The sequence below is a fragment of the Choloepus didactylus genome, chromosome 9 (genome assembly GCF_015220235.1).
Source record: "Choloepus didactylus isolate mChoDid1 chromosome 9, mChoDid1.pri, whole genome shotgun sequence".
NCBI classification, from domain to species: Eukaryota; Metazoa; Chordata; class Mammalia; order Pilosa; family Megalonychidae; genus Choloepus; species Choloepus didactylus.
The window spans coordinates 64,803,028-64,875,116 of record NC_051315.1 but is presented as its reverse complement, the minus strand read 5'-3'; the positions used below and the strand labels follow the sequence as shown (position 1 = coordinate 64,875,116).

Below are 72,089 nucleotides of genomic sequence, written 5' to 3'. Positions count from 1 at the left end.
CATTGCATTTTGGAGTTTGTTATGGAAATTAGCTTACACTAAATACTAATAACAATCAATAAATGCTAGTTTCCTTTCCACCCCTATTTCTGGACTCTCCCCTTTAGAACCAGTCTTTCAAGTTTTCCAGCAATTTTATCAGAGCTTCTTTAAAAGCAGTACAAATCAACAGCTATTGTAGATATGCAGGGGTAGCCACTTTTCTACTAGAAAAGTAATCAGTCTTCTTCCTTCTACCAAACTTCTTTCCAGGCATCTGGGGTAAACTTAGAGCTACCGAAAAGAAATAACCTGGAAAAAAAAAAATGAGTATTTTTTATTTGGTAGAGAGCCAATATCAGTGAACAGAGAGAGAGAAAATATTCCTCTTCTACTACATAAACCCATAGACCACATCTCTCCTTTTATTTTACTTCTCCACTAGAGAAGTATATCAGACTGTCCATTTTATTAGTTGAAAAGCTGAGGCAGAGTTTGAATTCCTGGTCCATAAGTAATGAGTTTGGGAACTCTAATTTAACTTGTCTTCAGTGATTTTGGCCGTGTCCTCCATTAGCTGCATACTTTCCATGGTAAATGACCCAGAATAAGTGAACCCAGTTACAGCATCTAATACCTCCTAGCAGCTTAAATTCTAAGTGACACCATGCACATTAATAGCTTGAAACCTGGAATGCAGTGGATCCCAGGACTGATTTCAAAATCCTCTTTAACCTGTAATGCAATGGTTCTCCAAACGTGGTCCCTGAATCAGAAGCATCAGCATCACCTGAGACTTGTTAGAAATGCAAATTCTCAGGCCTAAGCAGACTTACTGAACTGGGAACTCTGGAGCAGGTCCTAAGCAGCCATGCTAGTGGATGCTAAAGTTTGAGAACCATAATGCACCAAGATACCAGACCTTTGTAGTCAAAGGTAAGATTACAACCCCATTAGCAACAACTCACCTAGTGTCCAAATCTTGGTTCCTTATACCATTCTACAGTAAAAGGAACCAAGGCTCCTTGGAGAAATGGCTAATCTTAGGACTTGTATTGCCAGAAAGTAAGTACTCAGAAAAAAAGGAAAAAGCCCACAATGTTTGGGGTGTGTCAAAGGGACACAGGAGCCAACAGAAAGAGCTCCCAATGGCTAAAGGGAACAATTTGAGCAACAAAATAAATAAAGAAGTACTGGATTATAGCCTGAAGTATAAAATTAACATCCATGAGTTCATGCTCATATAAACAAATGATTAAATAAATGGATGGAAAATGAAAATAAATAAATGGAATAAATAAATGAAAGTGAAAATACAGCTTACCAAAATTTGTGGCATATAGCAAAAACTGTGTTTAGAGGGAAATTTATAGCATTGAATGAATATATTAGAAGAGAAGAAAGATCTAAAATCAATAATCTAAGCTTCCAACTTAGGAAAATTGAAAAAGAAGAGCAAATTAAAGTAAGCAGAAAAGAAAAAGAAATAATAAAAATTAGAGCAGAAATCAATGGAAATTAATTTTAAAAATCAACAAAACCAAAAACTGGTTCTTTGACAAGATCAATAAGTAAATAAGAGAAAACAGATCTACTGTCCAGGAGAATTTCAAATAATTTGTGTAAATACTTCATCTTCAAGGAGGTAGAAACTAACTCCCCAAATCCTTAATTGTGGGCTGCAAATAGTAACTTTCTGAAAAGAGTACAGTATGGAAAGAGGAAAAAGAGTAACTTTACAGTGGAGAAATCTGACAAACACTACCACCACCAGGTGATCAAGGTCAACACCAACAGTGGTAAGTAATGTTGCTAGTACCTACCCTTGATTTGAAATGAGGAGAATGGCATTTTACCTATCTCTCCCTCACTCCCCATACCCCATAACCCCAGTCTTAACTCCAGTCTAATCTTGAGGAAAGCATCAGACAAGTCTCAGTTGAGGGACTCTGAAAAATACCTGATCAGAATTCCTCAAAACTGTCAAGGTCATCAAAATAAGAAAAGTCTGAGAAACTGTCATAGCCAAAATGTGCCTAAGGAGATGTAATGACTAAATATAATGTGGCACCCTGGATGAAACCATGAAATAGAAAAAGAACATTAGGTAGAAACAAAGGAAATCTGTGTAACATATATTGATGGTTAAGTTCATGTGTCAGCTTGGCCAGTGATGGTGTCCAGGTTTCAGGTCAAGCAAGCACTGTCCTAACTGTTGCTGCAAGGACATTGTGGCTGGTTAATAAACCAGAAGGCTGGTTTATTAAATCACCAGTCAACTGGCTACATTGTGGCTGATTACATCAACAAAGGGCGTGTCTCCCGCAATGAGAGGATTCAGTCAGCTGATTTAATCAGTTGAAGACTTTTAAGGAAGAGAGAGGGAAGACTTTTACTTCTTCAGCTAGCCAGTGAGGCATTTTTCCTGAGGAGTTCACTGAACACCTTCATCTGAGTTGCCAGTTCGCTGCCTGCCCTACGGAATTTGGGCTCGTGCATCCCCCCAGTTGCATGAGCCACTTTCATAAATTCTTATATTTACAGATATCTCTTGTTGATTCTGTTTCCCTAGAGAAGCCTAACTAATGCACAAATAGTCTTTAGTTTATAATAATGTACCAATAGTGGTAAATTAATTATCAAAAATATTATCAGACTAATGAAGATGTTTTAACAAAAAGGAAAACCAGGTGTGGGTATACAGGAACTTTCAGCACTATCTTTGTAAATTTTCTGTAAAACTGTTCTAAAAAGTAAAGTTCATTTTAAAAATTTTGCAAAGTATATTACAATATCTTTGATGTTAGTATTTGAAGACAAGCATGCATCTGTTTAGGGAAAGAAATCTGGAGATCAACAAAGATATGTGAAATTCTGAAATTTCAAAGCATTTCTTGGGGTTTGGAAATTGGTTTCTCTGAACATTAGCTGAAGTATAGGCTCCACTGTTATAATATAAATCCACAATTATAGTGCCTTGAACAAGAGACATTAATTTCTCTCTCTGTAGCAGTTCAGGGTTAGCTGCCCTGACCTCAGATGGCATCTCCAGGAAGGCTCCTTCTCCATTGCTGCTCTGCCTTCTCTAGGTTTGCCCACACCCACATGGTCCAAGATAGGCCATCACTATTGTTGCTGGATCCCAGCCAGTGGGAAGGGAAGAAAGGGGTCAGGAAGGACATATTTCTCCCCTCAGAGTAGGAACTAGAAGTTTCACACATCACTTTTGCTCACATCCATTTACCAGAACTTAGTCATACAGCCGCACTTGGCTGCAAAGGAGGCTAGAAGTCTGTTTTCTGGAAAATCATGTACTCAGCTAAAAATCAGAGCTTCTATTTCTATAGAAGGACTAATGGATGTTGAGAATCAATTACCAGTGTTTGCCACACACTGATTCCTTAATACATTAAATTTTACCTCAACTCCTGTGACTCTCTAACATAAAAGAATCACTGATCTAGCATGATTGGGTCATTTTGGGAGGGGATCACAAAGGCTCACATTTGCACCAATAAGATAAAACATTTCCTCAACTCTGAATTCAAAATGTGTCCTCATTTTATCTTCGACTCTTATTTCCAGCAGTACCATGGTCTTTCCAGAACTTCTATTACTTCTTTTATCCTCTTGTTGTCATAGTTTCTGTATATCTTTGGTTACAGTTCATCTAAGTGATTGAGTTACCATATGGACACTCAGGGTCCAGCTTCACACTGATATCTCTGCTCCCTGAAGAAACCCAAGTGACAGACTCAAATCCCAGGGTTGGGATTCCCTAATTAAAATCCCCTCTGCTGGACTAAAAATCTTCAGCCCAGGAATCTGGCTCAAGATTATATAGTACTCTATCTGGCCATCTTTGATCCTATCCATGTGAAGGGGTCAAGAATGATTTTGACCCAAGGCCAGAGTCCAGCTCCCCCTTCCCCTCAGTTCTACTCCTGGAATCCAAGGTGGAATATGGGGAGTCAAGACTAGAAAGTTGCTGACCCCAGAGTGGGGAGTCACTATGGATGGAAGAGAGGGGTTACTTGCATATTCCCATGTCCTGATTTTTCCAAAGGCCAACAAAGAGGCGGACTGGCTAAGAACCATAAATATAGAGGTGAGGGATGGACCCCATGGCTAACCAGTCAGCCATCCCATCTGCTAGCCCAACAGGTGACAGCATAAATGACTAGGAAGGAAAAGGAAGTCACTGGGAACAAAATCAAAGAAGATATCTATTATCTGGAGAGACCATTTATATATAGGGGCTTTGTATAAATAAGGGCTGCAAAATACAAATAGCACACTCCAAAGATAAATTAGAGCATTAACCAGTCATCTCATAAAATGACCAACCATTTAATTTCCCTAAGTAAAAATGTCACCCAGTGTTTGAATTTTCCAAAGACTGCTTGCACACAACTTTTCAGAAGAACATCAACTTCACAAAGCGAGGTACTCCCAACAACTCAAGAGTAGATCATGTGAAACCACCGAGCTGGAAATGCTGTCGATAAAGTTAAGGACTGCAGCTATCAAGATATTACTATTATCATTTCTATGATAATAAAGGACATGCTTTTTGGAAAGGAAAACAAATGCCGGCTAATGTATTTCAGATCAGGACAAGAAGCAACTTTCAGATTCCGGTCTTTGCAAAGAGACTTCATAGTTTAAAATTCAGGCTGAAAACATTGTCAAATGAAAGATCAAAGTTTCTCATTATTAGTCCCTGTTACTTATGGGGATGACACTGTGTCTCCCTGCCTAGAGGTTGGAAATTCCAGGATATGTTAGACATATTTGGTTGGCAAATGTTTTTTCCTAGATCTCATTTTATCATCCTACTTCTTTGTCCTTTTTCTTCTTCAAACACTACATCTTTCCTCAATCAAAATTTCAGTGATAATGTCACTAATTCACTTTTAACTTTGCTAAATAATCTTTGACACATGACATATCAATCAGCATAGATGAAAGGAAATGTCTTTATATATATTTCAAGGCCTAACTTTGGTACCTGGCTACAAGAAGTGAACACTGATGGGGGAGATGACATGCCTCCAAATAACCATCCTGCATGTAGAAAGTGAATGTTCTGGGGAAAAAGGATTCCAAAGGAAAAACAACCATCACAGCATTCTTTAGAAGAATATGGACCTGGTGTGTTGGTATAAAATTCCAATAAGGGAATCTGACAGTTTATACTTCTTAGAATGGAACAAATGCTAAATATTCGGTTTTGGACATTGGAGAAAGAACAGGGAGGTTGCATCAGGACATTGCAGATCCAGAGATTTGGGTGTTTTTGATGATAAGGGCCAAAAAAGTTTGCCTTTCCCTAGTAGGATATAGGAAAACACCCATTTTAATTGAGATCTTACTGAGCCTAGTGAGAGCACTAATAGCTCATATTCAGTGAGGGGCAATATTTGCCCCAACTGCTACATGTGGGCCATGGACAGATACTCACTTGTGATTACACTGCCACTGCTTCAAGGCAAAATTAGGGAAAAGACAAGAACAATGTAATGAATTTTCCCTAAAGTTACATGTATTCAGTTTAAAGAATTGTTCTTTATTCTGAGATTATATCCTTCCAACATGTTTGGTATTTAAATGCCTTTTTTAAATGAAATAGTGGTTTTGAACTAGATGGCACCTTTTTTTTAACAAATGTACTTACTTGGCAAATCAAAAGGAAGGTAGAGTAGAGAAATTGAGAGAAACTAAAATCTTGCTGACATCAGTGACTCACTGTCAAGATCATCCCTTGTCTGAACACCACCCTATAACTCAATAAATTCCTTGTTGTTTAAAACAATTTGATTTGGATTGTTGTTATAACCCAAAACAACCTAACTGGTACCAGGCACAGAGAAGGAACTCAAATAGTTGTTAAATTGATGAAGGATCTCAGCCAAGCCCTCCATATGCACTTTGAACACTGAAGCACAGTCCTCTTGCTTCTTTGGTTGGCAAAGCCCTGAGTTAGCCATTCCCTGCTTCTTTTTCTATGCCATCTTGTGCCACTGAGGTTCTGGTGGAATTTCCTTGAGATGTAGCAGACATCCTATCTCATATCACTGAATTAGCTTGGCCTTCATTTAAACTTAAAGCACTGGTGCACCTCATCCAGGATCTTTCTGTTTTACCTCACCTGCCATCAACAAATTCTCCTCAAACCACAGCCTTTGGGGTCGCTGTCACATGATGTAGCGGGGACTGGCTGAAACCTAGCTGTTTACCACATTTCATGGTCCTCCTTTTTCCTCTGCTCACAGCTGGACTGCACATCCTGGTTCCCCTTCAGTAAAGAGTAGGCCTGCAGTTCAGATCTCCTAGGCAACGGCTAGAAGGCTAAGGCCTTTAAGAAGTGGGTGTGCCCCCTTCATGCTCTTGATCTCTTTCCACTGGCTGGATGCAGAAGACAGCAGGGCCCCAGGGGACGGCTGAGCCACAAGATGGAAGGAGTTTGAGCCCTGAGTCACCTCATGGAGGAGAACCACCCTCCAATCTGAAACATCTGTCTTGGTTTGTTGCTGAGTGAGCAATAAACTTCTGTTATGTTTCCGCCATTATATATCTTTTGGTTCTACTTTTTACAGCAGCTAGCAATACACTAACTAATAAATGTGACTTTCTCATTTTCTGTGTTTCCACCTATGGGCTAAGTTTAAGCTGTTCTTTCTGCTACATATTTCCGTGGAGAGGCAGACTCTATCACCTAAGCTTCCAGTCTTTCTCTTCTCAACTTTGGGTTAACACTGTCTCCTCCTAGCCACCTGTGCTAATCTGAACTTGTCCAGAGAAACTCCCAACCAGTCCCTCCTCTTCCTCTCCCACGTGGCACAGCTGAACCATTGAGTTCAGCCAGCACACTTCATAGGGCTGCCTCTTGACTTATGGGTGTTCTTCCTCAAAAGCAAATGAAGAACATGCTTGGCGAGAGATGGGAAAACTATTTCTGTGCCGGCCGGCTACAGCCCCCATCCTGACCCTACCGCAGCCCACCTCTGGGCTCAGGGCTCAGCATGCCTGCGCGAGGGGATGTCTTGGTGCTGGAAGAGCTGGACCACCAGGACACAGATTCAGACGCGTGGGTGCAGCAGGACAGCAAGTGCAAGGTCACATGCACCCATGAGGAGGTTGAGCAGCTGAGGGCCCTGGTCAGGCAGTATGGACAGCAAGACCTGAAGTTCCTAACCGCACAGAGCAACATTGCTAGTGACTGAGGTTATTGAATCCAGACCTTGTCATGGGGCCATGGACCAAAGAAGATGGCCAAAAGGTCATTGAGTTAGTCGAGACATATAGCCCGAAATGGTGCACCCTGATCGCCAAGCACTGGGGAAGCAGTGCTGTGAGTGCTGGCACAACCACCTCAACCCTGAGGTGAAGAGGTCCTGCTGGATTCAGGAGGAGGACCACACCATCAGTGAAGCCTCAAGTTGCTGGGCAACTGCAGGGCCGAGATCACCAAGATGCTGCTGGGGAGGACAGACAATGTTATGAAGAATCCCTGGAACTCCACCATCAAAAAGAAGGTGGGCACGAGAGGTTTCCTGAGTGAGTCCAGAGACCACAAAGCCTCCCATGTACTTGCTGCTGGAGCTCAAGGACAAGGATGGCGGCCAGAGTTTCCACCCTGAGGAAGGCCAGGGATGTCTTGTGGTCACCTGGTCCCCAGCACCCCTGGCCATGAAGGAAAAGGACAGCAGGGAGGAGGAGGCCACAGCAGCCACCACATCTAAGGAGCAGTGATCTATTCCTGCAGAGGTGGATAGAGTGCAGACACCAGAGCCCACCGAGGAGTTTCCCAAGCAGGAAGAGGAGTGCTTTCCCCTGGAAATGAGCCTGCCCTACAAATGGGTGGTGGAGGCCACCAACCTCCTCAGCCCTGCTGTGGGGTCCAGCCTCTCCAAAGCCCTGGACTTGATGGAGTCGGACCCTGATGCCTGGTGTGACCTGAGTAAATCTGACTTCCCCGAGGAGCCCTCTGTAGATGGTAGTGTCAATGGTAGCCCAGTGCAGCCACAAGTACCACATCAGCAGCAGGCACTGGTGCCCTGCCAGCCCGCCATCCTGGTGCCCTGTGTGACCGAGCACCGCCTGGACGGCCACCCCATCTCGGGCCTGAGCCAGAACAGCCAGGGTGAGCTGGTCCCCATTTCCCTGATGTGGGGGACTCGAGCACTGGCTCGCCACCCTTGGTGCTCAAGCAGCAGAAGAGGCGTGTCACTCTGTCCCCCATCACGGGGAACAGCACCAGCCTGTCCTTCCTGGACCCCTGCAACAACCTCACCAAGAGATGCCCATCAAGACCCCACCCTTCTTGCCCTCCCAGTTTCTGAACTTCTGGAACAAACGGGACACACTGGAGCTGGAGAGCCCCTCACTGACATCCACCCCAGTGTGCGGCCAGAAGGTGGTAACCACACCCCTGCAGGGGATAAGACGCCACTGCACCAGAAACACTCCACACCAGAAGCACTCCAAGGACAGCACTCCCCACACGCTGACCCCATTTCAGAACACCCTGGAGAAGTACGGATCACTAAATCCCCTGCCCCAGACCCTGCACCTGGAGGAGGATTTGAAGGAGGTGCTGCGCTCGGAGGCCAGCATCGAGCTTGGAATCAAGCTTGTCATCAAGGACAATGTGAGATCCGAGAAGCAGAAGCAGGAGCCAGGGCTGCAGCAGAGCCCCATGAAGAAAGTCCAGAAATCTCTGGCTCTTTATGTCACGGATGAGGACATGAAGTTGATGGCGTCCACACTGCCCAATGCTATGTCCTTGCCAACAAGTGGCCCACCAAGCTCTTCCAGCCTCACCCAGTCTGGTATTAAAGAAGACAACAGCCTACTCAACCAGGGCCAACCCGGAGAAGGTCGCAGGAACCCAGAAGCCCTGGAGCCACTTTCTGACCTTTTCCCCTATGACCTGTGCCCAGAAGACAGTGGGCTGTGGGGACGCCAGGGACCAGCTCTTCCTGCAGGAGACAGCTGGGCAGCCCCTAAGCCACCTGAAGCCCAGCCACACATCGAGGACGCTCATCTTGTCCTGAGGAGCTGGCACCGGTCCGGTGTTTACAGCAGGGAGGGGCAGTGCACTCCTGTGACGTGGGTGGCGTCACCTTGTGGGCCTGCTGGGGGCCTCCTGCCGCCTGCCCCTCCCCAGGCGGCTCAGGTGGAGGCCCAGCAGTGCCATGTGGTGGTCCTGTCTCCAAGTCTGGCTGCAGGGGCTCCCCATGCTAACAGAACATAGCCCCCTCCTGGGCATGCCTGGTGCGTTCCCCAGTGCCACAGGGAGCCCCGTTAGCTTCTCCCAGGCCCTGGCCAGGCCCAGCCTCATCTCAGCCTCCTGCTTAGGACAGGCCAACTGCCAGGGCTGCTCCTGCCCTCAGCACCTGCCTGATGATATTTTTCTGAAAGAATAAAACTGTCTTTTTCTTGAGAGAGAGAGACAGGGGGAGGGAGGGAGGGAGGGAGGGAGGGAGCAAACGTAGTTACAGATGAGACAGTGCTAGAGAAATAAAAGCACTATATTTCTGAGGTGGTGACTAAGAATCTGTATTTTGTAAGTACCTTTGGTGATCCTGATGCATAACCCCTGTGCAAGGCAATGGCTTGTCATGGTCAGCATGAGTGCTAGCAAATAGTAATGACAAAGCCTTCCATGATGTGAAGCATAGCATAGTTGGTAAGTGCTTGGGATCTGATGTCAGACTTGACTTTGAATCCAGGCTCCATCGCTAACAAGCTGTGTCACTTTGGTAAACTTACTTAATGTGTCTGAACCTCAGTTTCCTCCACTGTTAAATGGATTTAATAACATAACAGTAATAAAACTTAAATGAAATAATGGCTGCAAAGTTCCTGGCACAGGGTGAAGAGTTAAGTATATAAAAGTACATAGATATGGGTGCGTGTGTGTCAGAGAGAGATACAAGTCTACTATCCACATATAGACAGATGGCAGATGTGATGACTTCCATACCCAGGAAGCAGGGCATCTAGAAGACACTGCATGCTTAGGGTCGCTCTCTGTGGATCTCATCAAAAACTTCCTGGGGCGGGTTTTGCTGCTGCTGCTACTAGAAACAGCCACCAGAGGGAGAAGTTTTGCCCCATCCAATATTTTGAATCCAAACATAATTTGGGTTTTCCCCTTCCTCCTTCCTTAAGGAAAAAGCAAATGCAGCTAGGCCCAGTGCTCTGATCCTCGTAATCTCCCTGGGTCTGTAGGGCAGTCTCAGCACACAACACACATGAGTGCAAAACAGACCCCGTTAAGGGGCCTCTGCCCAGGCTTCCCAGCTTCTGGAGAGAGTGTCTGGAGGACCTCAGGCACTTCTCCTCCTTCTGGTCTCAGCCACTCCAGGTCTTGGACCCCCAGGCCCTTTGAGATTTGGTGTAAGAGCAATCTTTGAGCCCTCTCTTTGCCACTTCCCCACTGTGCAATCCTTGGCATGTCACTTAACCTCCTAGAGCCTCCGTCTCCTAGTCTGTAAAGTCATCAGTTTCACAGGGTTATTGTGAGCATTAAAATGAGATTCCGTATATGAAAGTTTTTGTAATTGGAAAGCACCATGTGGATCCATGAGGAAGATGAAGGGTTCTTCTGCCTTGGCTTAATTCCCTTCCCCAAATTAGAATAAAGGACATTCACAAATAAACCCAAAGCCCTGTTTCATCACTTGTGTCCCAGCAGTCTGGGTGATTCTTTGCAAATTCACAGTGAATGAGGGAAGCTGGATTTTGCTTAGAGAAACGGAATCCTTAAATTAGGATGGAGATCCTAGATGACTCTACTAGGAGTTTCCCAGAGCACTTTGAGTTTAAAGGAAAAATATAAGTTTGGTTCTGGGCCATTGGAAGGAGAACCTGAACCAAGAGTTGGGAGCTTTTATTTCTAGAGCTGCCACAAGTTTGGGGGAGAAAAAGAAAATCAGACTTCACTGTGACTCAGTTTCTTTACTTGGAAAATGAAGATAATAACAAACTGCTTTCCTTACTCCATAAGTTTGTTAGGAAGTGGATATAAAATAATTACAATAATAACAGATATTTAGCACTTACTTTGTACCAGATAACATTTTGTTTTGCATTGAATCCTCAGAACAACCCCCATTTAATAGATGATAGAACTGAGCAAAAGGGAACAATAAATTTTTAAAATGTTTATTGATTATTATCATGATTGAATTTAAATGTCCAAGCATTTATACTGCCAACCTATGGCTGTACCTTATGGAGATGGAACTTATACTAATTAGACAATAGTGATTATCAAGTGAGATGAGGTTTCCTGGGTTCTCCTTAGAATGAGGCCCTTCATGGTAGCACTTCTCAGTGACACAGGGGACACAGATTCTATGTGGTTCAAATGAATCATTTCAAGAAGACACTTAGTATTTGCACATCCATAATATCTTTCAAGGTACTAATTCCCTTCCTTTCCTTAATCATTCCAATCCTTTTCCTGAATTTTCTTCCAGTTCTTCTTCAACCCATTCCCAACTTCAGACCCCAAAGCTGGTGGCTCTGTGATTCCATGTCATTCACCTCCATTTGTGCAACAGTTGCAAGAAGTCTTCCAAAGACTGCTGCAGCCCTGGCAAGTTCCATCAAACCTACTGCCCCCAAGGGCAGCCTAGCAAGTGACTGATTTCTTAACTGACAGGCTACATCTGACACATTACTTTTTTTCCAGCAGTCCAGCCCCTTCCAAACTTCTTGGAATATGATAACATTTATATATATCTACATACATATTATATATATATGTAGATACTACTACATACTCCACCATCAGACTCTTGTATGCAACAGAAAATGCAACGCAAAATGGCTTAAGCTCAGACACGAAAACTTACTTAGTACCTGCACCTGAAAAGTACAATGGTAGCGTTAGCTTCAGGAACCACTAGATCTAGAGGCAAAAACATGTTTCTAGGAAGATATCTCTCTCCATCTCTGGGCTCTGCTCTCCTCAAGGTTGGCTCCACTCCCTGGTAGATTCCCCCCTTGTCTGCTGGCAACCCTGGGCATAGAACCTGTCTCTCAGTAAGCCCAGAGGTTAGGAAAAAAGAGAAAGAAAAAGACTAACCACCTACTAGCCTGAAATTCATAGAAGTGTATCTTCTGACTTGGGTGCCCATCTCTAAATCAATCACTGTAACACCAAGAATAGTGGAAGAATGAATGAATGAATTCATCACACAATCATTTAAGGCTCAACTGAGTTTCTATCTCCTTCATGGGAATCTTCAATGATCGTGGATTATACTGATCTTTCCTTTCTAACAATTCTTACTGTACTTTGTGTTGTAGCATTGTGGTTAAAAGCATAAGAATCTAGAGCAGGGGTCAACAAAGTACAGCCCATTTGCCAGCCACGTGTTTTTTGTTGTTGTTGTTGTTGTTTTTATAATTGTACATGTTTTATTTCTTGACCTGGGCAATACACATTTGAACAGACTTTGTAACAATTCATCCAGCTGTGCACTTATGTCTATGCATGTTGTACTTTAAAAATTAAAGGTAAGTACACATGGCAATGGATTAAAAGAAAATAATCTCTTATCATTTTGTAATGTACAGCACTTGTAATTCAGAATGTACTAATTTTTGTGTTCCCCAAAGCCATAGCCCCAAAACAATGGGCTACTGTACTTCAGGCAACCATAACGTAATGGCTGCAATGAAACAACTATAGTGTAATGAAAACACAACTAAAATGTTTTGAACCAAAGATCTTCAAATGCTAGTAAACTTTATAAAAATAAAACAATTTTAGTTATTTAAGCAAATTGATTTTGGGTGGATTGCCCTAGGCTCCTCAGAGTACATTTTTTAAATTCAATTTTATTGAGATATATTCACATACCATACAATCATCCAAAGTAGTACAATCGTTTACAGTACCATCACATAGTTGTGCATTCATCACCCCAATCTATTTTTTTAACATTTTCCTTATACCAGAAAAAGTAAAAATAAGAATAAAAAATAAAAGTAAAAAAGAACACCCAAATCATCCCCCCCACACCTTATTTTTCATTTAGTTTTTGTCCCCATTTTTCTACTCATCCATCCATACACTGGATAAAGCGAGTGCAAGCCACAAGGTTTTCACAATCACACTGTCACCCCTTGTAAGCTACATTGCTATACAATTGTCTTCAAGAGTCAAGGCTACTGGGTTGCAGTTTGATAGTTTCAAGTATTTACTTCCAGCTATTCCAGTACATTAAAACCTGAAAAGGGCTATCTATATAGTGCATAAGAATGCCCACCAGAGTGACCTCTTGACTCCACTTGGAATCTCTCAGCCACTGAAACTTTATTTCATTTCATTTCGCATCCCCCTTTGGCCAAGAAGATGCTCTCAATCCCACGATGTCAGGTCCAGATTCACCCCTGGGGAGTCATATCCTGCATTGCCAGGGAGATTTACACCCCTGGGAGTCAGATTCCACATAGAGGGTAGGGCAGTAAGTCCACCCACTGAGTTGGCCAGTCACTTGTTTTTATAAATAAAGTTTTATTGAAACACAGCCATGCTCATTCATTTAAGTTTTGCTTATGGCTGCTTTTGCACTACAAGGGCAGAGTTGAGTTTTTGCAACAGAGACCATATGGTCTGCAAGCCTAAAATATTTGCTATCAGGTCCTTTAAGAAAAAGTTTGTTGACCTTTGCTTTAGAGTCAAACTGTCTATATTCAGATTTGAGCTCCACCTCTTACTGGCTGAGTGACATGGGGCAAGTAATTTCACTTCTATGGGTTTCTGCTTTCTCCTCTGTAAATTAGAGATAATACTAGAATTTACATCACAAGATTATTGTGAGGACTAAGTTAATGCAGCAGAAGCATCACAGGGAAATTTGTTAGAAATGCAAATTCTCAGGCTCACACCAGACCTTCCCAGACCTTCTGAATCAGAAACTCTGGAGGTGCAGCTCAGCAATCTGTGTTTTAACAAGTCCCATAGTGATACTGATACAGGCTAAAGTCAGAGAACCACTACTACATTTAACGTGGTTGAACATGAGCTTGCCCTTGTAAGTGCCAGATAGAGGTTGGCTATTATTATTACTTAGAATTGGTCTTTAATCAACCTCTGTGTGTTTTGTGGGTTTGTCTTAAATCAGCCACAAGTTCATAAACTCCTCAGAGAAAGAATGACATTTTACTTTTCTTTTGATCCACCTAGTACCAAGCACATGTTAGGTGTTTATTCAACACTATTTGATTGAACGATTTCTAAAAACGGGGTTATTTCCTGGGATCTATGAAGCAGGGGTGGCTTGAAGTACTTGAGTGGCCTCACAGAATCCTTGAACACCCTGAAACTAAGTGCAAATTTTTATGCATGCAGTTGGACATTTTTCTCCATAGATGTCCCGCCTCAAAGATTCCCCACCATTTTAAGCACCCCTGTTCCAGAACACAGACATCTGTAGGGTAAGGTGGAGTAGCACACTGCAGCGGAGCAGGATGGATGGATCCAGGAACAAAGTAGGAACCGGAACCAAAAGATGGCTGCTGTGGCCTTCTCTTTATTTCCCCTTCTCTGCCTCTGCTCTGGCCATCTCTGCCCTCCTCCTCCCTGATTCTTTCTCCCAGGATTACTGTTTCTCTTCTTGCAGCTGCTAAAGAAGGTGGGCTGGGTAACTCTGCATCACATCAAGGCGATGGCTGTTTAATTTGAGATGAGTGTTACATTACTCACTGCTCTGGGCCCCCTTTGATCCACCAACATTTGCTTCTTTTATCCCCACGTAGCGCATACATTAGTGCCCCCAGTGCTTCCTAGGCTTGTCCTTTAGATGCTGTCCAAGATTATTTACTTGGGAAAGCAGATGGATATCTTATTTAATGTCAAAATAATTGCTATTTGGTTGGCCTGATAGTTTATTTATTCTTTCAATGTTTTTATGTTTACCTCAGAAGAGCATTGATAAATTATATTTTGTCTGTTAAAGTAAACAGGATATGACAGCCTTTTTTTTTTTTAACCTAATTTTTCTGTTTGATCAGTTGGTTTATTAAAATAGTTATAAGATAAGGGAACCAAATAGGAATGGTCCCTTGAGTTGAAATATACAGCCGCATGCTTTTCATTTGTATCAGAGCTGGAAAGAGATAGTAAACAATGCTTTAAACATGGGGTAGTATAACGCAGTGGTTAAGAACAGACTTTGATTCCAGTTTCAAATCCCGGCTCTGCTGCTTACTAGCTATATGAACCTGAGTCAGTTTGTTCAAATTCTCAGTCCTCAATTTCCCATGAACATGATGGACATAGTGATTTTCATATACATAAAGTTCCTGGCATATGTGACATGCTGTTTAGATATTATCAGTTATTTAAATACAAAAGTTTTAAAGTAATTATATCAGTTCAAAATGAGGAGAGGAAGCTCTGTAATTTTATTAGGGATTTAAAGACTTAAAATGAGTCTCCATGAGCCACCGCCTTCCAAACTTCTAAACTCTCTGACCCAGTGGTCACTTTGTCTCTATATTGTGAAGCAGGATGCTTTCTAAATTCCAGAGTCCTCTCCTAAACCTGAACAAACATTCCTAGTTCTCAGCTAAGCTTATCTGGAAAGGTGTTAAAAGTTAAGGTACAAACTACAAAACATTGCTAAAAGGCATCAAAGAAGACCTGAATAAATGAAAAGACATAATAACAAATGTTGTTAAGACAGCAATTCTACCCAAATTGATCTACAGATTCAATGCAATACCAATCAGAATTCCAACTACTTTGCAGAAATAGAAAAGCTAATTATCAATTTTATTTGGAAGGGTAAGGGGACTCAAATAGCCAACAACATCTTATAAAAGAAAAATGAAGTGGGAGTTATCACACTTCCTGACTTTGAAGCATATTATAAAGCCACAGTGATCAAAACAGCATGGTACTGGCATAAAGATAGACATATTGTTCAACGGACTCGAATTGAAAGTTCAAAAATAGACTCTCACATCTACGGTCAATTGATTTTTGATAAGGTTCCCAAGTCCACTCAACTGGGACAGAACAGTCTCTTCAATAAATGGTATTGGGAGAACTGGATATCCACAACCAAAGAATGAAAAGGACCCCTGTCTCACACCCTATTCAAAAATTAACTCAAATGGGTCAAAGACCTAAATAAAAGAAACAGAACCATTAAATTCCTAGAAGAAAATGTAGAGAAACATCTTCAAGATCTAGTAATAGGCAGTAGTTTCTTAGACTTTACACCCAAAGCACAAGCAATGAAAGAAAAAAATAGATAAATGGGAGCTCCTCAAAAATGAATACTTCAGTGCTTCAAGGGACTGTGTCAAAAGGGTGAAAAGGCAACTGACTCAACAGGAGAAAATATTTGGAAACAACATAGCTGATAAGGGTTTGATATCCAGAATACATAAAGAAATCCTACAATTCAACAATAAAAAGACAAACAGCCCAATTAAAAATGGGCTAAAGACCTGAGTAGACATTTTTCCAAAAAGGAAATACAGATGGCTAAAAAGCACATGAAAGGAGGCTCAGCTTCACTAGCTGTTTGGGCAAAGCAAATCAAAACCACAATGAGCTATCATCTCACACCTGTTAGAATGGCTACTATTAAACAAACAGGAAACTACAAGTGTGGAAGAGGATGTGGAGAAATTGGAACACTTATTCACTGCCAGTGGGAATGTAAAATGGTACAGCCACTGTGGAGGATGATTTGGTGATTCCTCAGGAAGCTAAGTAGAGTTGCTTTATGACCTGGCAATCCTGCTACTCAGGATATACCCAGAAGACCTGAAAGCAGGGACACAAACAGACATTTGCACACTAATGTTCATAGTGTCATTATTCACAATTGCCAAAAGATGGAAACAACCAAAATGTCCATCAACAGATGAATGGATAAACAAAATGTGGTATATACATACGGTGGAATATTCAGTAGTAAGTAGGAATGAAGTCCTGAAGCATATGACAACATGGATGAACCTTGAGGACAGTAAGTTAAGTGAAATAAGTCAGGCACAAAAGGACAGATACTGTATAATCTCACTGATATGAACTAATTATAATATTTAAACTCATAGACCTAAAATACTGAATACAGGTTACCAGGATATGGAATAAGGCTAACAAATGGGGAACATCTGCAAAATGTTTAACTTGGTTGAATTTAAACATTTGGAAATGGACTAGAGGTGATGGTAGCATATTATTGTGAGACAAATTAACAGTACTGAATGAGTGTGTAAATGTGGTAGAAGGGGGAAGCTTAGTGTGATTGTTAGCTTCATGTGTCTACTTGGCCAGGTGATGGTGCCCAGGTGTCCAGTCAAGCAAGCAGTGGCCTGTTACTGCAAGGACATTTGTGGTTGGTTAATAAACCGGAAGGCTGGTTTATTAAATCATCTGTCAATTGACTGCATCTGTGGCTGATTGCATCAAAGAAGGGTGTGTCTTTTGCAAAGAAAGAATTCAATCAGCTGGATTTAATCCAATCAGTTGAAGACTTTTAAGGGAGAAGAGAGAAAACCTTCACTTCTTCTTCGGCTAGCCATCATCTCCTGAGGAGTTCATCGAATGCCTTCATCAGAGTTGCCAGTTCGCTGCCTGCCCTACAGAATTTGGACTCATGCATCCCCACAGTTGCGTGAGACACTTTTATAAAATCTTGTATTTACTGATATCTCCTGTTGGTTCTGTTTCCCTATAGAACCCTAACTAATACACTTAGAGTCAGAAGGAAAGTTTGAGGTTAGAACATGGGAATATATAACCGTGAATCTTGTGGTGGAAAATGTCCATGATTAAGTGTACAAATATAAAAAATTCATACATGAACTAGAGCAAATGTATGAAATTATTATCAGGAGTTAATAATAGGAGGGTATATGGGAAAAAATGTACCTATTGCAAACTATGGACTATAGTTAACAGTAATATTTTAATACTCTTTCATCAATAGTAACAAATGTACCACACCAATATTATGGGTCAATAATAAGGGGGATACAGGGTATGGGAGGATTTGGGTTTTACTTTTTATTTTTATTTCTTTTCTGAAGTAATGAAAATGTTCTAAAATTGATCAAGGAGATGTATGCATAACTATGTGATGATACTGTGAGCCAGTGATTGTATACTTCAGATGGTTTGTATATGTATCTCAATAAAACTGCATTAAACAATTAAGGTGCTACTTGGAGATAATGTGTCTACTCTTTACGTTTTTTAGGGAGCTACCTTAAGATAGCTCACCTACCTGGAAGAGTTTCTCCAAACATGAACCTTCATTCATTTTGACTTAGTAGTTTTTATTTCCACTCTCTAGTTTACCAAAGAAGCCAAGGGAGAAAATACTCACCTGGCAGTTTGCTCCCACTAAATCCCTTGGAAAGACTGAAAGGAGATGGGGATTCTACACTTCAACTTCCAGTGGGAGATCTGGTTATTTCAGCCTTACTCTTGTATATTAGAGGTTGATTCATTAATTTGGTCAAACCAGACTGTTTCTAGTTGCTTTTCAGCAATTTTGCTAGTTGTTGGATAAAATATACATGTTGTTTTAGCCTCAGGTCTGCTTTTCCAAGTTCAAGTTCTTTTCTCAAGTGGCTCATGGAGACACATCTTTCTTCTAAGATGTTCTAAGATGCGATTTCTACAGCACCTCGCTCCACCCTGAGACATAAGAGTCCAGAAATTGTTGCATTTATGTAGGTTTGTTCCAAGTCTGCAGGCCTTTGAATTTCCCTCCTTGCCAGGGAAGGATTGGTAAGGTGATGAGAAGCAGGGCTGGCAGAGAAGGCTGCCAGATCCCATTTCATCCCTGGAAAGTAAGCCACAGTGGGGCTGGACCCTCAACTTCCCTAGTCCCCTAGCAGGAGTCCAGAAGCCACAGAGAAAGACATGTTCTGTCTTGTACAAATTAGATGCTATACATTATTTCTTGCCCATCTGGAAAGGATTACAGATTCCTGCCATGGTATAAATTCCTTGCACATATCTGATATTAAAGATGCATTCTACTCTTATTGTATCAGCAGAAATGTCAGGAATATCACATTTAGAAGACTGTGATGGGCAGAATATCAGACTACAAGTCAAGTATTAATGAAACATCAGTTTCATTAGGGTGGAATAGAAGTGACATAATCGAGGATAATTCTGTGCTGAGCATAGATTCTTAGACCTAAAATGGCCATCCAGGCTATTCTTTGGTGACCTCAGGCAGATGTTCTGATATTAAAAACCTTAAGGATCAACTTCAATTGACAAAAAAAAATTTTAAGTGTAGAATGTGGGGAAATGGATATACACTGTTAGTAGGAGTATAAATTAGTCCAGACACTTTGGAGTGCAATTTGGTGAAATCAAGAAAACTTGACGATGTGTCTGCCTTACGATCTATATATTCTACTTCTAACAGATACACATTAGGAAAAATAACTAAAAAAAAAATAACATGAAGAAAAGTGTTCACTGCAGTCAAATTTTGGAACCAACCTAAATGTTCATCAGTAGGGACATGGACAAATAAATTATCATGTATTTGTATAATACAATACTGTACAGCAGTTGAATAAACCAGAGTCGCCAGTATCAACATGGCTAAATAATGCTGAAAATAATGTTGAGTGAAAAAAACAAGTTGTTGAAGGATATATGGACAGTACAATGTCATTTATGTAGAAGTTAAGACTATATACAGATATGTATATATACAGTAAAAGGATAAAAATACAGAAGGGAAGGATATAGACCAAATTTCACAAGAGTGGTGTCTCTGAAGAGGGTAAACCAAATCAGGGAGGAGTAAAATGACATTCTAAATGCATCCATAAAAACTTAGGACTTAAAAAATAGACCTGAAGCAAATGTGGCAAACATTACCATGGTAGGCATACGGATTTGTTCCTTTCTTAATTCTCTGAACTTTCTGTACGTTTGAAATGTTTTTTTTTAATTCTCTGAACTGTTTGTTCACATGTCCTCTTTTGTATGTAGCCAGCAGGTCAGCTGGTCTTTTCCTCACACTATGTTTCCATACAGACTCCTTTATGACCATTAACATCTTAAATTCTCCAATGCTGCAGCAGCTTGGATTTCAGAGAAGGCATTTTTTCCTAATACAGTCTTTCCAAGGACTGAAAGCCATTTCCAAGTTAAATTAACTCAACAAAATCCAGGCAGAATCCCTCCTCTGCCAATAGATCTCATTCCTCTTCGGTATTTCCTCTGTCTCCATGGTGTCCGGGACACCTCTCCATCTAATTTATAGCTAACTTATGAATGTGCTGTTGGTCCCTTCGTCAAAGTCATCATCAGTGTTGTCATCTGTTTCCATATGATTCTTCTGATTCCTAAACTTAAGGAAAGAACCGTCTCTCAGCAGAGACACTAAAGTTGCCAAAATAGTTTTGTGGGATTGTCCACCCTCCCACCCTCCTGTGTGCTTTCTCAAGGTTAGAGTAAGAGCCTGCAGAATATGCTGCATAATGAAAACTCAATTTATTGCCCTGGCTTACCCCAACTAGGCAATTACATTTACACTACAGTCAGCCCAAACTCCAAGAAATTCACCTCTAATTCAAAACATCAGATCAAGGTTAGCTAGGTAGAAAAATCAGCATGCAAATTTTCTTTAAAAAACCTTCCAGGACACTAAATGGGAAATAAAAGAAATAGATAAATTGCTACAGGGTTGCTAAGTAGATAGAAATGAGAAATTTAGTACTTGAGATGTTTACAAGCCTCTGTCCTCTTCCATTTTCTGATGCCTTCAAGAATTAATGGGAATGTTGAAAAAAAGTAGGAAGAAGAAATCTAGGGTATAATGAATAACCTTAAAGTAAAAGCATAGGATCAGAACAAAGAGGGTAAGGTCAAAACTTTCGAATTAGGGGAAAAAAACCAATTTCTGTTATATGGCTCCATAATTTTATGAGCATGCTCATTCATGATAAATTATTACTGTTGTGGAGCAGATGGATGAATCTCAATCATTATATTATAATGGAAGATTAAACATTTTCTTAACTTCTATTCATCAAATTAAGTCTTTATACTCATAACAAGGGCAATACATCAATGTTATCATTAGGGCTTTTTTTAAAAATATAACTTTAGCATGAAACAAAAGGCAAGATTAATCCACTGACAGAAGTAAATACTAAAGAACATACATTAGTGCAAATTAGAATCGCCTTTTTAGTTCTCTTATTTTGTGGGTTCTCAGTCCTCCATGAATTTCATCAGAGAGAAAGAACCATTGAAATCATTTGATGTTTTTTGCTAGATCTTCCTTTTTCAGCAACATCCTGATGTGCACAATGTTACCTGCCCATTTTCATTTCCTGGTTCCCAAAGCAAATACCATGCCATGTATTGGATTAAACAATGGCAATGTATTGGCTTACAGTTTTGAGGTTAGGTGAAGTCCAAGATCAAGACATTATCAAGGTGATACTTCCTCCAGAAAACTGTGGCATTCTGGGGTTTGCTGCCAGGTATCACAAGACAATGCACATGACGGCCTCTTCCGGCTTCTCTTTTCTCTCCTGGGTTCTGATGACTTCTAGTTTCTGGCTGCTCCCTGTGGCTTTTTCTCTCTCTGTGATCTACCTATAAGGCCTTCAGGAAAGAATTAAGACCCATCCTAATTCAAATGGGCCACACTTAACCAAAGCAACCTCATCAAAACTCCTATTTACAAGGGTTCATCCCACAGGAATAGATTAAGTTTAAGAACATGCTTTTCTGGAGTACATAGCTATATGCCACCACAACACCCTAAAGTTGTGGGGTTTTTTTCTGAGGAGGAAAGGGGAGATAATATCTGACCAACCCCAGTTGAGGAGAAAGTTTTCTCATTTGGTTGAGTTTTGTGACACATTTAAGACATCGTAAGACTGAAAGGGAAGAGAGGAATCTCTTGATCCACAGCCCCTTTTGTCCTATTTATCCCACCCCAAAAGGCAAGGCTGCCCCTAACTACTCCAGGTCCAAAACCTGCATCTGGTGTTTACAACATGGGACAAGGAAATTTCACAATCTCCTTCGAGAATGTACAGTGGTACCTTGGTACTCTTCATAAATTGGTTCCAGGAGGTGCAATGAGTACCAAAAATGATGAGTACCAAACAAATTTTTCCCATAAGGAATAATGTCAATAAATTTAATATGTTCCCAAACCAAAGGCAATGACATTTTAAAGGAAATGTGTAAAAAGATATGGTCATATATCATTACTCTACATGAGAAATAAACCTAAAAATTAACAAATACTTAGATTAAATAAAATAAAAACTCCACTTTACCTGTGCAGAGAAGAGCCCATGGTCTAATGGGATGGTAGGAGGAGAAGGTACATGGAGAGTTGCTTGGAAGGAGAGTCCCCCTCCAATAGAACATCGGGCACTTGCACTTCAGGTGTTCTTCCTCTTTTCTGCCTTTTCTCAACTTGCTCCACAGGCTCTGACACACTCTTTGTCACCTTCACTTAAAACTCATCCAATGAGGACTGCTTCTGTCTTCTTTTCAGAATTCCTCGAAAATGTGAAATTGTTTGGTAATTCAATGAATTCGCATTTCTGCTTGTCAGACCTTTGTCCAGATGGTACTTCTCTGCAAAGTTTTGAACTTCTGCCCATTTTGAACACATTTCTTTTGTCAAGGAACTGGGGACATCTTCCCTTATCTCCTCCTTACCTGAAGAAATGTCTTCAGCCACCTCCTGTTGCTGCTCCTTCTACAGTTTCTGCAGTTCCTCAGTGCTGAGCTCTTCACAATATTCCTCCACTAACTCCTCAGCATCAGCCTTTTTTATCACTTCTTTATTCTTAATGATGGTGGAGACCATTGTTCTAGGCATACCGTATTCCCCAGCAACATCAGTAATGTGAATACCACTCTCATATTTGCCTATTTTTTCTTTTTTTGCTCAATGATGGTGCAAAGCAATTTTCTTTTCTGCTCAGCACTATCACTGCTCATTTTCTTAGGACTCATGATGAGAAAAAAAGAGAGCAATTTTTAAGACCACAAGGGGATGTGCACAGGGCAAGAGCTACTGCGTGACTAATGCGTGACCCTTTGTTTCTGCTGGAAAGGGTAGTGAGTCCAGAGGCAACTGATGCTTACGCACCAAGTACCAAACAAATGAGTACCGGGACAGCATGTCGATGAGTTTCAAAGCAGTCGAGTACCGAGGTACCAAAAAAACTACATAGTGAGAGCAAAGTGCACTGACTGACCCTGGAATCACAGCATCCAGCTTCAAGCCCCTGATCTTCTGCATCAAAGGTCCTTGTATATGCTCTGTAGTCTTTTTAAAAAAGTTTTTGACATTTATTGCCTACTCTGACTAGATGTATATTAGACATTTTGCATATCATCTCAGTTTATTCTTTAGGAAACCCCTCATTACATAGGTTTTATTATCCCTTCCTTATACCTGTTGCTATTATCCTTGCTAATTTATAAAGAATTGAAACACAATAAAATATAAAGCCTTCAAGAAAAAGTTGCAAAAGTAATTAGCCAGTCTTGTGCACAGATTAATAAAATATCAATGGCTAAATATTTGAAAACATCATAAAGAGCATCAGCTACCAATTGCTCTACATTGGCACACTGTTGATTAGGCATGGTGATCCTCAGTTGGGATATGTGTTATGGTTTTTAACATGAAAACAAATTTCCATAAGAAATTTACCCATCAACCCAAAGAAATTTCAGAGGTAACTTTTTTTCAATCAATAAAACCTAAAAAAAGAAGGTGCTAAGTTTGAGGAAGGCAAACAATGTTCCAAAGATGCTAAGTGAAGTAGAATACCAGCAAGACAAAGCAATGACTCAATGTTTACTTTACCTTGCAAAAAGAGAAGCTTGTCCCACACAAGAAACATCTCTGTCTTTCAGGAAGTGATGTAAGAAAATAGTGAGATGTTGTCCTTTAAATACCTGCAATAATGTAATAATTCCTCCTAAATCTAACCCTAAAATACCCTGATATACATGAATCTTTGTTTTGCAACGGTTCAGAAGTCATGTCAGAACTTGGAAGGCCCTGAGTCATAATCTTCCACATTACTTATCACTGAACAGAACTGTAACTTTAGGTAGGATAAGCAGAGAGGCTGAATCCTGGTATCAGACAATTTATTTGTCATTTATCTCTTTCTCCTTAATCTACAGTGAAGACATACCCATGCGTATATACACAATTTGGATTCCAGATAAGAAATGTATGATATCTAATCTAAATCTAATTCATTGTTCAAATACCTTGACTTTTATTTTTATACTTAGAAAAGGTGAAAAATCTTGCTTATAGGATGCTACGTAAAAATAACATGCCCAGATTCTAACATTAGGAGAAGAAAGCTTGGAGGCAGAGCCAGACAGGAGTGGGTCGTTGCACACACATAGTTTGATGGGGGAGACAGCGAGCAAAACCACTGTGAAGGAAACACTATGATTGTTTGTTGAAAGAAGCAGATTACAAAACAGTATGTAGAGTATGATCTCAGTCCATAAAAATTCGTACGTACATATTGACATGAAAGTTTATGGTCTAAGGCATAAATGGGTAATCTTTGCAGGGTAGGAACATGATGTTTTCATTTTCTTGTTTTGTTAATCTGTATTTTCTAATTTTCTTCAATGTACAAACATTGACTTTTTTTAGCAATAAAAATCATTAAAATAATTATTTCAAATAGGTTATTTCTCTACATATCTCTGTCTTGCTTCACTGTTCCATCTTCTATCTTTTGAAGAATATGTTGGGGGGGGCGTGTAATTGCTCTGTCTCTTCCCTTCCTGCCAAATACACACACACACACACACACACACACATATGCACACATGCACACACATACACACACAAGCAGCCACAGCTATGCTTCTAACAGGCATGTAATTGATTTTAAGTTTCACTATTTGTTAGCTCTATGGCCAAGACAAATGAATTAACTTCTCTCTACCTCTGATTCCTCAACTGTTAAACGTGGATGATAATAATATCTTGAAGTGTGTTGGGTGAATTAAATGAGAAGATACATTTAAAACCACGGTAAGCACCTACAAATGGTAGACCCCTGTGATGGCTGGAAGCTGTATGCACCCCAGAAAAACATGTCCTTAAATTATCCCATTCCTGTGGGTGTGAACCCATCGTAAGCAGGACCTTTTGATGAAGCTACTTCAGTTCAGGTGTAGCCCACCACAGTCATAATGGGTCTTAATCCTATTACTGGAGTCCTTTACAAGCAGAATGAAATTCAGACAGGGAGAGAGAGAAAGCCACAGGAAGCAAGAAGCTGTACATCAACGGAACCCAGAAGAGAACGGAGAGACCAGAAGACGCTGCCATGTCCCATGCCATGACAAATAGAGGACCAAGGGTTGCTGGCAGCTAGCCACAGAACACCACAGTCTTCAGGAAGAAAGCATCACCTTGATGATACCTTGATTTGGACTTTTTCCCAGCCTCAAACTGTAAGCAAATAAATTCCCATTGTTTAATTTGACCCATTGCATGGTATTTTCTGGAGCAGCCTAGGAAACTAAAACAACCCCCACCTCCCGCCACCCAGTACTATAATGTTTATGTAATTACATTTTTAGCAGACTTTTCTGCTATATTATTTAAGCATTTATGCAGCAAGGATGTGGGGAAATTATTGTGAATGGCTGCTGACAGCTTGAACCCTGAGTCTCCAGGAGCACTGGAGCTGAAACCTAAATATGATTTCTCACCTACGAAACCACTGAAGCAGTTAAAGAAAAGGCAACTACAGTTATCCACTTTCTTATTGTCAGGAAACAAGAAATTGTTTCCTGATAATCTGACAAGAATGGAGGTAGGAAAGAAGATGAGAATAAAATGCACAACTGGAGAGAAAAACACACAAAGGTCTTGGTTTTACCCTATGAATACCAGACAGCATTAAAGATATTAGAGGGGGAGTGTATGTTTGGTGGATATGGAATGTGCATAAATAAAATTTAAAAATAAAAAGACATTAGAGGAGATGATTAGAGAGCCCTTGTAATCTGATGTCAGGAACCTACTGCTATCATAAACCGCCACAACCCGCCTCTGTCCAGCTCCCAAAGTATTCACCAGTATTTATGATAGCCTTGCCAAGAATATGGCTTGCATAGAGTAAGGGGGAAGCTGATTTTATGGCCAGTGGCCAAATGAAAGACTTGAGAAATGAGATAAGCCTAAGGGAATTGTTTTAATGAATTACGGTTGCATGTGCAATGTAAATCACTTCTTCACTATTTCCTATGAAACCTTCAGTGAAATGTGCATTTTTGTGCATATCAGTAGACCTCACCTTGCTGTGTCTTGGCTTGGTGAGGGGGACAGCATATGCGAGAGGAGACGTGGAATGACCACTAGATGCAGCCAGCAGAATAGGTGGTTTGGCTGAACTGTGTCACTCCCAGTTTTCCCCAAGGATCAAAATGGGTTTGGACTTTGGGACTTTCCTGCATCTATTTCAGGTTTGGGATGTCTTCAGCAGTTAGGGCCAGGTGCCTTCAGTGGCCTTGGGTCACACAGGGTTTGTTGACCGAAATTAAGTCAAGTCATTGCTAACCTGCACCATTCACTTGAGTTTGTCTGTTCTTGCTCTTCTGTTTCTTATTACCAGAATGGCTTCAGTTCTGTGCAGGCCACACAGTTAGAGACCATGCAATCTGCTGAAGGTGCTGCGGGCTCTGCAGTGAAATCTGATTCATCTTCCACTTCTAGCATCCCCACCCCGAGTGAAACAGTATCTGCAGCTTCCTTACTGACAACAACCAATCAGCACTCATTCTCCTTGGGTGGTTTGAGCCATAGTGAGGAGATTCCGAATAATACCACCACACCACACAGCAGCACGTTATCTACTCAGCAGAATATCCTTTCATCATCATCATCTTCTGGGCGCACTTCAACATCCACTCTTTTGCACCCAAGCACTTTCTCCACCTCATCTAGCACATTCTCTGCATCTCCCCCAGTGGTCAGTGTCTCCTCCAGTCTCAACAGTGGCACTAGCCTGGGATCAGCCTTGGCAGCAGCTCCACCATCACAGCCTCGACTCTAATCTCAGTTGCTACAACTTCTGGAAAAGCTCCTCCCAACCTCCCTCCTGAGGTCCCGCTGTTCTTGCCTAATCCATATATTACGGCTCCAGGGCTGTTACATGCTTACCCACCACAAATATATGGTTATGATGACTCGCAGATGCTCTGACAAGGTTTCCTTTGGATTACTACAGCATCCCATTCCCCACACCTACCACTCCACTGACTGGGAGGGATGGTAACCTGGCCGGCAACCCTTATTCTGGTGACCTCACAAAATTCGGCCGTGAGGATGCCTCCCCACCCAGCCCCGGCCACAACCTTGGCCCAACCCCAACAGAACCAGATGCAGACTCACCACACCACGCAGCAGACACTCCTGAGCCCAGCGCTGCCTCCTGGCTACAGTTACACCAGCCTGCCTTACCACGGGGGGTCCCAGGCCTCCCTAGTACCTTCCTAGTATGGGCCTGCTGTGTTCCCTGTGGCTCCGACCTCTTCCAAGCAGCATGGTGTGAACGTCAGAGTGAACGTATCAGCCACCCCTTTCCAACACCCGAGTGGATATGAGTCTCATAGATACAACACTGGAAGAAAATATCCACCCCCTTACAAGCATTTCTGGATGACTGAGAGCTCATTTGGCCCATGGCTGGGGCTATGTTTGTGTGTGTGTGTGTGTGTGTGTGCGTGTGTGTGAATTTGCACTGAAGTCTTGTTTCGGAAGCCAGACCACTGAAGAGAGACTGCTGAGCTGAGGCCATGGCCTGCGTGGCTTGGGGAAATGAGTTGGAGGATACCTTCTGGGCTTTTGAACTTGCCCCTTCCCCATTTCCCTCTCCCCCATGTGTCTGACCCTGTCTTACCCATTTCCAATTCAAGCCCTGCAGCACCTCCAAAGCATCAGTGCACACACCTGCTGCTGCTTTTGATTTCTGGAAGGCATGTAGTTTCAACTTGCAACAAAAATATTTGTAGTTGTCAATAAACTGTGGTATTTCTTTCACAAAAAAAAAAAAAGTCTGCATTGTTCACTAAAATTTTAGTGTAAACAGATCCTCTATGATAAATTTGAGGAAATGCTGAGTCTGGCTTCAAGTCCTCATGAGGTAAGAGAGGAAGTTGCCCTTGGGGCCAGCCAAGCATATGGATCACTTTTCTCTGGGTGAATTTAAGGTCCTGTTTACTGTCTCAACCAAGTTGGGGTCTGGGTGCCTCAACAAACTTTGTTCTTTCCCTTATACTGCCTCCATTTCTGTACACATTACTTTCATTAAGGCCTCTTGAACCATCTGAGTTCTATTTCCCACTGGGACCCTCCAGCTCCCCTTTAAGATTCTCCTCTCTTCTCAGATGCATCTCACCACATCCCCAAACTTGGCATCCCTCAAAGCCCCTCAATCCCCTGCTCTTAACTTTTTCCTCCCCTGCCTATACCCATTCTGCCTCTCCTGTGTGCCTTCACCGCAGAATCCTGCATTTTGCAAAATAATTTATACATAAGTTGTTTACAAAAAAATTTGTTCAATATAAGTTTCCTCAATTTTAAGGATATGCTGCAATAAAGCAGAGATGTCAACATGATGATGAGCGTTTCGGGCAGAAGAAGGGAGCATGTCTGGGGGAGGAAGGCCTAGAAAGCCTAAATTCTGTAAAGAGGAATGTCTATGTGTCTCAGGCCTGGCCCTGAATGAGTAATGACATTAGATTCAATGTTGGAAAAACCGAGAGTAAGCTCCTCAAAGACAGAGATTTTGTCTTGTTCTCAGTCAGTCCCTAGTACCTGTGTGGCACCTGCCACAGAGTAGGCATTCTACAAATCTTTGTTAAGAAAAGGGATGAATGAGTCAAGACGGCAGGTGCCTGCCTGGTCCTTCATCTCTCAGCCTTCTCGTTATAGCCACACTTGTGATTTTGTGGGTCATAATGTTTGAGTCAGTCAACACCAAACCCACACTCGGCCCTTAGAAGTCTCACTGTGGCCACGGGCAAGTCTCTTTTCCCTCTGGGTCTTGGTGTCCTCACGGTTGGCAGAGAGACCTGGGTCAGAGACTAATAGCACTTCCAGCTCCACCATTTATGACCTACTAAAGCAATATTAAAAATGCTCTCACCACATTTTTTTATTTGGTGGGTGGTCTTGCTCCATCTGGTTTTATTTGGTTGATCACTGTGCTTTTGTTTTTGGCATGAATGTGGCACTTTGAGATAGCATATGTTCCTAAGATATTTCTCATTCGTGTTGACATTCAGCATTTTATAGGAACTGCCTGAGGCACCCTGTCCATGAACAAGTTTATCTTCTAAAAAGTTTACAAGAAATGTGCATAGCAGTAGACTAGGGGAAGGACAGCCTAAATTAAAAGCAAATTTTAAAAAAAAAGTGGGGGGAGGGATGAAAAGCCTCATTGACAAAATATTCTAACTGGCATCACAGACTAGAAATAGCAATTATGGAAAAATGAGAGGCAAAGTACATTCCATAGCCATAAACATACTGCTGATAGAGAGAAGAAAAAAAAAAGTCTAAAACCTGAGCTTTTTAGAGTGAATTACAGTCTCTGGAAGACAGAGACCAAATTTAGGAAACTATTAAAACCTAAATTAGAATATCTCTCTTCTATCATCAACTTTGTCAGAAGTAATAAAAATCCTTAAGCATCTTTTAACTAGATGTAAATAATTCATTCATGGATAGTGGAAATATTGACATGCAAAACAATGCTATCTTAGATTGAGCTAAGAAAGTCCTAGCCCCAAAGATACAGGCATAGTGAAACTAAAAGAATGAAGACCTTGTCTCTATAATTACTTTCTTTCTGAACTAGAAAAATTTGTGACTACAGCCTGGTCTAATGTATTGCCTTTGGATAGTGTAGCTTCGTGTTAACTCTACAAATGGTGCACCTTACGATGGACGACAAACATAAATATAACCTCAGCCCAGCAGAGTTCTTAACTTCTTAACTGAAGGATTTATCTTAGAAAGGATTGCTGAATGGTGACAACATTAAGTTGAGAATAAGAATGTAAGTCAAAGGAGAAAATACTCTTTTAATAGCAAGTATGAGAATTTCTTTTGGGGAGAGAGCTCTATTGGAAAAATTCTTACTTCAGGTAGAGCCAGAAACAGTAATGCTCACCACATATCCTAGTTTCCCTGTATTTCCAAGCCCCTGTGGAGCCTCTTTTAACCCACGGTCTGTGAGAAGGGACATGGTGTACCACTTTGAGATAGGTGCATATAGGAGTGCTTGTTGTGTTGAGACGGTGGAGCACCATCAGCCCGAGTCCCTGAGTGGCTCTGTGGAGCAGAACCTTTTGATCACCCGTATTGAATATACACCAATAGAGAAGAAAATAAAGTTTTCTTATGTTAGCCTCTAAGGTTTTAAAGTTAATTTGTTATGGCAGCTCTATCTTGCCTATCCTGACTAGTACAGGTTAGAAGACCAGATTCTTAAAAGACCAGGTGTACAGAGTTGATCTGTATGAAGAATTTGTTCCTTGTTCAAGCAAAGAGAAAGGACAATAAGAGAGTAACATCACCAGGACATGAAGGGAAGCTCTGAGATAGATGATGGAACATTCATCCTGTAACTTACAGAGCGTAAGTAAATGCCACAAAACTCACAAAATGCTTGTTGTGAGTAGCTCATCAGTGAAGCAGCTAATCTTTGTATGAGGGTGACTCAGGAACGGAACAGAGACAGTGCACTTCCTCTCAGAAGCAGCATCTCAAGACAATTGGGAATTAGGGGGAGTCTTAGGCAGGTTTGTGAGCTCTTCAACCCATGAAACGGGGTTTGAGGCCTTCCAATGTTGAATTCAAGAATCAGGAAAGCCTAAGTTTTCTTCTTTTATTTGGGATATCAGGTCACTTCTTTTAGCCATAAGAACAGGTTTTTACTTAAAAAAAAATTAAATTGCTTGATGCATAGACAGTCTAATTACATGATCATGGAATCTCAGAATCTCAGGGGTAGAAACAACATTAAAGCTCACCTACTCTAATCCTCTTACTCTACCTTTCTAGGATAATCCAACAAGGTGGCTTCTGATTGCTGCTTGGACATGTCCTATGGCAGAGAAGTCATTCTCTCTCAAAACAACCCATTTCATCTCTGCATGGCTTTGACAGGCTCTAAGTTCTTCTTTACATCAAACTGAAATCTTTCACTCTGTAACTTTTTTTTTAATTCAGTTTTATTGAGAAATATTCACATACCATACAATCATCCATGGTGTACCATCAACCGTTCACAGTACCATCTTATAGTTGGCCATTCATCACCCCAATTTATTTTTGAACATTTTCCTTACACCAGAAAAATCAGAATCAGAATAAAAAATAAAAATAAAAAAGAATACCCAGATCACCCCACCCCCATCCCAACCCATTTTTCATTTAGGCTTTGTCCCCATTTTTCTACTCATCTATCCATACACTGGATAAAAGGAGTGTGATCCACAGGGTTTTCACAATCACACTGTCACCCTTGTAAGCTACATTGTTATACAATTGTCTTTAAGGGTCTAGGCTACTGGGTTGGAGTTTGGTAGTTTCAAGTATTTACTTCTATTAATATAATATATTAAAACCTAAAAAGTGTTATCTATATAGTGCACAAGAATGTCCACCAGAGTGACCTTTCGACTCCATTTGAAATCTCTTAGCCACTGAAGCTTTATTTTGCATCATTTCACATCCCCCTTTTGGTCGAGAAGATATTCTCAATCCCACTTTGCCGGGTCCAGATTCATCCCCGGGAGTCATATCCTGCATTGCCAGGGAGATTTCCACCCCTTCTCCCTGTAACTTTTATTCAGTGGCCCAAGTTTACCTCTTGAGGCATACAAAGCAAATCTAATCTTCCACAAAATAGGTCTTCAAATACTTGAAGGCAGCAACAATCACCTCTTCCTCTCTCCAGAAGTTATTTTGGAAAAAGCATTGCCCATGCTCCCTCCACCAAGCCTGGATGAAGTCTGTCCCTTTTTCTCCTACTAATTACTCTGCCCTTCAGAAATTGGCTAGATGGCAGGGAGGGGGAATAAGAGGGAATACAGATCATGTTAATATCATGTTAATATAAACCGAAGACCTAATTAAGCAAGATTTCTTGTCTGCTCATTACCTCCTCATGAATCTCACCTCAGGGGACCCATTAAATGGGTGAGAACCAGAGTTGACTTTTGAGTAGATGCCCTCATGGTATAATTTGAGACTCTGTCAGAACCTCTGCCTTAAAATTCCAAGCCCATCACAAAACATTTGGCCATTATCTCTTCCTAGAATAGCTACGGTTTCTCCACTGCACCCTCTCAATAACCCAAAACAGCATTTCTCTGGCTGCAGTCCATGCAGCAAGATGAGACTACCCATTCTCATTCGCTGATGCTACACCAGAGTCCAAGTCAAAACTGATATGGCTGGCACCATACACCTGGAAGTTGATGAAATGAGGAAACATGACCCCTCCATACCTTTTTTACTTTGTTTGTAACACAAGCCCCCAATATCTTGTGCTCCCCATGTCTTGCTGAGTGTTCAAACAATTCTTTCAGATTTTATTTTCAGCCTCCACTTTCTACCACTGAGACTGGGCTAGAAGAAATCTAAGAAACAAACTTTCTTGCTGCCCCTTCCCCTGTAACCTCTAGGCACATCTTTGGACCAAATTTGGGCTTCTCCTCTACCCTCATGCAAATGGACCCTTGAAGATTAGCCCAGCAAGATCTCTAGAGATATCTACCCAAATCTGAATCCTAGGGTAAATGTGGCTTAGGTTTAAGTTAAGAAAGACTGTGTATTGCTGGTTCTTCAAGGTTTTATCTGAAAAAGATAAAATACATCATTCTAGGGCAGAAGGAGTTTGCAATAGGTGTGTTTTGGTAACAAAACACTTGTTCTACAAAGCCCAGGGATAAATGCCAAAACATGTTTAAAATGGGGTGGGGGGATCAGAAATAAATTTGAACAACCCTAATGTAAAGCTCCTGTTTCATATCCTTGCTTTGCATTTTACCAGCTGAGTGATATTTAGTAAGTTATTTAACCTCTGAGCCTTCATTTCCTCATCCCTAAATTAAAGAAGATACCAATTCTGTTCCCAACCCCCTCACATTTTTGTAGGAATGACATAACCTGTACCTAGTATAAATGCCTGCTACAAAAGAGAGTGAATAAATGTCAGCTTTTCTTCTCCCTCCCCCTAGCCTGCCCAGCTCCCTTTTTTGCTTTATCCATGAAATGTAGACACAGTGGATTAGCCATAGAAGCTGGACCCACAACCCAGATGCAGCAGATGGACCAGCTGGCCCCGTAGTGAGCAGGGGTGGGGCAGGTGTCCCCCTGCAGGTGGACAGAGAGTGTGAACATCAGAGAGAAAGGTGAGCACGCAGGACCAGTAACGAGCTGCTACAGCCACAAACCCTGGGTCAGTGTTCACAGGTGCTCGGAAGGGGAGGGATGGTGGTACAGGAATTTTTTTCACCCAGATGGAAATTAACATTAATAAAATTTTTTTCAAAATCTAAAGAGTTTCTGTCTGTGAATGTGGTGTATCTATTTGCCTTTTTATCCAAAGATTGCCAGTAGCTTTTACAAACTAAAGCAAAATGATAAAAACATCCAACAGTGGAGAGAGACGCAGCATCTGCTCAGCCTCAGACAACAAAGAACACTCAATCTACAGTTATGTAGAAGCCGACACATAATTACCCAACATGGATAGGAGAGGGAGGGAAGTTTTAAGGCCACGTCTTCCTTACTCACCATTTTCCCCAGTGTACCTCAAAAAAAAGGGAAGACTTTTTAAAACATAAATAAAGCCAGAATCCTCCCCCGAAACATCTAGCTAGAGAAGAGCAAGAAGTTAACTCAGAGGGGAGGCTGCCACCTACTGGGCCACCTTCAGTATTTTTTGTTGGCCTTTAAAACCTTAAAACCCCGGTTTGGCCTGAAGCTGCTCTGTTCGTGGCAGTGAGAAAATCATAATACAAGACACTATTGTATAGAAACTTAAACGCTGCAGCATGAATTAATCATTTGACAAACCCCTGAAAGCTTCACAGCAACGTCCCTTGTATTTGACATCAGAGACCCCGAATATTCAAAAGGGAAAAGAAACCTTTCTCTCCGAATTTCTCTGTCGTCGTTTTCTAAGGACAAAGTGCTTTAATAGTCGGTAAGTGCTGCTAATTGTTCCCCAGACAGCTCTAATCTAGCCATTTCCTCCCTGCCTTTTACTCCATAAATCCTTCAGAAAACTAATATATTGGTTAGCACTCCTCGAAAGTACCCCCCTGGATTCAATTGTTATACATGTTACAAATGGGTTCTCTACATCCACCAATTTGAAAGGGCTCATTTTTAGAAAACATCATATTATTGATGCTCTGAACAACTTTAGGCTGATCATGGGATCACCATATCAACCACCAAACCCTCTTTCTTCCACCCCCCTCCCCCCATTTTTTTTAGGAACACACCATCCTGTGATCAATAACAACCAAAAATCTGAGTCCTCTGCCCGAGTCAGTTCTGTGCCTTCGGACAAGTCATTGTGAGTCCTATAGCTGTAACAATAGTGATGGCTCCATTTAATAGGTGTACAGCTCACTGCTCTGTCAAGATAAAGCACTTTCTCATAATCTTTGAATCTTCCAACAACCCAACTCATGACGAGGGAATCATCACCCTAAAGAAGAGAATAAGTGATGAACCTAAGTAAGATCCACCACTGAGTAAATAGAAGAGGTAGATTCACACTAAGAACATCCAATCTAGGCATGCTACCTCACACTGCCTCTCTTGAGCATGAGATGGAATAATATATGGGAAAGCACGCTATAAGGACAAAGTGCAAATTCATATTCCATAAAGAACCAAACCTATTCTTTCAACTTAAAACTTGGAAAAAGTGGCCCCAAACAAACAGTACTCTGCGAGGTATAGGAATATTTGCCTATGCAATGAATAGATATCTATATATCTATATTTTTAGAAAGAGTTTTTCTTCTTTTTATGGCTCCTCTTTAAGAAAATTGCCAGTTATTCAAAAGAAGCATTACTCTGATTCTTTTCCTTTCAAGCTTTTCCCCCCACATGTTTGCAGGTTGCTTAATTACTTCACTGGGCTTTGGAACTTGTACATTACAGATACATGATCATCCAAGTCATTACCTGCATATTTTTCCCATTAAGAACAATTATAGCTCTTACCGCCACTGCCCACATATTTAAATCCTGCAGGCCAGGGCACATGGAAGTAATCATCTTTTGAAAATGATCTTGATGGGCAAGTGTTGTGTGCACAATCAGCAATAAGCAAGATGAGGTGGGAAGATTTCCGTCTTCTCCATTATTGCCTCAAAAATCACTTTCTCATTATCTCATCACAGTGCCATAGTGCAGAGATGAGGCCCAGGGGATGCTGAACTGTGTCTGCCTTTCCTTGGACTGCCTTCCTGGGCATGTACACATCGCCCATTTCCTGGTTCAGTTTCATTGTCTACAAAGTGGTATTTATAAGATGCTTTAAAATCCTCAGCTCATCAAATCTGAGATGGGGCAATCTTACAGATGGCAGCATAGCTTTTTATACTAAGAGCCCAAGTTCTAGAATCCTGGCTCCTCTACTTGATCAATTTTATAACTTAGGGCATAATGTCTCTGTGCCTCAGTTTCCACTTCTATAAAAAGTTCAGAGTAATAGTCGGTGCCTCTTAGGGATTGCGTGAGATCCCGCTTATAATTCACTTTGCCCAGCTGAGCGTCTAAGCAATGTTAGCTATTTTTATTATTATCATCGAGGCTAAACTGAAAGTCTGGGGACTGTTCAAAGGAGCTCAGGCAACACATCTAAATTAAAAATATTAATTGCCTGCTAGATAACAATCCAAAGACATTGCAAAGGGTCACATGTTATTTTAATCAGTGGATCATGAACAGGTTCAATTTCAAAGGTAGAAGGGAGACAAGCTAGCAGATGTTTGAAAAAATATTAGATTGTACCCAAGAAGAAACTATTTAAATAACTGGTTAGTGAATAATCTGCAACTGGTTACTCAAGAATTCATTAATCATTTTTAGGCTTAAAAAATATTTTCAATACAAATAAAAATATTTAGATTCTTAAATTTTGAAATAAGCAACAAAAAAGTCATGAAAATCACCCATTTCCACCAAGAAACAAGGATTAACATTTGTTATAAATAATGTTCTCACATATGACCTCTTCCCATACTCTCGATATATAAATGTATGTTTTCCTGTATACATGCTTCTCTATATATGGCTCCTTTTGCTTAGCCATATATTATAAACATCTTTCTATATCATTTAATATTCTTTGTCATCTTCTTAAAGGGTACATGATTTTCTACTGAATCAATGTTATATACTTACTTAAGCCTCCATTGTGGTTATTGAGGTTTGTTCCCCAATGATTGTCATGAACATCCATGTAGCTAAGTCTTTGGATAAATTTCCAAAAGTGGATTTGCTAGATCAACAATACACTTTCAAAAACAAAAAAAAGGTTGGTTTTTTAAATTTTTAATTTTTTTTCATTCATTTGCATCTTACCTGGAATTTGGTATCCTCATGGGCATAATGTATGTGTCTCTTCTGGGGCAGACTGTCTTTGAAACAGGTTCTGCTGGCACAATTCAGTGATGCTGCAATAGCAATGATCAGGGGCTTAGAACACTGTCTGCCTTGTCCCCAGTAGACCAAATGTGTCACATTTATAACCTTCTTGGCTGTGCTTCCTGTAAGTTAGGGACAGCATAAGCATGAGCTGTCCTTGCCAATATGCCCAACAATATGATTATCCAAGTGTCTGGGTATCTTGATTTTTCAGGACACATTTGGTATCACTGATTTGAGCAGGCTAAACTGTCTGTTTAAAATGTTCACCATTTTTTAAAAGGGATTTGAAATATAAGCTTGTATGTGCATGGAATATCTCTGAGAGGATACACAAGCAACTGGGGACAGGGTTTTTGCCTCTAACTAGGGAAAGCAAAGATAACAGGAGTGGGAGAGAAACTTTTCACTGTATCCCTCTGCATCCTTTAAGTTTTTTGCCATGTGCATATATTCAAAGGAGAACTTTTTAAGCAAAAAGATTAAGCTCCAAAGAAATGATGAGTGCATGTAGACATTATTTCACTGTGAACTTCCAGATTTGTAAAACATGAGCAATTGCAAAGCAATTGAATGATTTTATAAAGAGGATATAGTTGAGTAGGTTAGTAATGCAAGCTCTGGAGCCAGATTATCTGGGCGGATACTGCAGCCCTGTGATTGTGGGCTATTACCAAACAGCTCTGTACGTCAGTTTCTTTATCTATAAAATGGGGATAATAATAGCATCTACTTCAGAGAGTGATTGTATTAAATGAGCAGATATGTAAAAGCCCTTAGAATGGTAACTGGCACAAAGTAAGGAACCATTGGATCTTAGCTATTGTACCTATTACCATTAGCCTCCATTTCATTTGTACAATGCAGTAAAGCAGTCCAGAGAACTCCCTAAGATTTGTGGATTTTAGAAATTATAAGAGCATATTTACCGCAATTGTCCGATTTTATGCTCTTATTTATAACTAAGCAAACAGCCAATGAGTGATGATGGGAGGAAGGTGTTGGGAAACTTACCTTCAGATATGGGTGATTCCAAACTTGAGAATTGCACAAGTCTTTGTGGGAGTAGGCGACCCAAATGATTTCACACCAATGTGGTCTGTGAATAGACTTTTTCAAGACATTATATTTAGGGTATTTGGCTTTGTTTTCTTTATCCTGCATATAGATGTGTTTTTTGTTTCTTTCTTTCATTATTTTGAACATGGTTGAGGGGGAGTGGTGGTAAAACAAATGGCAAAAGTAACCCCAATTGCCCCTTAGCAACCATTATTTTCAAGAAGCACGTTTTTGTCTTTGGAAATCAGAATTTTCTACGGAAATCATTCACAAATAGAAGGACATTAGAGATTCTTGAAAACATTCTAATCCTATCTACTGTGAATAATGTGCTCAGTCATTGGAAATGTGTTTCTGGCAAAGCAGGTGATATGGTGACAGGGACAAGTAGACTCTGCTGTCACACAAGCCTAAATACATTCTTTCACCCAACACTTTACTGAACATGATGCAGAGTGCTGTTACGCCTGTTTTATGGGTGACCCCTGCTGCCCTATTTCAATGTTGTTCTCCCTAAGCTGCCAGCATCATCAGAATGGGATTTTAGGTTCAGGCCATCCCAAACTCAGACCAGCACATTTAATTAGTGAGAGAACAGCAGACTTTTAACATCCATGAGGACTCGGTCTCGAGGCCCCAGGAAATTCATCAGTGTGCTTCTCAAACAATAGGCATTCAGTGGACATCTGTTGAATGAATCCCCAAATTCATCATGTGGATTTAGAAGGGTATTTGCCTCATGGACCCAGGACAACCCCACACGCCTTGGATATGGCAACACGTTTGAGACAGGTTAGATAGGGAAGGAGGGAGGGGAAAGTGACCCTAAGACCCATGACAAAAAGTTCCTTTGGGCGTGCATATACCTAGCCCTGCACACTTAGCCCTCACTCAGGGCGGCACCCAGAAAGCACCGGTGAAAAGTGCAAGCTCACCAATCCCTTAAAAGGATCCCAGCCTCAGAGGGCTTTACCTCCTTTGGAGAATGCCCACACTCACCCCCGTCAAACGTGTACTTTCACATTAAACATTTTTGGCTGTACACACTGACCTGAACATTTTCCTGCAGCTGAGTCAAAAACCTTCACTGCATCAGCCCCTGGTCGAGGTCTCAGAGGACTCCCGGACTCTCCAGCATCCCGTCAAGAACTCCAGGGGCTCCAGCATCCAGCTGAGAACTCCCAGGGCTCTCCAGCAACATCAAGCTTATTAAACTATTTGTCTGTACACACTGACTAGTCCTTGAACTTTTTCCTGTGACTGAGTCAAGAACCCTCTTGGCGCCAGCCCTGGGTTGAGGTCTCAAACTCCTGGGGCTCTCCGGCATTACCTTCAGGCGTAACAGTGCTGTTAATTGATCCAGTGCTGCTTTTTTTTAGCCTGTGATCAATGATTGGAACAGAGCAAAGGTAAGAACTGGATCGAGATAATAAAGCCAAGTTGGAAAATTTTTCATTATAAAAACAGTTTGTGTGAAGCTTAGAATTCTGACTTTCAGCACCATCTGTGATACCACCATTAAAAACAAAAGTAAAATTGGTTTGTCCTGGTTTACTACATTATTAAAGATCCAAGAAGTTTGAAAAAGTGGGCCCCCTGATAAATTAACTGATAGGAAATCCAAATACAGAGGCAAACGTTTGTCCTGCCCGTCTTTGAGGACATGGACAGCATCCAGTTTGGCCACCAGAGAAGGAAAGGACAGTCAAAGATGGCTCTGTGGACCACAACCCGCAACGTTCCTCCTGTGAATCTGTCATTTTCTGTGAATGGCGATATCTGCGCAACTTAATTTTGAAAGGAAAAAAAAAAGACATTGAGAATATTTAAACTTTGAAGTAAAAATTGAGCAAACTGTATTTAAACCACCTAAAGTAGAATTTATCAAGACACCAGGATCCAGAAATTTCCAAAGCAATATGGTAGTGAAACCCAGGGACACGGATGGGTACAGATTAACTGATGGGATAATGTGATTTTCTTGTCAGTGGTCGCAAACAATTTGGCATTACCACTGTTAAATCATCCTCATATCTGGGGAACAGCCAGGTTCCTGGAATGCAGTCTGTTGTGATAATATTAAAGTGGATGATCTTGGTCCTTTAGGGCTTGTAGGCATTTTAATTATGGTACATTTGCTTTATAATTTCAACTGAGGTTATTATATAAACATCTTTAATGCATCATCATTAATAGACCAAGGGAAGAAAACTATTTCTGCCAACAGATAGGAAATAAATCTTCACTATCTCTTTGGTCCACTAGTTTATGTTTAGAACATCACACCTTTTCTGAAAAGCTGTTGGAGACATATGCTCTCATTATTATCCTGCAGTGATTTATCACTTAATTCTGAGACACACAATATATCCAACTTACCCACTAACCGGTGTCCTATTCCAATTACCATCAGGGAACTAAAAATGTTACTTTTATGCAAACAAAGCATTATTTTGACAATCTTAAGTCTCCCACTCAAATTCATACATATCTTCAACTAATATTTATTGAAAGCCTATTATCTTCCTGACGCTATGCCACTTAGTGGTATTTTTTAGTTTCCCAAATACACCTGAAATTTCTAATATGAAAATAAATTTTCATAAAAGAGAATATGTGAGAGGAGACTCAGTGCCAGGTTCTAAAAATACAAGACAGTGAATTTTCATATCAACTATGGCACTAATCCACCATGGGATCCAGGAGTCATCGCATCTCACTGTGCCTCTATTTATTCACCTGCAATGGAGTAGCAAGCAATTTTCTATGACCTGATCCAGCTGTTAGCAGAGACAGTTAATAAAATTGTTGTGAAGGACCATGAATATTGAAAAGTGCATCATCATCATGATTAATAATAATGTATAAAGCTCAAATATTGAAATGACTCTCTGGCATCATTCCAAATCAAGAAATATAAGCTCTGGCCTTGCATAGTAATGAAGAGAAACAGTGTGAGATACTCTTATTGTACCAGTTTGAATGAACATAGTGATGAATATCTTTAATTATGGACTGTATTCTGAAACATTCTTCGGTTTTTCTTTTTCTTTTTTTTTTTTTAACTAAATGTATTGCAATCCTTTCAACAAATATATCTAGGGTTCAAATCAAACCATTCCCAAACCAGGCAGACTGAAGTCTGTGCCTCACCTTGGAATGAATGCTCATTTTGACAGAGAATGTAAGCAACTAGCAGTCCTCCGTTAAAGAAAGCTGGCTCTGGTTTCATAGACCTCAAAACCTGTCATCTTCACATTAGCCAATTGTCTGGCACTTAATGAGAAAAACAAATTGCTTTTATTTTCTACATAAGACATTTGCATTTAGAACTTTTTTTTCTTTTTGCTTGTAAAAGGCTTATAAAGCATCCACTCATATCATTCTACCTGCATTTTTCACCTAAAAGGGTCTTTATGAAATCTTACAGTAAATTTAATAACCCTCTTCAATAAACATGAGCTTTTATGAGTGTGGCATATCTAAATAGACTCAATGGCCTGGGAATAAAATCTGCATCAGTAATATTTTCACTGCTATAATATTCCACATGTAAATTGAAAACAAAAAAAAAGCCATGGACAGAGCAGGCCCCTGCAAAAGAAAAAAATTAGTCTCCAACTTTAAGAAAGCAAACTGGCCAATGAACACCTGGGTGACCCATTAAGTTAAATGTGAAATGTCCTAATGTGTACAACATTGAGTTTCATAATATTCAAACATTAGCGTCTGTCGTTTTCTTCCATTTTCAGCAAATGCACATTATAGAAATAACTTTAAAAATGTCTTTCAGTAATCTTTCACACTGGGCTTTTCAAGAAAGGGAACTTCACATGAAATATTTCCTCATTTCAATCACCTCTGCAGAGGACTTCTGCTTGGGTGAACCTGCTGACATGAGCCCAATTGCGCGAGGTGCCTCATGGCCTCTTTCACCAGTTAAGCTACCAAATTAGGCATGAGACTAGGACCCTCATTTCTCCTACTGCTGGTGTGTATCAGTAAGGAAGACAGGAAAATGCTAGTGACTTTTTTATAGCTGCTATATAACAAGAGAATGAAATGTCAAAGCTCTGGAAACTCCATCTTTCTTAGTCCCATCAAAGCTCATCTAGCTACTGCTGATACTGAGACTCATGCCTTAAACTTTGCCTTGCTAGCAAGTAGTGATTTAAAATTCAGAAATGCAGAGCAGTCCAGCAAATCAAAATATCCTAATTATGAATCTAGTAGATACTTAGCATCTCCCTGTGCTAAGGAGTTGGGCAGGCATTCAGAGTAGCTAACCCTTACCTTCTTGAGGTAGCTCACTTCCCACAATCAGTCATACTCCTGAGAAGTTGTATGTTAATGGTTTCCTTGATAATAATTTCACAATTATAATGTACCAAGGGAGTGTGTTCTAAATATGATGAATTCTTTTATATGTTTTTTTAACCTAAAATTACATCTTTTGTAAATCAAGATTTGCATATCTGAGGTTTACTTAAAGTAGAATGCACAGGGGGACAGATGAATTAAACCCGAAGAAAAGCACACATTCTCATTTTAGTCCTTATTTCTACCTCCTCTCACCCTCTCCTATTTTTTTAACCAAATTTCTAGACAGCACCAAATGGAGGAGAGATGTCTAACCATCAAAAGAGCAGCCTCCTCTGTCTTAGATTTCAACATTCCTTGTTCAAATCAATAGATGATAAAAGCCGAGAAGCAGAAAGATTGTGAGTAGGAGAGCCAGGGATAAACATAAGGCTCCCGGAGGAAACAATTCAGCTGTGCTTTGTTTTTCTACCACCCTTATCCTTATCTCATTGTTCTGGACTCTCCACAGCGTAAGACACAAGAGCACACAGAAACTGAAGAGGAACCTTCTTCCACACTCATGGCTTCTATCAACAGCCTCAGGCAAGGACCAGCAGAGCTGCCTGGCCCACCTGCCCCTCCTGCTCGGGCCCCTCGTTATCACCCCAACTGCTTCCTCTGCTCCTGCCTGGCACATCGGTGACCTGAGGTCCTTTGAGGCAGGAAAGCCTCCTGCATTTTGTAGAACATGTAAGGAATGGATGGATGGTCAGAGAGACCAGAGTTTAGGCACTCCTGGAAGGCCCAGGCCTCACCTTGAAATCTTCCCTCTGGCCTGCCTTTGGACAACATTGCACTGGAGCAGCACATTGGTTCAAAGGCTGACAAGGAAAACAGAATAGATGGGAAAGGACTCCAGTGAATCCACGAAATAGATCATGGTCCCTAAATAGCCAGGAATGGGTGAGGCAGTCCTTAAACCTGATTTTAAAATCTGTTCGTATGGCCTTCAAGCACGCTTGCTGCTCACAGAGCAGTGGGAGGGTTGGGATCCTCACTAACCTGGGCCAGGGACCCCATCTTAGTGCCAAAAAACCCCCAATGATCCCAAAGAGTTTGGCTAAGAACTGTGCCTACTGACCGTTTGATTCACAAGAATCAATGAAGACTACTCCTCCAAATAAGGGTGTTTTAAAACTGCCAAATAAAATGAATGAGGTGATGATACAGAGAAAAGAAACATTTAAAGATGATGAGCACAGACCACAGAGTTTCATTCTGTGGGGTGGGGCAGGCAGAGGAGGAAAGTCAGTAAACTTCACACACATAACAGTCCTCACAAATCATGTCCTGATTAATCCTCATCCAGACAAAATATACTGATTTAATCTATTTATTTTGCACTTCTCACAATATTTACAAACCACTGCCTTTCAACAGGAATGGAAAATACACCCATTTCAGAAGCTTCAGGACTGAATGTGCTCCTAAACGTACTTCTGCAGGACAGAACAAGAGAGAGCCCTGCTCTGCCCTTCCTCGTGCAGGGGACAGTACAGAGTCTGACCACACAATCACAAACCATTGTCTGATCATTTAGGGCCAGTTGTCTGCATTTTCATTGTCGGAATCACACTTTCTTGACTGCAAAGGGTGTTTTTTGCTTTTGTTTTGCTTTGTTTTGCTTTGCTTTGCTTCACTTTGCTTTGCTTTGCTTTGCTTTGAAATAGCAGTAATATAATTGATCCCTTATAATACAATGGAGGTGACCTCAATAAACAGCAGGTCTCATTTGGATTCTCCCCAGGAGAGTTTAATTGGTGATTTACTAGAAAACCTTGTCAAAAGGCAATTTAATCTGTAAGGTGAGCCCACGGCCTGGAGATGCTGAAAATAAACAGTATTCAAGAAGGTGCTAGTGCAGAAACCCCAACAGAATACTACCAAATCCATAGTTTCTCAGGGTAAGTACACTGATGACCAACTTAAGGCTTTGAAAGCCTTAAAGTGGGAACCCTGCAGTTAAGTCCAACACACACATTACCTACCTGACACTGTCATTTTGAACCCTTGGGCTGCTAAACAGGAGGCTATCCCAGGCCCACTGTGAACAAATTGCAGAACAAAAGGTGCAGAAAATGAAGTATTAGCCTGAGCTTTTGTACCACCCTCTCCGTAAGTCCAGGTCCGCTCCAGCCAGTACATAGCACTCTGCCTGTAAACAGCAGTCACTTTCATCACTGTTGCTAGAAGAATCTAGAACTGTGGAAATCAAAGTTTGGTGAGGGAGGGAGAGGAGTCTGGTCAGCAGCCAGATTATAGTTACTTATGGTATCTTCCTGAGTAATTACAATAGATAACATTGATTAAATGCTTTCTATGTGCCAGGCACACTTTTCAGAAATTTACACTTGTTAATTTAATTTTAATTTTAATTTAACTCCCATGACAACCCTATGAAGTGGGTACTATTACCATACTGGTCCTATAGATGGGGAAGCTGAGGCACAGAGAGATTAAGTAACATGCCTAGGTTGCACAGCTAGGAAGAGGAGGAGCTACTAGATTGTGAATTTTCTAAGGATAGAGTATATTTTATTCAACTCTGTATCCCAATAGCACTTAATCCAGTGGATCTCAAATATGGAGCCTTTAAAAACATGGGTATGTTGAAAAGAATCAAGCTGAATCAAATAGTTTGCAGGAGATGGAAGAGATTGCCTGAGCCTGCAGAAGGGGTATAGGGCAAGAGGTACACAGAGTCCTACAACCAAGAAGCATGGTTTCCGATTCCTAGTCAATAGGAGGCATTGCACATTCATTAGATAGCCTTGTTCTGATGTACCAGTGCAAATAAACCTCCATGTCCCCTTGATTCTGCCTTTTCTTGAATGGTAGGTGCTGGTACAAATATTAAGCAATGTGCCTCACTGCTGTGAACTTACTAAATTTAATTCAATAAATATTTATTGGGTGCTCCGGCAGGGTGCTATTCTAGAGGCCACAGATGACAAAACAACTTGTTCCTCCCCAGATAGAGTTTTAAATGTAGGGGAGGAATAAGCAGCAAATGGACAGTTCCATGTCCCAGACACTGATACTTGCCCAAGAGGGATCTCACACTTGATCCAAGTACTTCAGGTTGGATTCTCACTGCATTTCCCCACACGTATTCCGTGGAGAAGAAGAAAAGGCTGCATGGGGCAGGCCGCAGCGGCGGGCATGCTATTCAGATGAGCAGAAAGCTGGCAAGAACCCAGGGCAGGAATTTTAAAATGGCCTTAAAACCACCAATGTCGCTGTTGCTAGAGGAAGGCGGGACTGTGTGGACTCAGTCTTCTGCAATATGAGAGTTGCTGGGACTTGAATGTCACCTTTCTGATACGCACCAATGAGAAAGAGAAAAAACAACTCTAGAAGAAAGTGTTTTACCGTGACCCATGACTGTGGTCACAGTTTGGAGAATTAGACCCTGTTAATTGTAAACGTAAATTGTTGCAGGAGCACTACTGTGACCCGTTACTAGGGAAGCTCAGCTGAGAGGCCACTGCATTCTCACTTCGAGGGAGGAGCAGGAGAGACAGAGGCTATAGGTTGTCCTTGGGGAACAAATTAGAACATCAAAGCTGGAATTAGAGAACCAATTGCAGATATGGCTCAGCCTCCTACGGTCTGATTCTCAAAAAGCAAAGCCCCCAGAGATAGAAATAAGTAGGTTACTCATCTCAAGTTAAGACCACACCCTAGAACAAACAGGCAATCGTGCGTAGATACAAAACCCACCAATTTGCTTTCAGTATAGGGTCAAGTCACACATAGTTCAGATGAGATACTAAGGGACCTAGCAGAGTCCAGGAATATGATTCAGAACCATGTTGCACTTCCCAGGAGTGTGTGAAGGGGAAACAATTTGTTTTAAGGGTAAAGGATATACAGTGGAAGTGCCAATCCCTAATACCACTGTGTGGCAACCATTGATAGCGTATCCAGCCCTCTGTGCACCACTAAGGACTTCTGCTGGTGTAGGAATCCCCATGCTTCCATGCCATGGTGGGGAGGGCCCAGTATGTGTCACCAGGACAGGGTAAGGAAGGGGAGATTCTCTCCCAATACCTAAGGCAACTAGGTAGAGCCAGGAAGGACAACCCCAAAAGCATCTCAGAAAAAGAATAAGTCCTGCCCAGTCCCTTGGAATAAAGAAATATGAGTGAGATGTGGATGCCACAAAGAAATCCTGTCTCTTTCCATCTTCTCACTTTTGCCTGAAAAACAAAATTTGCATAATAAATTAGCAAGGACAATATTTGTCTTATGGAATAATGGTGAAAATGTTATTCTCTTAGCGGCTTTCATAAGAATTCCTCTTCAGGGAGAGAGGTGCCTATGTTGCAACTTCCCTGATAAGATTGCTTGAGACAGAAGCTTCCCCTACCCTTACCCCCACCCCCAACCCCAGGCCAGTTCTGGAGACCAAGGAGGTATATGTTGTTCAAGAGAAGGAGGAGAAAGATGAGAAAGGAAGAGAAGAAGGAGGGTGGACCATACGAGGTAAATTTACTGAAATCATAAAATGTTTTGTGCATGTGGATTTAGGAGGGGGTTAACTGTTAACACACTGGACTTTGTATCTAGATTGACAAGAAAGTGGAAGTGAAGCAACAAACTCATTCAAATGATGAGGCATAGATAGAAAGAGCTAGAAATGGACATTGGGGAAGTATATTCTCTGAAATGCACACAAATCTAAAAAGGGGGGTGAGAGGAGGTGGCTAAGCCACAGGTACATGAATCTCAAACACCAAGCAGAACCCAAGCTTTCTGGGCGACCGATTCTTTGCTCCCCTCCTTCCTTGCAGGGACGCTATATGCCCCTGTCATTCCCCTCCCCCTGCACCTCCTCTTTCCCCTTGGCCTTGGCCTTGTACCTCCTTTTTCTCCCATTTTCTCCTATTTCCTATCTCCTTTGTTCTGCCCACTCAATGTTAGTTTCCAGACCTCTCATTCCCAAACCTTCCCCATTGTTATGTGATGCCATCCTAGGGTCATTCAGATTTTACACTCTTGTTAGAGAATTTCTTCACAGGCATTCAAAAGGTAGATGAATAATCACTTTTGTTTTGTTCCAGCCAACTGGCAAGATCATGCACCACACAAATAACCTGATCTGCAATTCAACAAACCGACACACATGGGGATGTTTCTGTTTTAGTTAGCATACATACTGAACAGAGTAATTTAAAATAAAGAATTGGATGACTACATATTATAATTTGTCATTGTTAAAGAATGAAGGTGTTTGGATTAGTAGACAGAACAAATGTATGCAAGATAATATTGACAGCATATTGACTAATCAAACACCCAATCATCTTACCTGCCACAAGTGAGAATTTGGTTAAACATTTTGATGATGTACAGAATAGCTTGACAAGGGATTTGTTTCCAGGTAATTGGCAGGAACTGCAGCTCATTAAATTAGCTCTTATCTGACATGCCAAATGATACTCACAGTTGATCCGTTAGATCATCAGCAAGCAATTGTTTATCTCCTTCATGAGTCACTATGACAAATAAGCAATTTTAGCCAAAAGGGTTAAGGCCAGTGCCAATCATTATTCACACTGCAATTTAACTGATTCTCTGGCAATCAATACCATGCGTTCAAAACGCAAGAGGGTAGTTTTTTCCACATTGTGGGACCCTAATGTGAATATTCTGCCAGAATATAAACTAATAAAATATTAAATAAAGACAGGTTTCAAATGTAGTATTTACATCTGATTTTAAGGGAGTGAGGAAATCAGTAAACCTAGTGGCATTCACACTGGGCAACTGCATCAAAGAGCAAGTACATGAAGAATTCCTACCCAGCTTATTGGGCTAAAACAGTAAGAAATCGGGAAAGGTGGCAGGAGAGAAATGTCAGAGGCTGGTTTAACCCCTACACCAAGCTCATCAGCCTCATTAAGAAATCTGAGCTAATGACGGATAAAGCCGCTGTAAATGGCTGCACTTTGCCCTCTGTTCCCATGCACTTGAGATCGAGGGCTTCACATGAGATTAGCTAAGGGAGGGATTTGGCACTATCTCAATGTCTTATCCAATTTGGCCATTGATATGCCTGGCGCTTGTCTAATAATAGATGCTATTTCCTTTTCTGACCCACCTTTTCTCATCTTGCCTAAGGCTCATGACATTATGGCAAGATTCTAAGCTCTAAGGACAGCATTTCCCCTCCTTGTACAAATGACCAAGACATCAACTCCTATGCTATGGATAAGGAGTTTGTGGTTTAGAAGCATGGCCCAGAAATTCAATCATCACTAAGCTACTTTGTGACATAAGCACTAAGTGAAATAAAAGCACCAAGGATAGCTCATCCTCAAGCCTGAATTTCCCTTTCACTAGAACATGCATATTCGTATCCAGCTGATGAATTATTGGGGTTTCTAGTTTCCTCTTCCTATCTTCCTACCTGGACTGTGGGAACTAGGGCCACTTGGCTACTTCACTGCTCATTTGGAAAGGGGAATTTTTTTAACATTTTATTTTATTTTTAGTGCAATTTTATTGAGAAATATTCATACACCATATAATCCATCCAAAGTGGCTCATAGTACCATCATATAGTTGTGCATTCAACATCACAATCAATTTTAGAACATTGGAGAGGGGAATTTAAGAGGCAGACTTTCAAATCAATTAACAGCCTTCTCACATGTTGTGTGTGCTGATAAAATATTCAGAAGGAAAAAAGGATTTAAGTTATTGCCTAACATGAGGCTTTGGGGTCATTTCACTGTTTCCATCCCTTGTGCTTTCCTTGGCCTCCTAACCAAGGTAATCAAAATTTGACCATAAATCTCCTTAGTCAAGGGCCCTCCTTATGATATATTCCAGTAATACTTGCACCAATCAAAAGCCCAATGGTAAAATTGGAACATTAGGTCTTTGATGTAATATATGTAATTAATGTGGTCATAATATTTATAATCCATATTCATAATTAAAATAGTAAATACTTTCTCTAGGATCTGGCTAGACGCTCAGTGATCAAGACCTGGCCCAAAGTTGGTAGCAACAGGGATATAGATAGAAGTGTAGATTTGATAAAGGTAAGTGTACTGGTTTGAATCTATTAGGTCCCCCACAAAAGCCATGTCCTTTAGTGCAATCTTGTGGAGGCAGACTTATTAGTCTTCTGATTAGGGTGGAACCTTTTGACTGAATGTTTCCTTGGAGCTGTGACCCACCCAACTATAGTTGAGAACTTTTGATTAGATCAGTTCCATGGAGGTGTGACCCCACCCATTCCAGGTGGGTCTTGATTAGATCACTGGAGTCCTTTAAGAGAGCTCACAGAAACAAGGAGCTCAGAGAAGCTGAGAGAGACATTTGGAGAGAAACTAAGATATGTAATCCAGAGTTAGTCGCCCCCACCCCCTGAGAAGCTAAGAGCCAACACAGACCCAGATGCTTGGAGACACATAGAGATGCAGTCAGGAAGATGTTTGGAGATGCTAAGCTAAGAAATGAAGCCCAGAGTTTGCCCCAAAGAAGCTAAGAGAGGACCCCAAGCTGCTTAGAGTAAACGCCCTGGGAGAGAAAGCAAGGCTTCACAGAGGCTAAGAGAGAAGCTAAGGGAGACAGAAGCCCAGAGACATTATAGAGAAAACTATTTTGAAACCAGAACCTAGGAGCAAAGGACTGGCAGACACCAGCCACTTGCCTTCCCAGCAGACAGAAGTGTTCTGGATGCCATTGGCTTTTCTTCAGTGAAGGTATCCTCTTGTTGATGCCTTGTTTGGACACTTTTATGGCCTTAAAACTGTAAACTTGTAACCTAATAGATCCCCTTTATAAAAGCTAATCCATTTCTAGTATTTTGCATAACAGCAGCTCTAGCAAACCAGAGCAGTAGGAAAACATTGATGGAACTTGGTGACTGGTCAGATTCTGATTGGGGTGGACTAAAGAAGGTGAGGGAGAGAAAAAAGTCAAGAATCATTCCCAGGTTTTTGACCTGGATAACTGAGTAGATGCTGCATCAAGATGATTTAATACAAGTGAGGGAGTAAAGTTTATAACATATTGTGTTTGGGATACCTATGGGACTTTTAGGTAGGAAAGTCTAGTAGTCAATTAAATATTGAGACCTAGAGTTCAGGAGAGAAATGTGAGCTGGTGAAGCAGACTTGGAAGCTGATGGCATATAGTTAATGCTGGAGCCAATAGGGGTGGATGAGACCTTTTCAGGAGCACATGTACAGAGAGAATATGGCAAAGAGCAGTGCTCTGGGGGCACCAAATTTAAGAAGCCAGCCAGAGGAAAGTAGTCATCCAAGGAGGCTGAAATGTAATGAAGAAGTATTGGGGAAATCTCCAGGATCATCCAGAGTTCACGACCTTCTGAAAAAAAAATTTTCAAGGCCCCCACCAATGACAGATACATATTAATATGCAACATAATTAGCCAACTTCCCCCACCCCTTCAGCAGCACCCCTTCTGCTCCTTCCTCTATAAAAACCAAGAAAGAATTTCAAAAGTAAATGATCCTAGTTTCATATGTTTCAACAAGTCAAATAAGAAAAATAAAAGAAAAAGAATTCACTGAATTTGATATAAAGGAAGTTATTGAAAACCTCAGAGAATTAATTTTAATTTCCAGGGAGTAATGAAGGCAGAAGTCAATTGCAATGGGCTAGAAAGTTATGAAGAGAAGAGGGTTGAGGAAGTTGTTGTTCCTTGAACCTAGCTGTGATGAAAAGGATGAAAGCTGGCAGAAGCAAGTAAGAAAAGCAAGGTGAAGGGAGGTGTTGGCTGGCTGTTTGTTTATATTTTTCAGAGTAAAAAAGCGTGTGTATGGTCTATGGAGAAGAAGCTAGGTGGGTCTCTTAATGAATGAATCCATGAATGTAAAAGGAAATAATGGAAAGAAGGGAGCAAATGCAAGGGATTAGCCTTGCAAAGGAAAGTGCTCTCTCTTCATTAGAGGCTCCTGGCAGGAAAGTATTATTGATAGAATCATGGAGCTGTGGGTATTGGGTAAGAGAGTGGATGTGGGCACCTGAAAATACTGCCCCATGTTTCAGAGGGGCCCGTAGAGGTGGGAGGCCATACGTTTACAGTGACAACAATCAGATAGCTGGGAGAGTCCCTCAGCAGCTTGGGGAGCAGGAGCAGAGATAACATTCAGATTGAGCCACACTGGCGGTTCTCAAAGTATATTTTGTGAAAGGACATGGAGGCAAGAACACTGGCAATGCTAGCAAGAGAGTAGAAGTGAGTTATCAAATCTGAGGTATGCTTTCATTCTTGCTACTGCTGTTTCCACTTTGACCTGGATAGATCCATACAAGTTGGAATTTAAGCAGGTTTCTTTTCTCCATGTGCTGCTGCCAAAGATGCTTGCTGCCTCTCCTATCCAAAAGTGTCTCCCTTCTCTCTGCATTCCCTCTCTGCAAACCAGCAAATCTTCTGCATTCTAGAGGGAAGTTACATGGACCACTCTGGCTTTTTGATAGGCTACTGGGCTATGTTCAACCAGAAAAAGTCTCATCCTCTGTGCACAGTCATTGACTAGAACACTTCTGTGTCACACCATCAAGCATCCCCCCTGGCTGCAGCCATCTGGGTTTTACTGTTGAACTATTTCATACCCACTCTGTGTAGGCCACACTTACAAACCAAAGCAGGTCATGCATCTGGCCCTTAAGAAATGTCTAGTGGATTCTCAGCCTTGTGCTAAGGGTGGGATTAGCAAGAGAGCCTATAGAGGCTGATTATTTCCTCCAAGGCTTTGCCATAATGCAGGCCTTACCTGATTATCTGCTCACCCAGTAATCTTTTGAATACATATTCAGTTTCTCAAGTATCTAATAAAAGGAAAGGAGTGTGCTGGATAGTGGACACTGGAAGGGAAGCCCCCATTGAAAAGTAATAAATTGGCTTTCTGGTTTATACATAATTTTTTAAAAGTAGCAATAACAACTATTTATTAAAGCTACTACATGGTACTGGATATTTTATTTCTCCTGTTCTTTCTTTCAAAGCTGGACATGTAGGGGCTCAGGATCCTGGTCATAGGCTTGGGGTGGTTATTCCTGAGCTCTGACACAACGGTGAGACATCCCTTGTCCAAGGACCGTGTGCATGAAAAGGGTTCAGGGAGGTGATGGGGGAGGGTGTGTATTCTAAAAGGTTGTCTTAGGAACACAGCAAATGAAAAATCCAGGGAGAATCTCCAATAAGTAGTTTGTCTTTAGAAGTTAGGCAGAGAGGTGGTATCTGGATATGAAGTAAAAGAGGCAGAATCCAGAGAATCTAGATAGGAGATAAGAGTAAGCGATAAAATCTGGAACAGAGCCCAGAGCCAATGAAAGGTTTCTGCACCTTTCCTTTCACTAAGTTACCTGGAGTTTGGGTCATGGGGAAGAAGGAGGCATGAAAGCAAGGGTGCAGCCTAGATACCAGGTGCTTTACTAACGTGCATCCTCTCTAAATTTTACAACAACCCTAAAAGGTAAATCTTACCCATTTCCATTATGAAGGTGATAAAATTGAGGCTCAGAGGGTAAAGTAATTTGCATGATAGGTGGCAGAGCGCAGAGTCGCATTCACATCATTTGCCTAGCTTCAATACTCATGCCCTTACCACAGTGCCAAGCTGCTTTAGAGTAAATGTATCACCCTGATCCTGAAGATCTCTGACAAAATCAAGTGTGTAAACCTAGCGAGCTGAGACCCAGACACTCTCTCCCCATGAGCCACAGCCGGGATAGCTATTCAGGACACTTCTTTACCACCAACCAAACCCAAGGTAAATTGCTATGTTCGCACTGATTACTGCAGAGTGCAGAACCCTGGGGTAGGACAACATATAAATGATGCCAAAGCCAGGAGTTTAACCACATTTAAATCATTTGTTTTAATTTGAACCATGTCATAGGCTGTATCCTAATTCATGCCTCTTATGTATGTGGTCAAAAAAGTATGAATCAATCGATAGTAATTCATCCACAGTAATAGAAAATAAATCAAAAGAAATGCCAAAATAGCAATGGATAGATATAATCATCTTTCTGTGTAGTTCAAGTATATTAGAGTGGAAAAAATAAGCAGCCTATTGAAAAGTATACCAGCAAAAACCAAAACTGAACAACAACAACAACAAAAAACACTTTTGTCTTTCCATGGTAATAATTAACAACTATTTTTGGAAAGATCCTAGCTGTAAAATGGAAAAGAAAATAAGTTTGTGAAAGTTATTCTAATTTAAAACATTATAAAGTTAGAAATAATTCTGTACTTTTAAACCAACAGTCAGTGTTATATATAATCATGAAACATTAGAGCACTTTTATCAATAATCAGTAGGGAAGCACTTAGGTTTCTAAGCAGTGTGAGGTAGAGATCAAAACTGATGCCTTAAAAACTCATAGAAAATGTTCTAAAATTGATTGTAGTGATGAATGCACAACAAAATGACGAGATGGTGAGCCATTGATTGTATACTTTGAATGGAATGCATACTTTGGATAGTGTGTGAATGTATCTCAATAAAATTGCATTAAAAAAAAAGTTCTTAGAGTCAGAAACTAGAATACATGTTACCAGGGGCCAGTGTTGGGGTAGGGAGCAGAGAACTAATGCTTAATTGGCACAGAATTTCTGTTTGGGATGAAGTTTTGGTAATGGGTAATGGTGGTAGCACAACATTGTGAATATAATTAACACCACTGAATTATATATTTGAAGGTAGTTAAAAGGGTAAAATTTAGGTTTTATATATATGTATTACTAGAACAAAAAAATTTTAAGCAAAACAAAATGTGAGACTGTACAACACAGACAGTGAATCCTAATGTAAACTATCAACTATAGTTAATAGCATAATTATAGTAATATTGTTTCACCAATTGTAACAAAGGTACCACACTAATGCAAAAAGTTAATAATGGGGGTGGGTAATATGGGAACTCTGTGTTTTCTGCATGATTTTTCTGTAAACCTAAAAAAGCTTTATTTTTTCTCTAATAAAAAATTATTTTAAAAATTGATGCCTTAAGAACTTGAATTTTGCAGAAGCACAAATATGAATAAAAGTGGAAAAAGAGAATGGAGTCAGGGATAACAGTTAAGAATAAAATGTAGAGATTTCTGGTCAAGAGGGTGGAGTAAGTTCACACAAAACATCTCAGTCCTGACTCATAACCACCACCATCCGACCTTGAAGCATGACAACAACAGATAAAATATTATGGTGGATTTAATTGTGCACCCCAGTTTGGACATGTTCTTGATCTTGGTCTGTCTTCTGGTGGACCCACTGTAAATAGGATCTCTTGAAGTGCTACTTCAGTTAAGGTGAGGCCCAACTGAATCAGGTTGGGCTTTAATCCAGATTACTGGAGGCCTTTATAAAAAGAATGAAATTCAGACAGAGAGAGAGAAAGCCAGGGGTAAGCAAGAAGTTGGAAGACAATGGAACCCAGAAGAGAAAGGAGAAGCTGCCTTCACATGCATTACCATGTGACAGAAAACCAAGAAACCCCAAAGACTGCCAGCCAGCCAGAAGATACTGATCCAGGAAGAAGCAGGTCTTCTAGACTTTAAAACCATGGGCCAATAAATTCTTGTTGTTAAGCCTACCCCTTGTATGGTATTTGTTTTAGCAGCTAGGAAACTAAGACATATGAACAAAAAAAATGTTTAAAAGACGTTGTTACACTCAAAATCAAGGTAAATATCTCAGTGGATGAGAAACAGGAGGGGAATTAAACTCCTGAGGGGGAATGAGGACTGAACATTTCCTACATGGTAAAGGGAACCAGAGCTCAGATGGGGCTCCCATCCCAATAACAAAGACTGAGCCTCTGGCTGGGATTGGGTGTGCAACATTACCCCAGAACAAGAGCTCCAAGTTGCTTATATAATTCAAAGTTCTGGACCAGAGTCTCCAGAAGACACCTACAAAATCACAAAACAGGAAACAAAAAGGTTAGGAAAAGGGGGAAAAAAACAAAAAATCAAGAAATTTCCAATCAAAATGAGTTTGAAAATGAATTTTCAATGCAAATAAGGAAAATTCACCCAATGAAAGAGTCAATAAACTCAAGGCACAAAAGAATTCCTTTTTACTTTGGATAAGAAGACAATAGAGTAATCCTAAAGAATATTTACATAATATATTTAAAATTATCAGAATTTTATTTTAAAACAGGAGGTTATAAAATAAAAATAGGTAGCTATGAAGCAAGTACTGATAAATTAAAACTTAATTTAGAAATCTTGGAAAAATATATTTGTTGCAATTTTATGAAAACACAGTATGTAGGTAAATTTTGTCCAGTCATAGTCAAAGAGAAAACTGTTGAATTGGAAGATAAAACTTTGCAATAATTGAGGCTAGAGGGAACAAGCACCTAAAGTGAGACAAAGGTGGTAAAAATGTAAAAAAACAGAAAACATTCTAGAATGGTGATGATCTTACCTTAAAATCAAAGCCAGATAAAGATACCACAAGAAAAGAAAATTACAGACCAATATCCCTTAAGATTATAGATGCAAAAATCATCAACAAAACACTAACAAACCAAATCCAACAGCATGTTACAAGAATTATACACCATGATCAAATGGGATTTATTCTAGGTAGGTAAGGGTAGTTCAACATAAGAACACCAATTAATGTAATATACCACATTAGCGGAATGAAGGAAAAAAACACATGATCATCTCAGTTGATGCAGAAAAGGCATTTGACAAAATCCAACATGGCTTCTTGATAAAACACTTAGAAACTAGGAATAGAAAGAAATTTCCTCAACATGATATAAAGCATGTAGAAAAATCCACCACTAATATCATACTCAATGCTGAAAGATTGAAAGTCTTCCTTCTAAGATCAAGATAAGGATGCCCAATGTCACCACTGTTATTCAACATTGTACTGGAAGTTCTAGCCAGATCAATTAAGAAAAAAAATTAAAAGACATGTAAATTGGAAAGGAAGAAGTAAAACTTACTAATACCAGATGATATAATCCTGCATATAGAAAGTCTGAAAAATCTACAAAAAGCTGCCAGTGTTAATAAACAAATTCAGTAAAGTAATGGGGTTCAAGATCAATACACAAAAATCAGTGGTGTTTCCATACATTAATAATTTACAATCTAAAGAGGAAATTAAGACCAAAAAATCCATTGACAATAGCAATTAAAAAAATCAAATATCTAGGAATAAATTTAACCAAGAATGTAAAGGGCTTATACATGGAAAACTACAAAACATTGCTAAAAGAAATCAAAGAAGACCTAAATATGTGGAAGAACATTCCATGGTCATAGTTTGGAAGACTAAATATTGTCAAGATGTAAATTCCACCCAAAATGATTTACAGATTCAACACAATTCCAATCAAAATTACAAAAGCCCTCTTTACAGAAATAGAAAAGCCGATCACCAAAATTTTTGGAAGCATAAGGGAAACTGAATAGCCAAAATCATCTTTAAAAAGTAAAACAAAGTCAGAGAACTCACATTTCCTGATTTTAAAACATACTACAAAGCTACAGTGGTCAGAACAGCAAGGTACTGGCACAAGGACAGACATATAGATGAAATCAAATTGGGAGTTTAGAAATACGTCCTCACACCTATGGCCAAGTGATTTCTGACAAGGGAGCCAAGTCCGCTCAATTAGGAAAGAACAATCTCTTCAAATAGTGCTGGGGAAACTAGATATCCATATGCAAAAGAATGAAGGGCTCCCCTATTTCACAGCATGTACAAAAATTAACTGAAAAGGAATCAAAGGCCTAAGTGTAAGAATCAGGACTATAAAACTCCTAGAGGAAAATGTAGTGAAGCATCTTCAGGATCTTGTGTTAGACAATAGTTTCTCAGACTTTTTACCAACAGCTCAAGCACCAAAACAGAAAATAGATAAATGGGATCTCACCAAAATTAAAAGCTTTTGTGCATCAAAAGATCTCATCATGAAAGTAAAAAGACAACCTATAGAATGGAATAAAATATTTGGAAACCCCATATCTGAAAAGGGTTCAATATGTAGAATTTATTAAAAAAAAAAAATCCTACAACTCAACAACAAAACTCAAACAACCCAATCAAAAAAATGGGCAAAAGACTTGAATAGAAATTTCTCCAAAGAAGACATACAAATGGCCAAAAGAGCATATGAAAAGATGCTCAAAATCGTTAGCTATCAGGGAAATGCAAATCAATACTACGAGATACCATTTCATACCCACTAGAATTGCTACTATTAAAAAAAAACATAAAATAACAAGTGTTGGAGAGAATGTGAATAAATAAGAACACTCATTCATTATTGGTGGGAATGTAAAATGGTACAGCCACTGTGGAAAAGAGTTTGGTGGTTCCTCAGGAAGCTAAGCTTAGAATTACCACACGACCCAGTAATCCCACTCTTTGGTATATACTCTAAAGAATTGAAAGAAGGGACTTGAAAAGATATTCGCACACCATTGTTCATAGCAGTATTATTCACAATTGCCAAAAGATGGAAGCAACCCAACTGTCCATCAACAGATGAATGGATAAGCAAAGTATTGTATATACATACAATGGAATATTGTGCATCCATGAAAAGGAATGGAGATCTGATACTTGTGACAACATGGATGAACCCTGAAGACATCATGTTGAATGAAATAAAACCAGACCGAAAAGGATAAATATTGTATGATCTCACTGATATGAAATAATCGGAATAAGCAGATTCATAGAGTCAGAAACTAGAATACAGATTACAGGGAAGAGAGTGGGGAAGGGTAGAGAATGAGGAGTTAAATCTTCATCGGTACAGAATTTCTTTTGGGGATGATGGAAAAGTTTTGGTACGGGATGATGGCGATTGTCGCACAACATTGTGACTATAATTAATACCACTGAATTATATATCTGAATGGAGATAAAGGGAGAAATTTTAGGTTGTATATATGTCATTAAAATAAAAATTTTTCAAAAAAATCCCCCAACTCAGAAAAAAAAAAAAAAAAGACATTAAGGAAAAAAAAAAAAAACCTTTGATAGAAGTCCAAAACGGTCAGCTCAAAGGCCATATTTGACACACAGTCCTTTTGTGTTTCTCCAGGGAAAAAAAACAAACTTTAATTTATTTAGATTTTCATCTATCAACTTAAAATACATTTATATTATTTTGTAATCAAGATTCCTGGGACTTGTAAATTTTTAAGTAAATCATTTTTTAAAACATGAACGGTTTAATAATAGACTAACAGAAATTAAAAGAATTGTCTTGTCAGCAGTCCTGTCAGAATTTGGGAGCGTTTGTTGCATTTGGTTTAAGCAATATATGTCCTTAAAAGTGATAAAATTATCTTGCATTTAAAAATTTATATACAGAGCATTTTCACCTAAAAATTAAAACATATATATAATACATATTTACTTTGTAAACTCTGTCTGGAAAAGGACTATGTATTTCCCTATATGCATTTGTGAAAACATTCCATCCTCCCATTTCACCCCACCTCCAAAATTGCTAGGGCCAATGGATTATCTTTTTCACAATAGATTATGATACTCTCTTGGTCATGTCCCATTCTACCCAGCGTTGTGCTGGCCCATTTTTCTTTTATGAACAGTGTGCCAAGCAATCCAACAGCCCTGTTCCACACGTGCCTCTTAACAATAAGATATGGATACAAGAGCCCTAGCTCTATTTTAACAGTATTCATAATATTATGATTTTCCATTTGTTGCTTCCTTCAAAGAAATTTTGAGCTTTGCTAAATCATAATTGACGTAAATTAAACTCATTTAGTTAATGCAGATTTGCTTTTGTAATTAAATGCATAGTTAATATTTCTCTCCTAAAGGCAGATTCACTTTATAAACTCTTCTGAAAATATAGTTTGAAATACATATTGTGAATAAAGTAGATTTTTGAATTTTACAAATATAAATGCATCATTTAATTAAAATAAATTACTATGGATTTTTATATATTGAATATATAATTAATAGATACTCTTACTAACACTCGATATAGAAAAGGTTTCAAACCTTGAGGGAAAAGGAGATAAGTGATTGAGCTGCAAGTATGTAGAAAAACCTGAAAAAGAATGAAGCCTCCTGATTCACATGCCTCCCTCTAACAGAATTGCTAGCCCTCGAGTGCTAGGCTTACAGAGTCTGGTTTAAGACCCCCATTTACCACAGTCATACATTGTCTTAGTTTGCCAGGGCTGCTATGACAAATATCACACACTGGTTGGCTTAAACACAGTAATTTATTATCTCATGGTTTTGGAGGCTTGAAGTCCAACATCAAGGTCTTAAGAGGCTATGCTTTCTCCCAGAGTCTGAAGTGTTCTGTGCTGGCTTGCACAGTCCTTGGGGTCCCTTGGCCTGCATTTCTGCCTCCGTCACATGGTGATCTGTCTCCTTGGTCTCTTGTAGTGTCTACTGACTCCTGGCTTCGACTGACTGCATCCTAATTTTCTCACTTTATAAGCATCTAGTCATATGGATTAAGACCCACCCTGATTCAATTTGGTCTCATCTAAAATAGGCTCTTTGAAGATCCTACTCACAAATGAGACTATCCCTTAACTACTAATAACATCTTCAAAGGTCCTATTTACAAATGGGTTCACACCCACAGAAATGCAGATTAAGACTTCGGTGGGATACACTTTCAATCCCTAACAGACACCTACCCTGAGCCTCAGTCTTCTCATCAGTAAAGTCATGTACCTCATCGTGTCCTTGAAAGGATTGAAGGAGTGACTGCACTCCAGAACTGTAAGAAGTCATTATCATCATAATCACTATACATAACATAGTCCCCCAAATTTCTTAACTACCAGTCTCTCAAGACAGAGAAACTCAAATTTGGGTAATGATAGCCACCTATGCATCAGGTACTAAGTTCAATGCTTCATGTATACCATCTCTTTCAGTCCTTCTAACAACACTAGTACTATCCCCACTTTACAGTTGAGGAAACCGATGTTTGGAAAGTGAAGTGACTTGTCCACAGTCACACAGCTGGTAATCAGTGGATCTGGGATTGAACAGGTATCTCTTTGGCTCCAAAATTGATGCCCTCAATCACCTTGGTAGACTCCCTCCCCACTAACACAGGTAACATTATTCCAGCCCCACTCATTGCATGCAAACACACTATACATTATTAGGAACAACCTAACTTTTGAACTCTCAATCAAGGAAGAATGTGCTTGATTTGGAGCATAGTCAATCCCTGTACTCTGCTACCACCCCTAGCAAAGAGCATGCTGCACTGGAAAGAGTTACCAGCCCATGGACCAAACTATAAGCTTTTAGAGGGTGCAATCTCACCCTCTTGTTCACTATAGAAATCCCCTGGCAGATGGCAATGGTTATTTAATAAGTATTTCATGTTATTGCTGGATTCTTGAGAAACATATACTATTATGAAAAATTATTGTCTCGCTTGTCTTTCACATCACTAGTAGAATAAGTGAGATTTGGAAGATGAGTCAGAACAGCATTTACTGGGTCGCCTGCTGGCCCAGGAGCCTTCCAAGGGAGGCATTCCTATAGCTCATTCTCAGCAACCTATATTTTACATGTGAAGACACCAGTGGTGAGAAATCAATGAGGGGCCTTTACCTCTGGGAAGCAAGATGGGAGGGATCAGAGAAATCATTTCCCTTCCTCATCCTAAGTGGCCAGTGGAGCAGTAGCCCCTGTGCCATGGGATGCGCTGGGGAAAATGTCCATTGCAAGACCCAGATGCCAAAGCCAAGAAGAGAGTGCTTCCAGCAGCCATATCTGGCTTTTTTGCAAGCTCTCCACACTGGTACTGATTTTCTCTGCATCTGCTCCTCAGTCTTTCCACTGCTTACCTGGGAACTAAGTTTTACCCACTTTGACCATTGCACTGCTTGGAAATTGGATCTTGAATAAATTTGCCATTATTATGTCTGTTTTCAAGCTGCTGTGAGCCTTTCTAAAGAAATCAGTGTCAATAATCTTCCCACTGTAGGGGTTAAAAAAAAGAAAAAGAAGAAGGACAGAAAAAGAAAGAAATTCACTTTTCTGGACCACTGGCAGCCAAGCACTCTGGTCACGTACACATATAATGATTTTGAAAATCGAGAAAAAATGCTGCCTTATCCTAAAGTAAGCACCCTCTCCCTGTAAATGAGTTAAGGGTTCAGAGGGTTGATCCAGTGACTGTACAGTCAGGTAGGCCCTGAGGAAATCTAATCTAAGAAGAAGCTTCATTAAAACCCTCACCTTTAGAAAAGAGCTTTTTTTGCACATCAGAGAAGTGAGATACATTTCATGGCTTTCACTACACATTTTTATGCTACACCTTTCAGCAAAAGCTTTTACAATGATATTAAACATTAACTCTGTATGGGTTAATCCCAAGGCACAGCCACAGCCTTAAGGTTAATAGTCCTTTTAATTAAAGGATAAGCCAGTTATTGAACACAGAAGCTAATCACAAAAGGATTACCACTGAAAATGAACATAGTCTGTGCAATTAGTCTGATAATTAAGACTTAAGTACTGGACAGAGATCAAAGTGCTTGTAATATGCAATAAAGTTCCTAGAGCTGTAAGGATTTTCAAAATGTTAGCTTGTGCTTTATTGCACCTTCCATTTATCGTGTACCCATGATAGCAGCAAACACATTTCCCGACGGATGTCAGCATGGATAACTGCAACAGCTGTTACTACATAAGCCTGGTGTTTCTCACAATATGATTACTCTGTCAACGATGGCCGTAAAAGGTAGCATCTGCATTCATCAAACAGAGTTATCAATAAATGTAAAACCAGACAACAATTAGAGATCTCAATGGAAGAACAAATCCAACCAGAAAAAAAAAAATGTCAACTACACTCTTTAATTACTAAGATTGTTAATCAATAAAATGCCTTCCTAACTTTTAATTAAAATTTTATTTGAACTGGATGTTTGGAGAATCTGATTCTTTGTTTTCATTACACGTTACAGTTATAATACAAACATCCTGGTGGCATCTGTGAGCCTCCATCCTCTGGGGGACACTTTATTTCTGTAATTGCATATTGTCACCTACAGAGGGTGTTAAGAATCCTTGTTAAAAATAAAGGAAATAGGAGACTTCTCACAGTAGCCATTATTATGGAGCAAACTACCAGGTAGGCAATCCAGAAGCTGTCATAAAGGTTAGCAAGAAAGAGTGGGAGGAAATCAGCCATTCAGCAATTCATCATCAGCCAAAACTAGCTCTAAAATAAAATCAAGGAAGAAAGATATTGGTTTTATGCAATCAAGACATTGCCTTTGGTTATAGCAATGAATGAAGATTATAAGAGGCTACTGATGAAGGATAAAAAGATGAAACGATAAAGGAAAAATCAATTGCTCTAATCACAGTGATGCTCAGGCAAGATATAAAGACAGCAACTAGTTAGAATTTTAAAGCTGTATGTTGTATACATTATCTTTATTTATAATTTGTGTTCATAACGGTGTGTATAATTTATTTATCACCAGCCCCAGAAGTTGACTGGTGAATTCCGATCCCTTCATCTTGGTCTCTTCAAGCTGAATACAGGTATCAGTATTACATTTTTTTGTTTCTGTTTTTGTTTTTGTCTTTGTCTTTGTTTTAGAATATCTACATTAATCTTTTGGTTGATCAAAAGGGAAATTTTTTATTTTTTATTCAATTTTATTGAGATATATTCATATTTCATACAATCATCCGAAGTGTACAATCAGTTGTTCACAGTACCATCATATGGTTGTGCATTCATCACCCCAATCTATTTTTTGAACATTTTCCTTGTACCAGAAAAAGTGAAAATAAGAATAAAAAACAAAAGTAAAGAACACCCAAACACCCACCCTCCCACCCTATTTTTCATTTAGTTTTTTGTCCCCATTTTTCTACTCATCCATCCATACATTGGATAAAGGGAGTGTGATCTATAAGGTTTTCACAATCACACTGTCACCTCTTGTAAGCTACATTGCTATACAATCTTCTTCAAGAGTCAAGACTACTGGGTTGCAGTTTGATAGTTTCAGGTATTTACTTCTAGCTATTCCAATGCATTAAAACCTAAAAAGTGTTATCTATATAGTGCATAAGAGTGTCCACCAGAGTGACCTCTCAACTCCATTTGGAATCTCACAGCCACTAAGCTTTATTCCATTTCATTTCACATACCTCTTTTTGTCAAGAAAACATCCTCAATCCCATGATGCTGGGTCCAGATTCATCCCCAGGAGTCATATCCTGCATTGCCAGGGAGATTTCCACATTTTTTGAGTGCTGATGGATGTAGAATACAGTTCTTGGAGGCTTACTCTTGGGCTTTCTTTTCCTTAATCTCTGCATGGTTTCCTGGATTCCCATCAGGAGTAAGAATGATTGAAAACCATAGCCAACCAATCTACCAAATGTCCTAGTGAGGGCAGCTGTCTCTAATTCCTAGTTCATAGCAGATAGAATGTGATTAACAAGTTTTCCTTCTCTCAAGAAAAGCTAAAGTGCTGCCATCAGATCATCGCTTGGAAACTCAGCTGAGGAAGGCTGTACATTTCACCAACAGGTTTCCAGTTCAACCTTGGTTCAGGTCATTGGGAAACAATGAATACTCACAAGATCAGGGCCAGGTCTTGGAGAAGGAAGAGGAAAATAATAGTAGCTCATACTTAAATGATGCCTACCAGATGCCAGACACTATCCTAAGCATTTTACATATATTAGCTCATTTAATCTTCACAAAAACCCGATGATGTGCATGATAATTGCTGTATGGAGAGGTTAGGTAGCTTGCCCAAGTTGCACAGCTCGTAAGTGGCAGAGCTGGGACTGTGAACCCAAGCAGTCTGGCTTCAGGGTTTGTGTTCTTAACCTCTCTATTCTATATTGCCTTAAGAAAATAGTGCTTATTGGGCACCCACTTTACATCAGGAATTGTGCTAAGTGTCTTATTTCTGTTCACATAATTCTGCAGGGTAGGTTGTACACATGGGGAAATTAAGGCTCAAAGTGGGGAATTGAACCTTCCTGAGGCCACACAGTAAGAAGTAGTGCCCAGAATAAAATACAGTTCTATCAGTCTCTAAAAACCCGTATTATTTCACATATTTATCAGGGTAAGAATATGCAACATACCACATAATCCATCCAAAGTATACAATCAATGTCTCACAATATCTATACCTAAGTTGTACAATCATCACACTCTATTTTAGACCTTTCTCATTGCTCCAAAAAGACGTTTTCTTTGCTCCAAAAAGAAAAATAACAGCTAGACATAAAAAAAAAGAAAACCCAAAATACCCCTTACCCCTTATCCCCCCCTAATATTGACTCCTAGTATTGGTGTGGTACACCTATTACTGATGATGAAAGAATATTAAGGTATTGCTGTTAACTATAGCCTGTAACTTGCAATAGGTAATTTTTCACCATATACCACTCTATTATTAAATCTTTGTACAAGTGTTATGCATTTGTACTAGTCCCTGAAAGAAGGTCATTAGATTTTAATTCGCTAACATTCAATGATGAATGAGGACGAGAAAAAAGATGAAAAAGGCAATTGGAGAAAAAGACCACAAATATGTGCTACATTCTTTTTCTCCTAGCAGACTGAAGAGTAAATTGGCTCCAAGACAAAGGGAAGACTAGGCAAAGTTTGGAAATTTTTCCAAAGGCAAAGAGAAGTTATTGCATGGGGTTCAAATATGGTGGAGAGTATTTTCTAAGTGAAGGAGACGAACTTCCAGGAATGAGAACTTTTGTTTCTAGGGTAATTCTGATGTAGGAGGACAGAAGGCTGGTAAATGACCTGGAAGTTTACATGGAGATATTCCCCAAAGCATGAAGGAGTGGCTTCAACTCTGACAGAAGTTTGTATTTTTACATTGTCCTCAGGGATGAATATCAGGTTACGATGCCCATGGTAAAACATACTCTCCTCTTCCAGATTGGTAAAACAAGTTAAAATGAACAACAAGAAAGAAATAAGGGTTTGCAAACAAATGATCAGACAGTCCAGGATGGGGGCCTGGGGGTGGAGGTAGTTAGAGGGGGACTACTAAAGTGGGAAACATCAGGGTCTGGTTCATCTTTTTAAAACCACAATACCTTATGGACTGAATGGCGGGCTCCCTGCTTCCGTCTCGGCTTAGCTACTGTACTGGGATACAGTAACCCAACCCTCCGGAAAACAACAGGCTCAGTTATTTCCGCCTACCAGTGACTGCACCTTCCCATCTTTTTCACCTTCAGCACTTGGCTTTCTCCTGTGTTTTTTACTCCAGTTATTCAAAGTTAATAGTTTTTTCCCTTCGTGTAGTCACTAGCTCAGAATGGGCAACAATTTCATCTAGTTCTTCAAAATGTAAAATTCAAATATCACAGAGGGATCTTCGTTTTCGTCCCTGCTATGTCACAGGCAGCAGTCAAAAACGTCAATGGAAATGGTATATATTTGTGGAAAATGCTCTTAACATATTTAGTATTTTATTCAGACCCATAAATAAAGCAGAGAGGTACCACGCACAAGCACTTTTAATCCCTTAATCTCCTTGTCCACTGAATGTAAATGGTGGTCATATTTGAACATCAAAGGCATGTTTCCAACCTTAAGTGATATGTAAAAAGCATTGCAGACTCCTGAGTGTTATTCAATTCCTACATTTTGAGATGATTGAAATATGAAAGTCGTATTTTTTAAAACCTTCATTTTGCAAAGGTTAATTGACAAGCAGTTTGAGTAGAGGGAATGAGCTGCAAGTAAGTTTCCAATTACCAGAACTGGGACATAGACTTGAAAGAATGTATGAAATACATAAATCTTGAAATGCTAACAGAATTTTCATCTAGTATGCTGAAGAGTGAGCAGCATAGATTTGAAGGCATTATGTTTCACTTTATGTAGCTATAACTATCTATATCAAGATAGAACAAAATAAATACTTTGATTTTAATTTCAGGGAAAAATTCTTCTTGTAATATTATACCTTAAAATTTTTTCAAAGGAACCTCTATGACTAATAAAATCAGACTTAATTTTCTATTAACGAAAACACTTGGGTACAGTTGCATGGTTGTGTGAATCTATATATACACATATAGATGCAAATATGTAAATTTACTGCCAAATAGATTAGCAAAATGCTAGTCGTACCGCAGTCTGGGGGAGAGTCTATCTTGCTGCAATTTTTAAATTTCTCAATCCATCAGTTAAATGAAGATTCAGGGCACAGACTCATATTTCCTTGTCAAATAAATTATGTCTTACATCAAAGACCACACAGATTCCTACTTAACAAAACAGGAGGATGTCTGAATAGACCATAAATGTGAAATATGAAACAGAGCAAAATGAGAAAGCCAGTAAAATAAAAGATTTGTTAGTCAGCTAAAAACTATCTACAAAATGGTGCTACTGACAATTAACACTGGTGATTAAAGAAATATTCTTTTAAACTGATGCTAATTTTTTTTCTCCATGAGAAACGGGCTCTGGTGATAATGCAAAATTGTAACAAATTGCTGTGTATAAAAACAATTTTTAATTAGGCAACAAAGACTGAGATGGTGAATATTGAAGCATCGTGTACCTATAATATGATAGGAGAAAAGACAAGCTATGTCTTTAAGAAATAAAACAGGGACTAAATTATTATATAGTTGTAAATCCATGTGTCAATAATATTTGTTATGTCACCTTGACATTTTTCTTTCCAAATAATTTATAACAATTAGTTCTCATTTATTGATACATTTTCCACTCTGGATTTTTCTCTAAGATACAGCTGCCCTTGTTCAGAAGCCACTCTCAATTTTTCTTTAAAAGAGCTTTCACTACAATATTGAGCTTCTTAGATAACTCAGACTTCCACAGGGTTTCAGAGGACTTGGCTTAGCTTAAATGAGGTAATGCAGGGAAATCGCTTGGCACAGAACCTAGCACACAGTGAGTACTCAGGAAGTAGGTGCTTTGTAATTGGATGGACTCAACAAATATTCCACTGAACTATTCCATATTGTCCATGGCTCCATCCTATAATGAGATCATAACATAGACACCTCCCAACATTCAAGGAGGATGTTAGGATCCAAACTGCACAGAAAGAGGGGAGTTATGGGCAGCAGATCTAAAGTAGGATAGTTAGTGTGGCTGGAGTCCCAGCAACCTCTTTTTCACTTTCTTCCTGCTCATCGTCTCTTCTGCAAAGCATCTTTGTCCTGAGTCAAAGGAAAATTAATTTTTTTTTGACTTGCTAAAATTAATACTGAGAGAAAATGAGTAAAAAGGCTTAGCACTCTGACAAGGTACTCAGTATCCCTACAGAGAAACTGGTTATCCTGTAAAGAATCTCTGGTTAATTGAATGGGGTGGAGCAGAGTGGGGGAAGCTTTCCAACCAAGCTTTAACTGCCCGCTCAGGATTCCACATTGAGTAAACAGTTTTTATCTCCCCACTGCCTTCCTGCTTTTGCAAGTGGTTCTGTGCTCCTGTAGAGCATAGAAAAACCAAGTCATGGGGGTCAGGGGGAATGATTATTCCCAATAGGATGGGGGACAGTGGAGTACAGGTGAGGAAGTGAAAGGGAGAAGGGGGGCAGGCAGGGAGTGCCTTGTATTTAAAGGGACCTGAAGAGATTTGAAAAATGGATTCTTGATTCAGCATAAACAAAATGGTTTTTCATCCTTGTTGTTTCATCCTGTGTTATAACAGTAATTTATGAAACTGTGTTAATGTACTAATCAGGAAGGCGTCCTCTTGCCTTAACAGGATGTTAGTGTTAAGAAAGTCTGTCCTTGTGTGCAATCATTTCAGTAAAATGTGTAATTAGCTACGGTGTGAACTTTAAGGAAAGGGAGAAATAAACATCTCTTCCCTGTTTCCTTTCTCTCCGAGTTACAGGAAGGGGTGGGGGGATGGGGCAAACATGAGAGTGTCTCTGTAATTTACGCCCTGGCATAATGCCTGGTGCAGTACTCCACGCTGTGTTCAATAAATAGATGTTGTCAACTGACAACACCATTGTGGAATAACATTCGTTTCTTCAGCCAAATTCACCGTATCTGCATAGTTCCATTGTTCTTTGGAGCTCTCTCCTCCTTAAAATGATGGATTGCCAAGTAATAAAAATGCTTTCACCTTTATCTCCACCTATCTCACCCCCTTTAGTACTTTTTTTATTGTCAGGCTCCGTGTGTCAGGTGATCCATTCACCCACTTCTCATTGGTTTCATGGTTCCCAGCAGCTCAGAGCCATTCTGGTTTTAAAATATTGGAAAGTCCTTCATTATTATAATCATTGAGTTTTGTCCATTAGAGGAAATGCAGATTGTGTTTGAATTGTTCAGAAATAATAGCTTCCTGACTGGCATTAGCCCAGAGTCTCCCTTGAGCAAAGGTGACCCAGCTGGGGGAAATTAAGAGGCAGACTCAGCAACAAACTAGCTAAGAGAGGTAGACCACCTTAGCAGAGGGGTTATCATCTTACTTTGCATAACCCTGAGATAAATCTCCAAAACCAGAGACCAAAGATTGAAAAGGGTTATTTATTCTTGAAAATTACTAGAAAATTAGCGGTTTTGGCAAATAGCATGTTAATCAGAAAAGAAGGAGGAGAAGAGTGGGTTTCTCTTATCTCTATTTGTACCAGCTATTACTATGGAGCCTTCTGTCACCCACATTTCCCTCCCTCTATCAATCAGAGCTGAAAACACATGCAGCCACCTGAAGGAAAAAGACTGAGAAATTAATGTTTTTCTTCTCTGCATAATCACAAGTACTATGAATATTCATTCTTCAAGACAGAACCAGAAAGATATTATGCATAAAGTTCATTGAAGGACTTTGCAGCTCAGGATCCAATCTAATCGATGAGATGTGACCTGTGCAAATTCAAATTTCAAAGGGCTCCTGTGAAGTTTAGGGCTTCTAAATTAGAAATCCAAGTTCATGATTTTGTCCTTTTCCCATGTATTTTATAACAGTTACAGTGTATGTGTCATTCACTTTTGAGGTTAGTTGACATTGACTTGGTTCTTTTGACTTTCTGGCTAAATTTTACCAGGTAATTGAGTTACTAGCAGACATTTTGAGTAAGTGATAGCACAATTACCTTCCCTATCCTTTTTTAAACCATAAAGAGTCCCTTTGGGTCTGCCAAACCCCTCAAAAAAAAAAAACAAACAAACAAAAAAAAAACACTGGTTTCTACAAGGTGGGATAGTAGAAGGAGCCCTAGAACAGGATACAAGAGACCAGGGTTCAGTGCCTGACTGCTGTTAGGATGTTGTTACTTCATTGGCAAATGAGTGCAGGGGAAATCTAGAATTGGCTTAGCAGTGCTCTTGCTGGCAACCTTGGGTACCCTGTAAACAAAATCATCCATAAGGAACCATGAATTAAGCTCTCCCTTTTTCCTCTCCTCCTTCCCCCCACAGATCTACTTCTTTAAATTTAAGTTGAATGCTACACTGTCAATTCCTCAGTCCTTATGATAATCACATTAACTTTTTTAAGACAGTAATTCTACATTAAAATAAATGAATGACAATTGGATTACCTTATTTATCAAAGTATTTTGAAGTCTATACTTGGAAAGACTTGGAATGTTAAATGTCCCAAAGTCAATAGATTATCGATTTTTTTGGCAGCAATGGGCAAATTTTGATTACCTACACCAATGAGAAGGATTTATAATTTTAACTAAATAGCAAGTTTAATGTATGATCTCTTTGTGGAATGAGACAGCATGTAAATAAAATAAAATTATGGTATATGAATATTCTTTTCAGAAATATGCCTATTAATTTACTTTAACAAAATAAAAATTGGGATTTTCCCCTTTACAAATATTTTACTTTATCTGAAGTCTGAAGATTTTATCTGAAGACTTTCCAGCATCATCTACAAAGAAAAGACACAAATATCCATTTTTGTATGGGGTTGGTTTGATCTTTATATATCTTGAATTTATTTTTTTAATGGACTAAAAAGAAATGATGAATTTTTAAATTTCATAAAGCCCAAATCACTTCTTTAGTTATGATAAACTAACTCAAAAACATACTCAAAATATTTTTCCTGCACCAAAAAAGACAAATGGTTAAAATGCTATGGTGACTGCAATATTTTCTGGAGAAGTGTATATGTGAGCTAAGCTATTGTTTGTGTGACTTTATTTTAAAACTCTCAGTAAATGCGTATTTTCCACCTTGAAGTAAATTGCATACTATAGGATAGAGAAGAAATTGCTGACTAACGGCTGGTCTTCCTCAGAGTCATGAATTTCAGAGCTTGATGGGCTGGGTAGCATCTCTGCTTTCTCTGGGCTCCAGCAACGCTGGAGCGAGGTGCTGAAAGGCATGTCACAATGAAGCCCAACGGTCTTTATTCTACTCAACGGTGAGCTCCTTAAGGGTTGGGATTATATTGTATTCCTTTTGTTTTCATGGTGTCCAACTGGGGCTTGCACATATATTCAATAAATTGTAGCTAAATAAATAAATCATGGTCTGATCCCCTCATGTTACAACAATAAAAGAGAGGCCCATAGGAGGGCAATGACTGGTTTTAGGTCATACCATTGGTTAGAAGCAGAGCAGGATAAAAACCCAGCTCTTTTTGATTTCCAGGCTGTGGAAATCTCAGCCAACAAATCATACCGAGGGGTTAAAGTATTGACAGTGGAATATAGCTTGTGGCTCATGATTTATACACATTTTTATGAAGCTGTTCCCCTAAATAATATGAAAATAATGAATTATTACCCTAGTCTATGGAGATCTCTAGAATGATAGACCAGAGGTTCAGAGCACAGTGGATTCAAATTCCAAATCACACACCAGCTGTAGGGCCTTGATGAGTTCCTTAGACTTTCTAATCCTCAGAGTCCTCATCTATAAGAGGATGCAATACCTCATAGGAGTTACAAGGACCAGACAAAATGATATATGTAGAGCACAGAGCTCAGGACCTGCCACATTGTGGTCAGCATAGCAATAATTTAAACTGCTTTATAGAGATTTGTCAGCCCTTGAGTAAATGAGAAAAACAGATCCCACTGAAAAATATGTATACATATGTATGTATATCTTTAAACATAATTTAATATGTGTACACCTTTATATTTTTAAATATGTGTATATGTATATATACTCAGAGGAAGAAAATCTGGAAAAAAGCACAACAAAATATTAAGATGATTTTCTCTGAGTAGTGGATTTTTAAAAATTTTATCTGTATTTGCCTATATTTTCTTTAATAAGCATAATAATAATTTGTGCAAAAAATTAATATATTTATTGACTTATAAATCTGGTTTAAAATTTCATTTATTTGGAATGTCTTAAAATCACTTTCACATGTGAACTCCTGATAATGCCAAAGTTATTAGAATTTTCCTGAAAATATTGCTAGGGGTTTAAATTTTAAATTAATCTAAGTAATTTTTGCATTTATTCATTTTTTCTATTTGACACTAGGCAATGTTCCAAGTGCTTTCTAAATATTAATTCAATTAAGGCAAAGCATTATTACCCTATCTTGAGGAGAAAAAAGCTAAGTATAGGGGGCAGGCATACCTAGAATTTTTTTTGAAAGGATATCTAACTTTTTTTTTAAAAACTCAACTAATAAAAAACTATACTAGACAAGCACAAGATTCCTACAGCTTATTTTATTTGTATGTATATAATAACCACAGAGGTGATCCATCTTAAGTAGATTCTGCTAAGAAAGTAATAATTATTTTCCAACTAATTTGGACATGGCTTTACAAGGCATAATTTTACAAGTCAAATCATTGAAATTATGTACACCACTTAACAGGTGGCTAAACATATTATATTCTTTTCTCTCTAACCCAAACTACCAAATGCTTTTATCTCAATGAAATTCAAGTACATCATTACAAATGTAATGATAAAATTGAGAAATACT

At 39.7% G+C, this 72,089-nt stretch overlaps 2 pseudogenes; both read left to right on the top strand.

Annotated features, from left to right (window-relative positions):
• The first annotated feature begins 7,004 nt into the window (after nucleotides 1-7,004).
• Nucleotides 7,005-9,038, top strand: LOC119543753 (annotated as a pseudogene).
• Nucleotides 9,039-22,054: 13,016 nt separating this feature from the next.
• Nucleotides 22,055-42,798, top strand: LOC119543752 (annotated as a pseudogene).
• Nucleotides 42,799-72,089: the final 29,291 nt, after the last annotated feature.